Raw genomic sequence first — 67990 nt, 5'->3', positions numbered from 1 at the left:
GTGATCCTTTTATTTCTCCTATTAGTTTACTTTTTCCTCCTCGCTAAGGATTATATGCTATTTCTGAGACCCAGGTAGAAGAGTTACTCAAATCCTTTTCTGTTGTTCTCCTCTCTTCCCTTTTCACTGGCACATAGGGTTTTATAATGTGCCCCTATTAGAATTTCTTTCTGAATCCATTAGTAGAGAATGTTGTTCTGCTTGCTAGTTCTCTTTGCTCATTTCTCAGAGATTTTTTTCCCCTACATTTAAACAACATGTTTTCTTTAAACCAATTTTTCTTTCATAAATTCTTTATTTTATATTGGGGAAATTAAAATAGCTCTACATGCGGTCTCTTTCTTCACGCTAATTAGGACTCCTGGTGGTGTCTCCCGGTTTCTATTTCTAGATTGTGATCAGATAAGAATCTGTCTGTGTTATGCCCATTTCACTCTGGTGGGGTAATCTGATCATCCAAAGCTTCTGTGTTAAGATGAGAAAATGTATCTCACTGCAGGTTTTTTATTTTCCACTTTTTCCCCCCTATTTTTAATTTATGACAAATTAATTCTTCTAAAAGGAATTATTAAATATAGTGTTCTGGTGTTTATAAAGCTTTTACAAGTTTGTGGCAGTATGCTTCATGGAATAACCAAAGTTTTCATTTGCATTCAGCTCTGAAAGATACTGTATGAGGGCTCAAGTTGTGATTTAAGGAAGGGCCCAGACCAGTGTTAAGTCCCACTCGTTAGAGGAATAATATGCTACTTCTCTATGTTAAATATTCAGTCTATAAAATATGTGAAAAATCTATTTTCTGATACAATTATATCAAGGGTAAATAAGTCAGAATTTGAAGCAAAAGTGAAGGTGTAAATAGCAATGCCATCGTAAGGACTAAAGTCAAAATGTAATCCACCTTGTATAATTCAATTTAAGGAAGCAAAGACCTATATATGCAAGAAGGATCTAGTATGTATGGTGAGGGATATATGCCAATCAGAAAAAGAATGAAATTTCTGAAATGAGTTAAGTATGAGAGACGTGCTTCTAACATAGAAAGTATAAGAAAAAAAGATTAGTTTTAACTATCATCAAGGATAATTGTCCTATCTTCTTTACCTGTTGAAGATATGTTTACCAGCTTTGTGTTATGCAAAAATATGTATTAAAAATTGCATTTGAAAAAAAATCTCTTAATTTTTGTTATTTGTCCTTATTATGCAAAAGTTTTAAAGACTTTATTTGTTGCACTTATAATAGCAAAAAAAAAATTTACAGGAATGATTTTGAAAACAAAATAAGTTTCATTTTCCAGTTAGAATATTTTCTCAAAACCTTTGAAGAGGACATACATTCCAGTCATTTAAAACATTCATAAACAGCAACAGTATTTCCTTTTTACTTAAAGCTCAGCTATTTTATAGGCCTGAGAAGCAATTCTAAGTGAGTGGTAATCGTTGGTCTAATAAAGGTAGATTGCTGTAAGCCTCTTTCCTCCCATTTCCCTTCTTTGTGACCTTTATGCTTCCACATTTTGCACGCTCACCCTACCCCCCACCATAAAATTGTCCAGCCATTTCTCACACTCATTTGTATGATTTTCCTTAATAGCCAGATGTGTCATGCTATTTCACATGGTCCCTTCATTCAGCTGAATCTGCTGGAAATTTTGCTCTTCATTTCCTTCATTATTTTATGCATCCTTCCCTCTCTTTTGTTTCCTGAATAATGTTTTGATATCTAACAAATTAACCTAAATAAATATCTCACATTTTTTATGTTATGATAACATCCGTTCTTTTCTTTATCTGAATCAGAGTCAATCTTAATAGGATATTTCATGACAATGAAATAAAATTTCAAACTAAATCCAAGCCTTTGAAGAACATTAACACACACACACACACACACACACACACACACACACACAGAGTCTCATCCTACAAGAGCTTGGCATCACAGATTTTTTTTTTTTAACATGGTTTCAAGTGTGATCTAAAGATTTTGAATTTCCTGATCTTTGAATTCCTTATGGCAAGCCAAATGCCTTAGGCTAAAACCAGCAAATATAAAACAGTTTATTTGGTGGAAATACAGTCTTTTAAATGCACAGCATTTTTTAAAACATGGAGCCCTATTTAATTTGTAATTTGATAATTAGCCTATATGTGTGTCAGTTTACTTTACGATGTTTACTAAACATCATTTTGATTATTAGCAAGTGAAATATTCAATGTTATCCTACTGCTACTTCAAGCATTGATTAAACTCTCTACTGTTCATGAAGGCTGACAGGGATTCAAAGGAGGAAATGTAAAACTTGAAGGTACAGCAAAATAGTGACATTTCACTCTATAAAGCTGCCAATATTTTAATCCTGCATGTAAATCATTTTTATCAGTTCAATCCCATATCTTAATTTGTATACCAAAGAAAATGCCCCTCTGCATTAACTTTAACAAATAGCAATGTAATATTAATTGTACTCCATTTCAAGGTCCTTCTGAGCAATGAAGTTTTTTTTTTTAATATTTCTATATTGGTTGTCTTTTTTTTTTCTTTTTTTTTACTTTCCTGTGAATAGATTCTTAAGGTATATTTTTCATTTTCCTGCTGTGAACAACCTACCTTTCATTATTTTGTTATTTAGAATCTTTACTTTCTTGGCTTAAGTGATGTCTTTGTCAATGATAACATTGTATTCATTTAGAGTGATGATTGATATGGTAATAGATACAGTGTGATTGAAAGCAACCTTTGTCAATAAGAAGGCCAAATACTCAAACTGTGTATTGGTCTGAATTTGCTCATTATTGGAGACCTTTCATAGTCATATTGACTTGCTGTCCAAATGTTGTTACTTACCTGATGCTTCCATTGTTTAAATGGTATAGACATTAGTATTGAACATAACTTCCCCCAATATTTGTCCTAAAATATACATGGCTCAATTTTCAATGCTCAAGCACATTATAAATGTGTATACAATGAAGATTTTGAGCTAAAATGAAAGGAGATATTTAAGTTTATAAAATGAAAAAATCACATCAGCAAAAAGCTAAGAGTATTATGCTTTTATGCATTCAGTATACTATATTTTAAGGTTTGAAACATCACTTTGTCCACTTTTATTGGCAAAAAGGTATACAAACATTGAACAGAAAATATTTTATTACTCAAGTATTTCATTTTGTTATATTTATCTTTGGAAGATCCATAAAAAATAATTTGCTATAGAATCCATGACATTTTAATGTATTCAGATAATTAACTATGCATTCATGAATGGAAAAATTACCCATTTAAAGATTCAGTGCAAGAATCATGATTGTGAAGAAATCTTTGACTTCTTTTCACTTAAAAAGACTTATTTTCTCTTTTCCCTGGCTGTGCCAACCTGTTATTAGAATAAGTATTATCATCTGTTTTCCCTATGGCACTCTGAGTTACCTGAGGACATCTCTTGCCTGTATTTTCCCTCAGTGTTTTCCACTGTTTGTCGATTTGAAGAATATGGGGTTTCAGGGATTCAAAAAGAAAGACGATTATTATTGCTTTCCATATAGCACTAAATATGGAAAGAGATGTTACTTAATTCACTGAAAACACTTTCAACCCAGACAATATGAGGCATATACATGATCCTTGACTGTCTTGCTACAGAAACAGATAACAACATAAAAATATTTTGTTCTTTACTGTTAAGCCTACTCACAGAATCATCATGCTCTCAAATGGTATAATTATCCTCATTAACAATTATTATCCTTTAGTATATGACCAAATGATCCCTACTTATTGCCTCGTGCATTTCCTACTTCTAAATTTATTAACAGACTCATCTAGTTTTTCAGCTGATGATTTCTGAATTGTCCAAGAACCTTGCTTTTTCTTCTTTTCTGCTGAGTTGCTTGAGAGTTACGGTCATTTAAATAATCCTTCACCGCTTCTCCCGTATAGCAGTGCTTCACTTGCAATGCTTTTGATACTACCTATTCCTTGCTTTCCACATCCAAGGTGTCTCCCTAATCCAGGCCCTGGTAACTGGTATAACTGGCTTACAAATTAGACATTGGATGCTAGTATCTCTGCCCATCTTCTACTCACATTTCATCCTGCAGCCTGTTTGTGATCATGTTACTCAAAGGCTTCCATTTGCTTACAAGGTGAAATTCAAACTCACTATACTAGCATTCATGTAATTCCTTGTTTTGATCCCAACCTATAATTTTTTCACTCCTGTCGACTCTACGTGAACTTGACCTACACACTATATCCAGCACAGCCTGCTCTGGTCTTTCCCCAAGTTTCTGCTCAGTTACATGCCCTTGTCAAAAATAATTTCTTTTCCCCATTCTCACCAGGTTAAGCCCAACACACCTTTCAGGATCCTGTTTTGCTACTAATTCTTTTGCAAACCCTTCCTGAATCTTCAAGAAAAAAGCAATGGTTTGGGTTAGCTTCCAGGTGAGGGCTGACACAATAAACCCACCTATGCCCTTCTTTATTTCTTTTTGTTTGTTTTTGTTTTGTTTTTAAAGATTTTATTTATTTATTCATGAAAGACACACAGAGAGAGAGAGACAGAGACACAGGCAGAGGGAGGAGAAGCAGACTCCCTGTGGGGAGCCCATGCGGGACTCCATCCCAGGACCCTAGGGATCACATCCTGAGCCAAAGGCAGACACTCAACTACTGAACCATACTGGTGCCCCTTCCTCATTTCTATGCAAGGGAGAAATGTCATATTCATCTTTTGGAACTCCATGTTGTCCAGCAGCAGGGTCAGCTTCACATGTGACCTGTGTGGTTACACTGGACTGCACATTTAGTAGGGCCCTGTGCTTTGTTTAATGTTCTGCTGTTACAATTTGACATTATTAAATTTCGAGCAAGCGTCCTTAAATTTTCCTTTCACACTGAGCCCCACAAATTATATAGTCAGTCCTAACAATGTATTTTTCACTAAGTAATTGCTCAATAAATATCTGTTAAATGGATTGTTTGCCAATTTCCATTCTCCCTTCTCTCCTCTATTGAGAAAACAGCAGGTAAACACCTGCAACTAATTCAATCAATGCCTTTATTTTCGTAGGAAAAGTTTAAAAATAATATTTAGATAAATTTAATATTTACTCTTATCCCATTGTGTTGCCATAGATGAAAAAGTTGACAGCATTTTATACAGGTTGGAAAAGATTTTTTTAATGCTTAGAAAATGATTTGTTTAATAACCTAACATATAGAAAAATATGGTTTGGTAATTTCATAATTGACCTTGAGATTGATAGATATAGTTGATATTTTGCTTACAGTGACTGAAGTCCTTAGAAAAACAGCAAAAATATATTCAGCAGGAAGTAGTGATTCACTGTTTAATCAACTCTGTTACATTGGCTAATTTTTTAAGACTTTTCTTGAGGTTGGCGCAGTGTTTGGCAGCACATTTGTATAATTAATATTTTGAAAGCAGTGGTGAAACAAGACTGTGTAGGATTTTATAGTTGGAGAGAAGGCTGACAATCCTTAGATCCTGTCCTGAGTGGCTCATCATGTGCAGTATTTTAAATCTCTCTGACAAGAATTTTTCTCTCTGAGTTATTTCGAAGGATGTTGATCTAGATATATTTCCAGACTATTCAGTCTTTTTCATTCTCTATAGACTTTGTCTTGAGTACATACTCAAGGCTAAATTCTCCCTGCCCACGATTGACAATAGAAAAGATTCTTCAAGGACATTGCATGTTTTCTCTGTGTACTGAATGCCCCAACTACAATACTGTGCAGGGACCCATGCACAGAAGAGGAATTTAAACACCAATGCCCATGCAGCAACATCTTTGTCTTACTGTTTTAGGAGTTATATGTTTATATTTTATAATCCAATTTTCATTAACCTCTGTCTTACTATCTCCAAGTGGCTATGAGAATATAAGGAAAGGTGACTTTTACTTAGTTCCTATGATAGTTAATTTCCAAGGTTTAGAAAGCATGATTTAAAGAAATATTATATGTTTTAAGCCACGGATGGGTTTTGATTACCAAATATCAAATAGGTATGTACTGATCCCCAAATTATGGTAGGTGGGTGGTGATACAATAAATCCTTTAAAATTCATAACTTCTGTATATCTGAAAGCTTTTATTTGCACTACCTTCTCTGCATAACGTTTGGATTTCTAAATATGCAATAAAACAAAGAATTGGTGTAAGTGGTAATACTACCAATCAACAGCAATATAAAATACTTAATTTTGATAATTAAACATATTTGTACAAAAACAAGTCTGATATTTATAAGACTATGAACCGATTATCTTAGCTACTTCCCCACTAATGGAGCATGGGAACTTACTTGGGAAACAGCCCTGCTTTTTAAATGAATTATAACTAAGAATGTTTTCAAATTCTTGAGATGAATATCAATAGTAACTCTGATATAGGGCTTCAGCATTTCAGTGTTTCAGTAATATTTATCAAGTTTATTCTATTTGGCCTGAAAATGCATTGTGAACAGTTATGAGAAACCCACATAGAGGTAAGTGTCATATGGTGTGGCAAGCTCTAAACAAAATATGAACCCTATGGGAGCTAACCCAGAGGACAGACTCTCTGATCATTTTCAGTACTTTGAATAGATGAGACACTCATAAATATTTTCTGCAAGTCTGGTGAATGAGGCAGATGATGCTTTAATAATTTCACTGAAAAAGCTGATGAATCAAAACTTAATAGCTTTTTAAATAGAACATATATTTGAAAAGAGCCAAATTGAAAATAGATTATCTTTTAAGACAAATGAATATTCAACATCTTTGGGTAGAGAAAGAGAGAGAGAGAAATGGGGGTGGGGTGGGGGAGAGAAAGAATGTATTTAGAGGGAGATAACATGAAATAGCGTAAACTTGCTTTCATTTTGGCTATATACCCTAAGCCTAATATGTGATGGGACATGACTGGCTTTATTTTTAAGATCCCTTAATTGAGTTTCTCTTCATAAATGTAATATTTCCCCAATACAAGAAGGCTTAGAATTTTCAAGCTGAGAAGGCCGTATATTCAAGGAAGGGTAAGGGAGAGGAGATGACTTCTAACAAAACTGTCATGATCATGTTCACTAGCCAAAAATATTTACCGATCAATAAAGAAATAACTTCTCTAAGGGTTAATTAATCAGTTTTAAATGGTTGCATTCTCAGCAAGCATTTAAAAATAAATATCTCACTGGAAACTAAGCGATCCAACTCCACCTGTATGCTAATAATGTTTGCTAATATCTCTTTTCTTGATGGCACAAGACTTGAGTAATTCTCTGAACCTATCTCATCTATTTAGTGCTACCCAATGTATAATGGCATGTAGATATAAATACTAATGGAGAAAGTGTACTGCCTTAGGGAACGCCCAGCATGACAAGTAACTAATTGCTTTACGTACATTAGTACCAAGTGAAGCGTTTTACATCTTGTGAAAGGCACCAGCACCCTCTACTTTCTAATTTACCGAAATGTCAAGTCCCCTCCTGAAAGAAAGAATTAGAAGACTTTCTTGAGGTATCACACTGATTCCCTTCAATTCACTGTGCCCTGCAAACTGGATTGAAAACAATTCAAAGTCACAGAATATCTAATATTACACATGAAATCACTCATGATTGGGTGATTTTATTTCACTTAATGCATAACCATATATATATATAACCACATATCTATACCATATATATGCATACTATATTTATACTATTATATATGTATGTATACTAAACATATATACTAATGCGTACTAAACTTTGTATACTATATATTACTTGGATTCTGCTCATATAGAATCAGCAAAACTATTGAAATATTACTCTTACTCTACAAGAAATTGCTCTTTATGCAAAGGGAAAATGAAGGAAACACACACACATACACAACTTCTTTTGAAAACAAAACCAAAATATAAGGAATAAGTATCAATCTCAAGCATTAATAACATTTCCTATGTGGCATGGGTACTTTGATACCTGTGTCTTTAGGAGCATGGTTGGTGGATGATATACCGTTATTCAAGAGTTAACCTGCATAATGGGAAATGCAGAATTTCTTGGGTTTGATGAGTTAAAGTTTTCTGTCCTGAAGATGTCAATGAGACAAGTTACTACTGCTTGTATACCAAATAATAACTATTAAAGCAGCTACTGTGGCAATTATTGAAAATTAATAAAGGTGATTGCAAAGAGGAGGAAGCAAGTTAGACCAAATCTTTTCCAATTTTTCTTTCTCCTGTTATTGCCACATTCTCATCATATATTTTTACCTCTCCCAAATTTGAAAATAGTCCTTCCTGTAAAAACAAGCTGTATTTCAGTTACACGATAGGTTGTTTATTCAGACCTATCAACACAGTATATTTTGTGGCATTCCTTCCTTAGGAGGAAGAAAATCAGTGTCTTCCTCGCCCATAGCATCAATGCTATCTCCCCAGAGAAAGGAGGGTGCTAAGCTGTGCATTGGAGAAGAAAAAACAGGAGTGTGAGGATATGAAGAAGGTACTCCCCATATTGTTGTAGAAACTTTATTTTATATTGTAACATGATTATTTAGGCTAGATGGTATGTATTGCTAGTTCAGTTCAGGTGTCTAGAGAACAGTGGCAGGAGATTTATGAAATCTCACAGGCAAGATTTATGATGCAGAATTCAGACAGAAAGGTAGAATTGCAGAGTGAGCCAATGTGCAGAAGCTAGATGCACTGGCTATGGAATTAGGTACACTTAGGTTTGAGTCCTAAGGACCCCAAGTCCTTGGACAAGTTTCATCTTACCGCAACTCATTTCCATTATTTGCAGCATTGGCCGTTAACATGTATTTCTTATAAGGCTGTTGTGATAATTATATGAAAAAATGTACATAAAATGCTAGACACAGCTAAAATGAAGGCTTGAAATGAATAGCTAATTTCTTTTGTTGTTAATGATTAAAGTAAAAATAGGCTTTCTTTGCACATTTCCAGTTGTTTATCTAATTTTTTTTAACTGAGTATAAGCCTAATAAATACAAAAGCTACGTTTATCTATGTTAGGAAGGAGCCCGTTCTTGTACCCGAAGGGATTCTTTGATTTCCAGATATTATAAGAAAAACAATAGATTCTTTGAGGCAAATTAAGTCCTTAATATAAAAATAAATATCATTAACTAAGAGTAGCATAGATACTGATACATGATTACAAACTACTATTACAAATTATACTATTATTATAGTATAGCAAATTACAAGCTATTTACAAATACTATGCAATATGGGTTTGTTTATTCCTCTATATTAATCATCAATTACTATGTTGCATATTGTAAAAGTTGGACATTAGTGTTTTACTGTTTATCTTATGCAATCTGCATATGTATTATATTTATTCATATACATGTATTATCAAAATTTACTGGAAAATGTAAGTAAAAAAACCCACTTTTTTTATTGTACCTTGATAGTTTTGAAAGACAGATGCTGTATATGATAATCACTGATTTTTTGAATAGGAGAAAAAAGAAATATTATTAATATTATTTTACATGTCATATCTTTTTAAATCATTACTGTTAACTATCTAGCCACTGTCAGAGTTAAGACAACAACTATTTATTAGGTAACCCATAATATACAAAGTAACACTTAGACTCTGTAATTTATTACTGCTTTTCAGAGTAGAAATGTCTCCTGAAATTGTGAATTTATTGAATATTTTCACTCCCTTTTGGGCTCTGTGCTCTGTTCCCTCTCCCCTTACCCCTCCCCATCCCATGCTCTCTCTCTCAAATAAATAAATCTAAATAAATAAATAAATAAATAAATAAATAAATAAATAAATAAAATTACCCCTATGGTTTAAGTAAAAAATGTATCCTTGTTCAAGTTTGAGTTGCTTTAATTTTGAAAGTACAGATGTTTACATTTTAATTTTTCTTACATCTTTTGACAAGAAGGTGATTGCTGGGAATTTAGTACACTTTCTTTTTTTTCCATGTGATACAAATATCCACTTTCTTTTTTAGTTCTTTCACAAAATAGTGAGACCCTTACTCATAAAACATGTCTTTTTTTCTCTATAGGTTTATTTCCTCAAGAGGCAGCAAGTCCTCTGTCCCAGAGATTCCAATAAGGGGTTGCAGGTCACTTAACCAGCAGTGTTCTTTAATGTCTTCTAGCATGGAGGATGGATGAAGACAAGCTTGTGTGTCAACTATAGTTCAATAAAAAATAAAAATAAATAAAAATCAACACATATTAGTGTGATAATAATGGCCATAAATGTAATAACACAGCAGCTATAAAATAGTAGAAATAGCATTATTAAATAATTATTTTAGACATGATACCTTGAGTGAGAATTCTAAATATTTCTAAAGGAAGTTCTGATTCAGCTACACTATATTTTCTAAAAAGTCTCAGGGATCATTCATTCTATATTAAAATGGAAAGAATAAGCAAAGTCAGGATGCCTTTGCTTTTTTAAACCGTGGCACCAAAGAAGCCCAGATACAAATGTGTATAAAGAGCATCTCTCAGCCAAGATTCCTTGCCCAACTTGTCAAAGAGATAGAACCAGCTTTGTAGTCCAAATTGTGGGCTCTGGAAGATAAGCCTCAGTCACTTTGTATATTGTCCTTTGTTCCTGAAATTATAGTGTCCTGGTTATTACCCCAAAAGGGAACTTTTGGCAAATAACATATACACAAGTACGAGCAAAAATGTATAAGAGGGAGTGAAGAGAAAGGGCCACTTGTCTCAAAGTTGTCCTAACTTAGATTAACTCTGAAGGCTAGCCTGGTTCTTACAGTCAGGTTAAGACATTCACTTAGCTGACATAAAGAAGAGAAGCATTCTTCTCTCTTCCCTTGTGCTCTGTGTGCCTTTACCATCTAGGCTTTCTGTGCATAGCACAAATTATTGCTATATGGGCTTTCTCGATTATTCTGAGGATTAGCTTCATGTGTATGCAGACTGAGAAAAATTATCATAAATATCATATTCTAAGAAAATGTATGCAGCTAGTTCATGGGCCCCTGAATTTCCTGGGCATCATATAACCCTTTTGTAACCTCTATTAAATGTAAGAATAAAATGGTTGGACATAGAATAATGAAGGGTAAGCAAATTACTTGATGGGAAAAAAAAGCTCCCATAAAGGCACTTTGTCCATGAACGGATGCCAAATTGTTGCTGAGAGGGGATATGAGGAGGGATGTCTTCTTCACCAACATTGCTTTTTATTAAGGACATTGGGGAGCAAAGAGTTAAGAGCTCCATACAAGAGGAAGGAAATCATGGGCTTGATAACATAGTAATTGTCTCAGATAGCATGAACTTCTCTCAGGGCTTGATGGAAAAGAGTTCTAAATGAAAAAAAAAATACAAAGAAATTTATTTATGGGGTATGATTGTGTGGGGGGAAGGAGAGGCTTTAAGAAGCAAAGTGACAAAATGTAAGGAAGCCTATGAAATGGTTTCTTCTATTTCCTTAGGCTCACTGAGGCTGCAGAAAAACTGGTACAACTTTGACATTTGACCTGTGACTTTTGAAACACTGAAAGATTGCACCCTTGGCACTTAAATGGTACCCTTATCTGAATGGGTTTTGGAAGCAAGGAAAGAACACAGGGACTCTTAAATGGCTTCTTAGGCCACTAACATCAGTCTGGAAGGCCAGAACTAAGTGCATACAAGAGCATGGAAGTTCCCCTAAGGGTTCCTTGAAATAACTTTAAGATGTTGGGTATGAAGGTAAGGAATGAACAGACTATGTGGGCAAGCTGGGGTGAGAATCAGTGATAAGTGGATTGTATTAATAAACTACCAGTTAACACTTGTGCTTTTTTGTCAAAATGGTTTTTTTGTCAAAATGAATAATCCTTAAATAGACTGTAGCAAGAATTTAACATTCCAAACTAATCTTTCAAAACCACTTTAACGTTTTTCACTCATCAAATCATCCTTATCATCTCATATTTAACATCAGGTATATGTTATGAATTACGTCCAAACGTGGCGAAACTATTCCAGTTATAAACTATTCCAGTTATGCTTTTGTTATGATGAGAAATGAAATTTAGTATTGATTTAAATAATATACTTATTTTTCTACAAATATGAGATGTACTTATTGTCCCAAGAAATTTTATACTAAGAACTTAGTTTTCAAGGCTATAAAAGAAATGTACAATTATAACATTCTTAAAGAATATATGTGTATACACACACATACACACACACACACATATACACACAATTTGTAGGTAGGAAAGGCTTCTTCCTGTTAATATGCTAATTGCTTCTTTGAGATGACCCCAGTGTTGCATATACCTAAATGTACTAGTTCCTGTGACATGGCTTTGTTTTCTCTCTTGCTACAATTAAAAACTTTCTTAATTTTTGACATATCTTGCACAGAGAAGGAAAAAAATATATTGAACCTGTCCCCACACATCGTCTTTCGTTGCAAATCCTAACACCAAGAATTTAACCTAACAAATGGTAAGTTAATCATTTCATCTTCCCCTACCAAGAATCACCCTTTCTGAATTTTGCTGCCACCATTAAAAGCTTCATCTTCTTCCTGTCCCCCAGGCTAAACGTCTTATCATCATTTTCCCTTTCCTTTTTCCTCACTAGATCTAACCCATTATTAAACCTTGACATTTGGGGGAGGAGCCTATTATGTTTCTTGAGGCTCCCTTTCCAATTGAATAGCCAACACTTAATCCCAGGCATCGGGGTCTCCCCTCCACATGAAGAGGAGTGCTAGAAACCTACTCACTTCCTTGCATCCAGGTGCTCTCCACTGTACTTAATTCCCATGTACACTCTAAAATAACTCTCCTCCCCAATTTTCTTAATCAAGTAATCTGCTTACCTTTCATTATTTTAATTCTACCTTTTTACCTTTACTTTCATTTAAAAAAAAAAAGATTTTATTTATTTATTTATTTATTTATTTATTTATTTATTTATGAAAGTCACAGAGAGGCAGAGACACAGACAGAGGGAGAAGTAGGCTCCCATGGGGAGCCCAATGAGGGGCTCAATTCCAGGACCCAGGGATCCTGACCTGAGCCAAAGGCAGATGCCCAACCACTGTGCCACCCAGGCACCTCTATCTTTGCTTTCAGAGTTCCATTGTCAATTGCATTTCTTATTATTTTTGTTCTCGAGACTCTCTGCTCTTGTTAAGGTAAGTATACATTTCTTTCCTACACTTGCTCATGTTACCTCCCAGTTCCTTATGTCCAATGCTTCCTTTCTTGTAGCTCTCCTGTATCTCCTGAATTCCTTGTCTTAAATGTTTAATAATAGGGAATTGTTAAGTAAATGATGTTCATAGAATAAAAGGCCATGGAGTCCCTGAAAATATTTTACACGTAGGTTTCAATTGGTAATGCTGAATTGATAATGCATATTTTCAAGTGGGGATAAACGGATTCAAAAATCTTTTGCAGAGGATTTTGAGTGAGGTTTCCTGGGAAACAAACTCTAAGAGAGATATCTGCTTGCAGGAAGTTTTATAAGGACTGTCCTTGGGCTTGGGATCAACACTTTCAAGGAAATGAAGCAGGACTGAGTAGAAAGGAGTTGAACTACCAGGTAGTTGGGACAAGGGAGTTGGGCTCACAAGGATCTCTTCAGGTGACTCTCAAAGAGTCATCAGCTCAGGATCCACAATTTCAATATTCCTAGCGGTAGAGACATGAATGCCTCAGGGTTGGAGGGGCATCTGGGTGGCACACCACAGTACCCACTCAGAGATGAAGAGAAGTAAATTTGTAAAATAGATAATTATAGGGGCAAGAGCTGCAAAGAAACACAAGATATATGCTTATTATCTCTAGTTAGTAGGATTGTAAATGACTTTTGTTTATTTTTTTCTATTTTCTAATATTTTCTACATTGGCTGCAAAAAAAGAATGAAAAAGTTTTAAGCTGGTTAAAATATTGCATGGTACTCTAAAAAATATCAACTTTGACATTTTTTCTTAATTTTTAAATTTTTATTAATTAAATAGACTGATTACTCTGTCCTACCTAAGGACTTTGTGTATATGTTGGGGGGGAGAGGAGTCCAATTTGATCACTTTTTATTTATAACCACAACTTCTAAGCTATTCTATATTGGTTTTTTTACCCTCTCTTTACAACTAGATAATAAGTGTCTCAAGAATAGCTATCGTGTCTCTTTGTTCTACTTGGATTCTCTTTTTATTGTGATGTTAAGATGTATATATATATATATATATTTAATAAATATATAAATTATACATATACATTTTAATAAATATATAAATTTTATATATATACACACACACACACATATATTTAAAACTGTTAACATGGCATTCTTTGCAGAATAGATGATTATGCTGTTGAGCACCTGGAGGAAAGGAAATTCAGAGCTAGATTGGGACTAATTTTAACAAGTAGCCACAATTTATCAGCAGATCCTGGCTCAGAAGCAACATTGTGCCTGCAGTTGAGATTTTCAGGCATTGTCTATGTAACCCCCTCATTCCATGGTGCAAAATAATAGCGAACAGAAATTCAGGAGTGCCCACATCTAAGAGTAATTTTGGTGATTTTTGGAAGTGGCCTGTTAATGTTACCATAAAAGATTTATTTCTTATTTTTGGGACTTCAGCTTGTCCCATTGTATATTTTCCCCAAATAGAGAATGATAAATTTCATAAAGTTGTGTTAGAAAGCTTTTGAAAGGGTGAAATTGCCTTGATGTTTTGTAACTTCTGTGGGCCATGGACTTTCCAGTCATTTTTAGAATAGTAGATAATCATCAAGTAATAGTTTGTATAAAGAATTATTGTGAGAGCACTTTTTTAAAAAGCAAGATGCCTGTGATTCTAATAGCTTTTTTCCACCCTAACTTGACATTGGAGAGAAAAAAAAAGACAGAAATATCTATTTTTGCTATATGTCAATCTCAAGCAAACTTGAGTCAGAATGAACTAAACATAGCTGTTAGGGTCACTTAAGATATTACTTAGAAATAGCTTCAAGCCCCAAGGTTATTTTAAGCTTGAAGTTACTTAGTCCAAATAACTAAATTTTACCATCTTAACAGAAGGCAGTTACAAATTCATACTGATCAGTGAAGATTCACTAAAATTCAGTAGTTACTTGGTGTGCATATTCCAAGGACTTTGTGTGTATGGGGCGGGGGAGGGAAGGGAGTCCAAGAAGCATGAATTCAGAATGCAAGTAGGAGTCACAAGAATGAATTTACAGAATTCATTCAAACTAGTGATACAATTTTCAAAAAGTTTAGAACAATAATAAAGCTAAGTTGATTGAGAATTTTATTTAAACTTGGCTTAAACTTAATTTCATGTTTAGTACTGTCCTAATATTTTGTATATACTATTAATGGTTCTGATAATGTTTAAATATTATTTTTAATGAAAAATAGGTTTCCTGATGGTTTTTTAATCCTACCTATTAAAAAACATCTAATTTATCCCACGTTAATCTACAAATACTTGTCTAAAAATGTATCCTATTATCCATCTCCTTCCCGCAGTCTTCAAAGTAAATCATTTTCTTTCACTTCCTGTGTTCTTATTCTCTAAATTTCTTTTTTCTATCAACCCAAGGGCTTATCATCTATAAAACCTGTTTTGATCTTAGATTCTGCTTCCTCATTCAGTAGACAAAGTTGTAGATTCTACATCTTCTGTGGCCTGAAGAGTGACTCTTGAATTTTGTTTCTTTCAATCCTTCCTTTCCCATTGCCTTAGGCTAGAGCTTCACAATGCCATGAGCTTCAAAATCTCTCACTACATCTGTCTCTTAGTTAACCTCAGCTTTTTCACTAGTAAACCTCCTCATCCTTCATAAACGTGACCATTTAAAACCTTTGTTGCTTTCCTATTGCCTAAAGAATGAAACCTAAATTATCTCAGAAAAGGAAATATAAGCTAGCCTCCCTAATCTGTTTCTCCTTCTTTTCCAGACCTCCAATACTTCTCCTCAGGCATTCTTCAACCTCCTTTGACCAAGAAGCTAGATTTTGGATGGATGCACACGGAGCTATGTAGAAAGATGAAGGCACCAGTTTAGTCAGCCAGAAAATAAAGAACCTTCTGGCTATATATGCGATGTTAGATGTTGGAGCTGCATCACCTTCTATTCCCCAATTAACCTACATTCCCAATTTTCTAAACTTCTCACAATTTTTTAGACTGTTAGCAATTTTTTAAACTCTTTATCTTGAAACCCTTAGTTCCAGAGCAGCTTTCAAACATTTTATAATTCGATAAGTGTCTAGTGTCCAGTCGTTTTTTGGGATCCACCTAAAATGTCACCGTCTCAGTGAAATTTCTTCAATACCTTCGGGAAGAATTTGTTTTTATTCTGGCTCTTACAGTAATGAAGCCATATTTCTACGTGTTACATTTCTAACACTTATCGAGCTATATTAAGATCTGCCCCTTGGCTAGATACTAACTTGATCTCCACACAGGTAGTGCCTATTTCAGGGATAGGAGTTCAATAAAGATGTGCTAATTGATTGAACAAATTAATACACCAATTTTCCAGACCTCCAAGGAAGCTATGGTGGATGTACATGGCAAAGTCAATCTTAAGCACTGAAGAAACATCACCTTCTACAACTTTGTTAGTTTTAGGGCATTACAGGAAAACCTCAAGCAAAAGATAAGTAGGACTGTAACTATGTTAATAGAAATAAAAAGACAAAAATTAATGATACTTTCCAGGTAGAATTGAAATGTCCAGGTGACATTTGATAAGAGGAATAATAGGAGAAAAAAGGGAAACACAGCTTTAAACTTGACTGAGATAGTTTTTAAGTATATAAACACTTTTGCTTTGTTTTTATTATTTGCATCTATGTATTTTTTCATACCTAGTGAAGAAGGCTTTGAAGTTTATTTCAATAATTTGTAACTTAGCTGGAGACAATTGTATCATTTTTTAGAGTATTGATAGAGGATTCTTTCAGTGTAATTAAACAAATTGAAGACAAAAAAAAAACCAACAGTAGTTACTTTATGCAAAAATTTGAATCTTTAAAATCAAGGGTCAGGAAATAAATGAGTGATTAAGAACTAGGGGATCAGGGTCCTAGTTTCAGATCAACCTTCTGTCACTATAACTAGGGGAAATAGACTTATTATCTAGTTACAATGGCCAACTCATCAAAATATTGGCTTCTATGATTTTCTATAGCTCTTAAAAAGACTGTATCTAAACTTGACTTTTTACCTACCAAACTCTAAATTGAAAAACATTGATTTGCTGTTGGATTGGGGGAGGAGCAGGGAAAGGGTAAAGAAAAATCAAAGATAACTATGTTTTGGTCACGACCAATCTGATAGATTATAGTGACATGTAATGAGATATGAAAGACTGACAGAGAAATAGGTTTGTGGGCTTGGGAAATTAGAGTTCTATTTTGACCATAATAATTTCGAGACACCCATTGTACAGCCAAGGGGAAATATTCAGTAGGCAATTGAATATAAAGTGCAGCAGGATGCCCTGGGCTTTCCTTTCCTGGTGTCCAGATAGATGACTAAAGCTCCAAAGTTGAAATAATAGGAGCTAGGTGTATTCCATGTTTCCTGAGAGCCACCGAAGTGCCATTAGATATATCCTTCACCTTAGGAGTTTCAGGAGCAGGTATAAAACAATTATGGAATTGGATATGAGATTAAATTATAAACTTAATTTGGCTGAATACTATGATGGCTGAAAGTAACTGGAAAGATATGTTCACTGCCATAGATACTATTATGAGATCTTCAATGTTCATAGTTGAAGGCAATAATTGGAAAAAATATGTTTTATGATTACATCCTTATTGTCTCTTTCATACTTTTGTAGAGCACTTATGAAAATGTCTAGTATGGATTAGTCTTATTCAGGCAGACAGTTAATTTAGAGAAAAATAAAAGAGCTACATGAAATCCTGGAGCCAACAAGACCTACAGTGTGAGCAAAGGAGGACAGTCAGCAGAAGAGATTGAAAATAACAATATGAGTATGAAAGAACAGGGATAGCTGATTGCCATAAAATCCAAGAGAATGCTTCAAGAAAAAAAGATTGATCAATTATCTCGGAAATTATTAAAAACGGGAGGAAGCCGAGAATGAAAAAGTAACTATTAGGTTTTGCAGCACACAAGTTCATTGTACAACTCTGATGAGACCAATTTCACTGAAAGAGTGGGCACTGATGCTTTACTGCACGAGTCAAAGAAAGAAAATGGCATGGTGTTTGGAGAGAGTGAATATGGACGACTCTTTTGAAGTAATTTCTGTGAATGAATGAAAGTCAACAAATAAGATAGGAGATTAACAGTGGAATCTTCAGGGTGGAAGGTCCAAGAGTATGTCTATGTATTAAGGACACAAAGTAGTAAAAAAGAAAATTAATAATTCAAGAGATAAGTTATGATTATATGAGTAACATCCTTGAGAATGTGAGAAGGAACTGAAATCTAGACCTGTAGGAAAGGATTTGACTTTGGATCTGAGTGGGCACATTTTTCATTATAACTGAAGGGAAGGTGTTAGAAAGATTTTGTGGGAAGAAAATGAAGGTATTATTAAACCTAGAATATCAGTTTGTGTGCTCTCTCTGTCTCTGGGTTATACGTTTGGTGGTGGCAGTTATGGATTATAGGTGAGCCACTGGAAGGTGGGGGAGTATATTGAAAGTTTGAATAGGAAGGTTAGTAAAGGGGCACCTGGGTGGCACCTTTAAAATCTGTTAAGGGTTCAAATCCTGGTTTCGGTTCAGGTCACCATATCGAGCTTCTCATCGGGCTCTGTGCTCAGCATGGAGTCTGCTTGAGGATTCTTTCTCCCTCTTCCTCTGCCTACCCCCCACCAGCACTCTGTCTCTGCCTCTCTCTCTCTCTCCCTCTCTCTAAAATAAATAAATAAATCTTTGGGGAAAGAAAAGAAAAGTTGGTATAAAATAGTTATATTTATGTAGTAGAGGACAAATAGGTTAGGTAGGTGGTCAGTTTATTTATGGTCATAGAGTAGAGTTACACAGCATTTGAAGATTTTTCTCCCTACCTAGTCAGCAACCCTATGTGAGGTGCAAAGTAAGTGAATATTTGGGCTTAATTTTTATCTAGTGTCATGGCCTCATCAGAAAATCACTAGGAGGGAGAGAAATGTAGGAATATTAAGGCCAATTGCAAGGGAGTGATTATAAAAGTGGCAGAAAAAAAACGGTTTATTTAGAATCAATTATTTAGATTTTTTCTTAAATCCCCATTTCAAAATACTAGTATAAACTTATACAGAAATTGTTTTTATTTCAAGTTGTTATTTTAATATTGTTCAACCTAGGGACGCCTGGGTGGCTCAGTGGTTAAGCATCTGCCTTTAGCTCTGGTCATGATCCTGGAATTTTGGGATCGAGTCCCAAATCGGGCTCCTTGCAAGGAGACTGCTCCTCCATCTGTCTATGTCTCTGCCTCTCTTTCTGTGTCTCTCATGAATAAATAAAATCTTTAAAATAATATTGTTCAATCTAATGTTTTTAGTATCATTTAACATATGTTCTTCAGTAAGTATCCAAATTATTTTGAGAAACAATTTAAAAACAAGGAAATAAAAATAGATGACAATTAATATTCATATACTTGGACCTAGGAAAACTTAATAGCAAAGAGGAAAATGTAAGTGACTTATATCCTCAGGAATGATTAAAATAATTTCTCTTGTAAAATTCCTTTGGATAATTCGACAGTTCTGAGACATAGAAGTATGATGGGCAAAGAAAGTCCTTTTTAGTAGCTTGGCTGCTATTGTTCATGGCACTATAACATGGCCACTCAAGGTCTGCCACCATGAAATAGTCAATGAAAATTAGTTGGACATCAGGGATCATTTTTGAACTTGGATGTTTTTGTGATATTTGCTAACTAGTACATTTCTGTGTTTCTCCTGTTTTAGTTTTTTTAAATGTGTACCATTAATATAAACATATAAAAATAGCATGAGCAAGATTAGTGATTCCCATGTACCAGATACTATATAACTCGATTTAATCCCTGAAATAATTCTATGAGGCAAATATTATTACCCCATTTTAGACAACAAGAAACTGAAATTAAGAAACGTTCTATAATTTGCTCAAAGGCACAAATTTAGCAAGTGACTGAATCTGGATTTGAGCCCAGATCTGTCAGTCTACCAAATCTGTGTGCTTTTTAGGTCAGAAATTTGCCTCCAGGTTTCTAACTGAATGTCTGTATCAGTTTAATTTGTGCAACCATGTAATATTTAAACTAATGGATGTGATGAAAAAGGGCACATAAACAAATAAACTAGTTGTTTGACAACACTTAAAGCACACACAATGCAATTCAAATTTCTTCCTCCACATCACAAGGTTTCAAAATTAGTGGTATGTAGGCTTAGTATTTATTAGTATTTCAAATTAATTTTGATAATATAAATTGGTCTTGATTACTTATATTTGGTCCAATATTAAATGAAAAGTTATATGCTGCTGACTATGGTCAAGGCTATGCTATCTCTGTTTTCTCAGCTCACTCAAATGAAACCAGATAATTCCATCTGTTTAATTCCCTTTGACCCAATTCACAGTAACCCCTAAATGGATTCCAGAAATACCAGTTCTGCAGCTTGCACAGTTTTCTTAAAGCAAGCCTAATGGATCAAAGTGTGTCATTCTATCTGGCATCAATTTATTCATCATGCAATAAATTCACATTTTGTATAGGCTTAACACAGCACTTGAAAAAAGATAAAGCCAAATGAGTCTCGACCTCAAAGGTATAAATATATCCATATAGATGTGTGATAAATATAGTTATCTATATTATATATATATAAATATATATAATGCCTATATAGATATGGATACAGATATGTGAACATGCATATGCAAATATATTTCCATATCTGTATATGTAAAATGTATATATATTGTATGTATATATATATAGTTTCTTTAAATTCCTTTAAATTCATATACATATCTGTATATGTAAAATGCATATATATAGTGTGTATATATATATATATATATATATATATAGTTTCTTTAAATTCCTAAATTCCATGGCAAATTTTAGTGCAACCTAGAACTCAGTGCAAGTCCCCTGATGATGTACACTGGTGACTTCTGCAGAACCACCTGGTAGTCATGAAGGCCCCCCAAAGTCCCTCTCCACGAGAAACTACACTGTCAATTCCATAAGCTTCACCCCCTAGGAATTGGCCCGGGAAATTCTCAAGTACATACCAAAATCCAGATCATGCACGTGGATTCTGTTTGACAGGCCATAGCAGATAGTTGGCTGATGAAATTTGGTGACAGCAATGCTTGGAAGTATTAGGGATGGAAACACAATTTTGATATTCCAGAGTTGGTGTATATATATATTATAATAACACACACGGACACACACACACACACACACACATATCTATATATCTATATCTATCTATCTATATATATATATAATTTATTTAATAATCTAAGAGTCCAAAATTATAACGTAAGATTGCTATACATAGTAATGTATCGATCCCAAAAAATTCAGAAGAGAGAAATGTGAATGTGGCCCATAGTATTAGCAATACAATTAGTGGTTAATATATATATATATATTTTTTTTTGGCATTTAAGCTCTTTACATGAATTACCATTATCTTATTTAATTCTTCTTTTAGTCATCTATACTGGATATTAAAGTATGCTCCAAGTTAACAGCTTAAAACTACAAACATTTATTATCTCACAATTTCTGTGGGCAGGAATCCAGGTGCTGCTTAACTGGGGCCTCTGGGTCCAGATGTTTCCTCAGGTTGCAGTTAAGCTGTCATTCAGTCAATATAGCAGTAATTTTAAGGATCAATGGGGACTAAAGTACATACTTCCAAACTCACTTGGTTGTTAGCAGGCCTTAGCAGATCTTATAAGTTCACTCAAGTGGGCATCTCTATAGGGCTACCTCACAACATGACAGCTGTCTTTCTCCAAGGTGAACATTCTGAAGAACAAGAGAGAGCACCCAAGATGGAAGCCACATGTGACATCCACCACTTTAGCCACATTTTATACATTAGAATCAAGTCAAGAAGTTTGGTCCGAGGGTGGCCCCTGGGTGGCTCAGCTGGCTAAGCATCTGCCTTCAGCTCAGGTCATGATCTCAGGGTCCTGAGATTGAGTCCTGTGTCTACCTCCCTGCTCAACAGGAAATCTGCTTCTGCCTCCCCACCAGCCCTCCTCCCTGATCATGCTTGCTCTCTCTGTCTCTGTCTCTCTCAAATAAATAAATACATAAAATTTTTATTTTATTAAAAAAAATAAAAAGAAGTTTGTCCCATAATCAAAGGCATGGCATTACAAAGTGTGTGAAAACCAGAAAGCCAAGGATCTCTGCAGCCCATTAGAGGCTGTCTACCACAATCCTAAAAAAAATCAAGTGAAAAATTTTATGAGATAGTACTATTTTAAGTAGATAAAACAATCAGGGCGTAGGTTGGCTAAATGCCTCCCTTAATGTTACACAACAGAAAAAAGGAGAAGGCCAAGATTTAAACCCAGAAAGTATTATTGTAGAGTCTAAACATTTCCAGAAGTAAACGTTCAGAAAAGTACTTCACTCTAAAAAAGTAATAGAATATAAGCACAAGCAAGAGACGCAAGTATAAAATTATATATAGTATTAATAATGTAGAAAAATTGATTTAGAAGTTGGTAGAAAATCTAGCAGGAAAAATTGGTTGATGTTAGTGAGCTTTTAATATATGGCTAAAGGAGTTTGGATTTATGGCTAAGTAAAATGTCATCAATTTCTTTTAAACTTTACTATGGTAAGAACACTTAGTCATCAGTTTTTTAAAAACAGGGAAATAACACAGTCCAAGTTTGGTACTATGATTTGTCTGTAACTTTGTGGGACAGTCTGGAAAGGTGTGTGACGGAGGAGATAAGGAGGCCTGGGGAATCCCTGGGCGGCTCAGAGGTTTAGTGCCTGCCTTCAGCCCAGGGCGTGATCCTGGAGTCCCGGGATCAGATTCCACATCGGGCTCCCTGTGTGGAGCCTGCTTCTCTGTCTCTGTCTCTGTCTCTGTCTCTGTCTGTCTCTCTCTCTCTATGTCTCTCATAAATAAATAATTAAAATCTTAAAAAAAAAAAAAAAGGAGGCCTGGGCAGTAGGTGTATGCTCTCACCAGGCACTGGTCCAGGGCAGAGTCAGTGGAAAGAATAGGTAATACCTGTAAGTTAGAATTACCAAGATTCTTTGGTGAACTGGATAAGGAATTTAAAATAGTAAGTGATGCAAATTACTCCAAGGTTTTGCGAGAAGAAGACTTATAAAAGAGGGATCCCTGGGTGGCACAGCGGTTTGGTGCCTGCCTTTGGCCCAGGGTCCGATACTGGAGACCCGGGATCGAATCCCACGTCGGGCTCCCGGTGCATGGAGCCTGCTTCTCGCTCTGCTTCTCTCTCTCTCTCTCTCTCTGTGACTATCATGAATAAATAAATAAAATCTTAAATAAAAAAATAAAATAAATAAAAAGAGGAAATTCAAGTGAAGATTCAAAAGGCAGTGTTTTTATCTGGTTTCTTCACTATTGCTCTCTAAGCCTGGACTAGGGCATCATGAACTCCCCCTTCTCCAACTCGAACAAATAAATAGCAGCACTTGCAATATATCGAACATAGATTGACTAAGATTAGCTCAATAAAACAAACAACAACAACAACAAAAATGTAAGGAGAGTTAAGATTATAAAGTTTGATCCCCCTAAAACACAGGCAGATTTTATAGTAGTTGGAGAACATCAAGAACCAGGACAGGGCTTGTCTGGATGAGCTAGTGTGCTACATCAGTCTCTCTCTCTCTTTCTCTTCCCCACCCTGCTTTATCTTTGCCTTTTCATCACTTTGCACTCGTGGGTATCTTACCCTATTTTTGTAAACACATCTGCACCATTTTCTGCTGTGCACCTGCAGGCTGTGCAGATGGTTCCCTATAATTTCAACTTGCATTTAGTTTTGTCTTGCATTGATGAAGACTATGACTTTAATTTTATAGTATAGAATGTCACTCTTAACTGATGATAAACTTCTTGTGTTAGTTAAAATGGGAAAGATAGAGATTGAGAGAGTGAGAGAGAGAGTGAGAATGACTGAGAGACAGAAAGAGACAGAAGCAAAAAACAGAGAATTTCTCTTTGGCTCAGGCTGGGGTCACATGTCTTTCCCGATCTAATTAGCATGGACAATGGGTAGATGAGTAGTGGTTATGAAGCCTACTTCTCTTAAAGTTGGGCTAGTAGAGACGTATTCTCTGGGAAGATGGCATAAGGAAGGGAGGCAATTTATGATCATGTGCAGAGCAGGACATTATTATAATACATAATTTCTAATCCTTGACAATGGCTCTTGGTGAATTCTAAATATCAAATGAGGAAACTGAGGCTCAGAAGATTTGAGGTAATTTTTCTAATGTTACATAACTCATATGTGATTTTAAACAGGACTCCAAATTTGCTATTTTCTGACCTTAAAACTACTATCTTGCTCTTTCTACTTCTAATGGCAAGGTACCTAAGAAAAATAAAGTGAAATCAGAATGGCTGTTTGTTTAGCCAGGAGACATGCAGGCCAGCCTATAATGGGGCACGGGTTAGTAATTGTAGACAACTAATATCCCTGACTCTTATCACAGCTCTGACCTTGTATCAACCTCACCCCATGTCTGACATATAGTGAAGCTTCAGGATGGGAGAGGTCTATCTCAACATGTTTCTTGCTATTAAACACTCTGGAAGTTTAATGGTTTATTTTTAGCCTTTGCCAACAGAGCTGTTCTTCAAAATGCCATATGCCTTACAGTGGAGACCACAGTCATCAAACACTAGATGCAGAATTTTGAAAGAAAGGTGAAAGAAAATGTAGAGTTATGTAACATCAGCATCAAATATAAGTTGGGATAGTTTGTTAATTAGTTGTTTTCTCTAGGGAGGGGGAACCCATGTGTTTCAAAGAAAAAAGGAACAGTGGAAAGAGAATGAGTATAAACTAGAAACATAAAACTAATGGCAAATAAGAAGTAGAGAGGGAGTGAGAGTAAAATCATTGCTGAAGAAATAGCATATCTTCCTAAGTGACAAGAGGGAAAAGATGTGAAGAAGAAAAATCTCACCAGATACTACATTCTAAATAAAGAAGGAAATGATGTGTCTTGCTAGGAATGAGGAGTAAAAAATAATTTGTATCTAAGGGATGTAAAGGCTTAGAACAGAATGAATCCGTGAGATTTTCTCCAAAGTATTCAAATGCAATTACACTGATGTGGATACTTTTGTCATATTAATTTAAACATGTGTAATATTATATGAGAGCAGTCTAGAAGGAGGTCATGTTCAATTATCTTTGTATGATGCATAGATTCAACTGCAGTGCTCTTCACATAGTAGATGCTTAATAAATATGTTAAATAAATAAAGTAAAACAAATGATACTTATATTCTAAATTCCATTTAACAAGTTCTATTGTCATATTTGGAAAATATGAATTCCATGCAATTATTTGAGAAATTATTTGAATAATTATTTTTTATCTGCATATGCAGGTGTAAGTCAGCTATCCCATACAAGGTATTTATAACAGCAATTTTATATAATTAAAACCGTTTAAGCTTTGTTTGTGATACTTTATCAAAGAATATTACAGAAGAATATTCTGCTAGGAAATATTTTGAGAAAAATTCTCAAATTCATTTTCATAAATATGGAGAAATTATTGATAAACACATCTAAATTTGCAGATTGGTTCTTTTCAGAGGTTATTTGGGGTCATAATTGTAAATCTCATTACCGTGCTTGAAGGAGGTCTCTTTCATTATTATGGTGCTGAGGTCCATATCCCTGAAGCTAATTGCAAGGTAGAGCTGCAGAGTTCTAATTGTTTGCCATCAAAATAGCTGTGTAAGCTTGATTAACAGTGTTCAGCAACATTCATAATAGTCCAAGCCTGGCCCTGCATAAAATAGAAACTGGGAAAAAATCAATAAGATTTAATAAGATCAGGAACAATCACTTACAATAGTACATCAATCACACAAAGTAATAGGTGCAGGATTTGATAGGGTCCTGAACTGCCTGAGAGATTCATAACCAGTACTCGTTAATGATTTGTTCATTTGCATTTTATCAATCCAGCTACAGCTGACAAGCAGAAGGAGCAGGCAAGAAATATGTTGACTTAAACTCATCAGCTTTGCAATTAAAAAAATAACATATAATAGCAAATGTCTTGTCACATGGAAATCTGATGTTATTACAAAGATGTGTACAATCCTCCTTGGCTCTTCAGACTGGGCTGCAGTTACACTTGCAGAATAGCTAGGATGACAGTGTCCCTGTGGTCACTAGGAAGTCTCAAAGGTCAGAAAGAATGTACATGTGAATATAAATTTCCTCTCCACCTTTCATAGACCTTGATTGCATAATAATATTTAATGCCAAATGTGCATATTTCCTTGTTTTTATCTCTTTGAAATAAATGAAGCTCCCGGCTTTGCCTTAGGCAAAACCTCTATCAAATGCTAAAATAATCATAATGAGATGGCTTTATGGTGATTATTGCTTGTCATTATATCCTATTTCGGTTGATGTTATGACTATATAAAGTAATCATACTGTATTTACCATCTATATTAAAACACATTTTGGGGAGAAAGGTAAATGGATAAGATAAAATTGTGTAAACAATTTTCTGATTTTAAATAAATGATATTATTTAATGTGAACAAAATAATCCTCCTATAAACACCAGAGGCATAATGAAAAGTCTGAGTTATTTCCAAGAAATTCATGTAGATTCCTGCTTAGAAAATTTCATGCAGGCTTTCTATGGAGAGCATTATGTGAGTGGTGGGATGCAGAGCACATTGTCAGAAGCCAGCAGTGGTACCATCCAAAATGTGGATTAATTAGCCTCTGTCCAAAACTATGGTAAATAATGTGCTCCTTCAGAGAAAAACGTTGTGATTCAGGTCGTAGTGGATGATGTTTAAATAGCTGATTTCTATATAGGATTCTTTAATTCAATCAAAGTACAGGTAAAATCCCATTATAATGGACTCCATGGGGCCTCTAAATTGTTTTGTTGTGGTAGAATTTGGTTAAAATGAATAAATACATTTATCACATTCCCAGTATGTAGTACATACTAGAGAGACAGACTTGAAGCCCAGTCTCTTTTCTATTGAATTAACACATGAAAAGAAATGCTTTGAATAGAAGTGGGGGCAGGAGCAAAGTATAATGCTCACATACCTAGTAGGCTTTCTCAAAATCCTGGATGACTTTCAAAATGGTTTGGTATTAAGATAAAGTGGTTTTTTTTCCCCTTTCCTTTTTAAAGATAGGATTAATTAAGCTGACCAGGTTTTTTCAATCTAAAACACTGAAGAAAATAAAAAGTAATTATTATTTCCTGACAAAAATAACTATAAAGGAGTCAATTTTATGCAGATTAATTTGCTCTCCCTACAAAGCAAACCACCCCAAATCAACTGCTTCAATTATACAGGTTGACTCTTTTGAGGCCATTAAACACAGAAAGCATTAGGAAATTTACCAAGAATCAATTCATAGGATGCCAATTTGCCTAAAAGCAAATTGATAAATGTCCAATTTAGTGAAAGACCAATTCACACTAAATTTTGGCATTCAATGATTTGTTTCTGTTGAGTTGGTTGGCCTCAAATATACAGTTATCAGTTGCAAGGGAATTACCATTATCAGTTATACTGAATATGGAAATAGTTTTAATTACTCTGTATATTCTTAAACTCTGGTTTACTGTAGAAACACTTTTAGCCTTGACATTGTAAAAGGCCTCCAAAGACATAAATACTAATAAAGCAAGTATTCCAAATGTTCACATTGTAACAGAAAAAACATACATCTTATACATATTCTTTAAAATATATTAGTAGTGAAGTCTCTTGATTAATTGTAGAAAGGTATTAGCTCTAAAACAGGATACTTTCAATAGTGAAAAGTAAGCTATTAATACTTGCATTGAACCAATAGGAGTAGACAAGGATTGTTTCAAGCAAACCAGAATATATTGTAACCTTAGCTGTAAGAAGAGAGCGTAAGGTATGGGTTGTTGAAAAAAATAAGGAACTGATGATTAGTCGAGATTTTAGAAATTAGTAGAATTTCTTCATTCTGAGTGAAGAGAACCCATTGATAGACAAATGAGCATGTGTAATAGAGTTTAAAAAAGTGCCTCATGTGTCCAGTGATGGATGGTTGATGTAGGGAAATGGAGCTCTGTCCACTCTAAATTTGGAAGACCTTCAAAATTTTTTTTTTTCTGTAGAATACAGGGATCATTTGAAAATGAGAAACAGGAAGAAGAAGGAGAAGGAGATGAAAATATGGAGAGAGGTAGAGAGGGAGACTCAGCCTGGTTCTAGTTCTTCCAACTATCCCAGCTGATACCAGAGATGTGAAAAAAAAAGATGTTCTCATGGGCATCCAGCCCCCAGTAGATACTATGTGTGGGACACTGCCAAGCAATTCCAATCATACTCAGTCAATATTGAAGGATCATGAACAAATAAATACTTAATGTTTTAAACCATTAGATTTTAAGGTGGTTTCTTAGACAGTAATAGATAATTTGAAACCAAGATTTGTACCCAGAGTAAGGTTCTATTATAACAAAATAGTAAATTCTATGGCATATGCTTAGGGGCCAGCTAACAGGTGAAGTCCTAAAGAGCATAAGGGAAATTTCTATCAGACACTGGAATAAAGAGGACTGTAGTCTTGTACCACAGGATAATTAGTAAGATTGTCATCTGCAGCAACATCAAAAAAGTATTAGTGCCTCTGAGATTTCTAGAAATAATATTGAAGTGTCAAATAGACATATTTATTTTCCTATCATAAAATATGAAAGAAGTTAGATGAGCTAAAAAAAATAGCATTTCAGAATTTAAGCAAAATGTAGAGGAAACATAAGAGAGATATGATTTGCTGTGTTAAAAAACAAAATTTTTTCCTACCCCTGGGGTTTCCCAGCAGAAGATTTTCAAAATTAGAAATTAGCTCAGGTCACAATCAACGTCTGAGTGCTGCTAGTTAGTTACACATGACCTCGCAGTAAACATCAAGCTGACGCTGAGAGTGAAGGACACTTTCTGAGACATCAAAAAGAGTTAAAGTTTTGCCTCAGAAAGCTAGATGAAGGGGCTCCATCTATACCACATACAATCACATCGTTTAAAGACAGCTATATTGGAGGAACTACTACCAGCTTGCATTAAAAGTGTTGGAATAATTAAAAAAAAAAAGAGTCTATTCTATGAGAAGGAAGGAAGTTGAGAAGGATACTCAGTTGCAAATATGTGCCATTATTTATGAAAAGGAAGAAAAGTCAGAGGGTAGATTAAAGGGCCGAGGTGACAGAGACAAAGCTACGTAGAACCACTCTAAGGGAGGTCCTAAGCAAAGACCATAGAAAATAATAAATGGAGGTTGTTTTAAGCAACTAAATTTTGTGGATGACAGCAACAGAAAACACATTCGCAGCATTCTCCAGATTCTGTTATTTGCTACTGGCTTGTTTTAGACACCATTTGTGTTATCACTTCAGAACCTGTTGGTCTTATCTGTCTTTAATTTCATTCACTAATGTAGTGACCAGTTCTACCAAGGCTCTGAGAAGCAGTCTTGACATTGTGCAGATGCCATGCTGTCGTACTGGTTCACAGTACATTTTAATATCATTTCAGTTGGACCAGGTGAGCAAGGATTAGGAAGTATGCTTGAAGCCCTAGGAAACCACAAGGCATGCACGAGAGGGTGGAATGTTAAACTTTCAGAAAAAATGTGAAAATTTTGGGTGTTTAAAGACATGAGGCATCCATCCTGATACATCCCCTTCTTTTTTGTTTTTGTTTTTGTTTTTTTTTTTTTCTAATTTCTTTAGCAATTCATAACTACTAGAAAGAGGCACAGGACATTTTGAAGGCAACTACTGATCCAATCCATTTGTTAGGTGACTTAGAAAGCTGCAAGTTTCAAATATAGTCCAGTCGAAAGCACAATCTTCCCTGCTACATAAGCTTTATGATCAAATCAACCCAAAGTTGTTAGTAGTGTCTCTGTTGGATAAGGGTTGCTATGCGGCAAGCCTGGATAGTAGGAGTGGAGTATAGACTGGGTTCCTGAGTAAGGACATAACCTTCAGTAGTAAACAATAAATATCTCAAAATATCTTCAGTAGCTCTGGCCACTATAGCTTTTTCACTAACTCTTCTGCATTACCACTTTGCAGCTTGTGTCCAGCCAACATCTGAACTGACCCTGTGAAGAACTGACCTTGTACCTCCTCCCCCTTAGCCAAAAATTCAGGATCTCATATAATAGGATATCAGCCAAATATGGAAGGCATGAAGGATCTGAATGATGCCAGGAGTGTACCACATTGACCACTTCTTTCATATCACTTCTGATAGTTCACCTCACCTGTTTCTTGCCAGCCACCTCTGTGCAGACAGGGTCAGCACAACTTTGTGTAATCTCCTGGTGGATAACACATTATTTCAGGCCCATGATGTACTCATTTAATCTCCTCTCCTTGGCTGGTTTTATAGTGTCAAGAGAGAAAGAACCCATTCTGTTCACATAATGTGCAAGTTGGAAGTATAAGAGAGTTGATATTCATTAGGCAACCCAAACAATAAAGGATAGTAAGTTAGTAGAAAACTACTTTCCTTATCTACACCATTAAAAGACAATCCTGAAAACCATTTCATATGCTTTATCAGAATCCCATATTCATACAACCAATCAACAGAGGCTATCTTGAAAACTCATATTTTTTGAAAAATTAGTTAAAAAAATACACTTTTTAGGCACACATGGGTGGCTCAGTCAGTTAAGAGTTGGACTCTTGGTTTCCACTAGGTCATGATCTCAGCATCCCAAGATCCAGCCAGCAGGAAGTCTGCTTGAGATTCTCTCTCTCTCCCTCTGCCCCTTCACCCACTTGCATGCATAAAGGCTTTCTCTCTCTCTCTCATAAATAAATAAATAAATAAATAAATAAATAAATAAATAAATCTTTTTGAAAAGTACACTTTTTAATCAATTGAGAGTAATTTGCTGACATGACACTCTTTTATCCCCAAATGTTTAAATAAGTATTCTAGTGAACAAAGACATTCTCCTATATAACTATAGCATAATAATCAACATTGAGCAATAAATACCGGTATGTTACTATATCAATAGTAATATTGATACATCAATATATTACTATACTGATGCATTACTTTATCAATATGGGGACCCATTTTTTTTTGCCAGTTATCTCCATAATTTTTTTATAGCAAAAAGATCCAATCCAGGACCACATAGCGCCATGCTGTTTCAGTCTTCTTCAGTCTAGAATAGTCAGTCTTTCTCTGACTTATAACCTTGATATATTTAAATGTTATAAACTAGTTACTTTGGAGAATGTCCTACAATTTAGATTTGTCTGATTTTTTCTTAATATTAAATTCATGTTATATACTCTGGCAAGTTTCTTATAGAGGAGATCTCTTCCTTTTATTACATTTTATCAGGTAGTATATGATTTTGATTTGTCTCATTCATTGTTATGCTAACTTTAATCACCTGATTAATGTTGTGCCTGCTTAGTTTTTTCATTGTATAGTTTTTTTTTTTTTTTACCTGTTTGTAATTAATAAGTATTTTCCGGGTAGTTTTTTTTTTTAAATATCCCACTTATAAAGTCTTACCCCACTAGTCTTAGCATCTATTAATGTTTATCATGACAGTTGCCTAATAATTATTTTCTAATTTTAATTTCATAATGTCTACTAAATGTACTTGTTAGCATCGTGTTTGTTGTAAAGAAAAACCTTTTTCCTCCCTTCCTTCCTTCCTTCCTTCCTTCCTTCCTTCCTTCCTTCCATCCTTCCTCCCTGTCTTTCTGTCTCTCAGATTATTATTTTATTCAAAGGGTTCTAATCCATTAATATTGTTATGTATTTTAATGTTCAAATGATCTCAAATTTGTAAGTGGACAGTCCTTCAAAGTGACTTTGATGTCTTTTTGGTATGTCTCATCATTCTTTTAGCACAATTTATCTATCTATCTATCTATCTATCTATCTATCTATCTATCTATCTATCATCTATCTATCTATCAATCATCTATCATCTATCTTATTTATTTATTTACTTAAAGAATGTATTTATTTATTTGAGAAAGAGCAAGCTAAAGAGAGAGAGGGAAGGAACAAGGTGGAAATAGAGAGGGAGAGGAAAAAGGGGACTCCCTGACAAGCAGGGAGCCCATGGAGTTTGATCCGAAGGTCCTGGGATCATGACCTGAGCTGAAGGCGGATGCTTAACTGACTGAACCACCAGGCAAGATTCTTTTAGCACTTTTTAAATTTGTGTCAAAACAGGATGTTCCAGGCTTATGTTGTATTTTCCCTGACCAAGCCTTTATCCTCCAAGAATTGCTGCTTCCAAGAAATTTCATCAGTCATCATGTTCTGATACCTGCACCTAAATGCTCTACAGCTCTAAAGAAGAAAGCCATACTTTTTCCATCACCAAGCCCTCCTACTTGTTCAAAATTAAAATTTGCAAAGAATGTATTATTCAAATTTTATAACTTGCATGCATTAAAAATTCACACCATTAAGTGAACAGTTCTATGAATTTTGATGAACACATACACTCATAACCACCACTATAATCAAGCTATGATAAAATTTGATCCTCTCTCCCTGGTGATATTCCTTGTATTTAAACCTTTCCTTCATTCTCAACCCCTGGTAACTAATATTGTGCCCTCCATTTTTATAGTTTTGACATTTTTGGAATCTCATATAAAAGGAATAGTAGGATTTATAGCCTTCTACTGACTTCCTTCACTTAATGCATTTGATCACTCACATTGTTGCAAGATTCACTAAACAGTTCTTTTTCACTGTCAAGTAATATCCCTTTATATGAATGTACCACATTTTGTTTTTCCATTCCTCCTCTGAGAGACAGGTTGTTTCCAGTTTGTGCTATTACAAATAAAGCTGCTATTAATAAGTGCGGGCAGGTTTTGTATGAATATAAGACTACTAAATTTTTTCCAAAGTGATTATACCATTTTGCATTTTCCCCAACAACGTAGGGCAGTTCAAGTTGTTCTGCATCCTTGTCAGCACTTGGAATTGTTCCCTTTAATTTTTACTTTATAGTTACTCTATTAGTAACTCATTCTTTATTCAACCTGCATTTTTCTGATAAACAATGATATTGAACCTAAAGTAGCACAATTTCATACAGAGCAGAAGTTCTCCATGGTAATTATTCTCACCTGATAACTTGACTTGGACGTGACACCTCAGTTTCTCCACAATGATAATGTGGATTTCTGTTATAGTTCTGATTTTGATCCTACCTACCTTAAATCCTAAGAAGAGCACCCTCCCAATCCCCATGTTAAAAACCATTGGCCTCAAAATTAGAAAGAGGTAAAAGCTGAGAGAAGCTATAAATACACATGGAGATAGAATAAAGGGGGTTGCAAGCATTAAACTGCTATGACCTTCATGTATTCAATCAAGTAAAAAATGGAGTCATCTGTTCAAAATAAAATGTAAAGCTATTTTTTATAACAGAGAGATTTTATTTTATTATGGAAATCCTTATCTAACCTTTGCCTTTCCTTCTTTACTGGATGGAAGTGTGAAGTAACATCAGACATCGCTATTTTACAAGGATTTCATTGTTTTAGTGCAATTGAATAGACCAAGGTTGCCTGCAAACTAATCCATAATGGTAAAAACAAGCCAGTTTCAGTTCACAATTTTAAAGTGGAAATTTACCAGTTAAATGTCTTTGAATGGCTTTGGCATTGGCACTGAACCTGCCGGCTATCTTTTGTATAGGGAAACTTCATAGAGACTGCTCTTGGATAGTATGACATATACAACGTGACAAAGATTTTGATGTAAAGAGTAATCTCAGCAGCCTCATGACTTTCTGTTGAAGAAGTGAAGTTGCAGCAAAAAGCGTTTGTTTCTTCAGAAGCATCAAAGTATACAAGGACATTATTTTTTAATTAAATCTATGTATCTCAAAAATATGGTAAATAGAGCACATTTGACCCTAAAGAATTATCAGTAGTCTATATAGGCTTGTTGATAATGCAAATTTAAAGAATAGGAAGAGCTGACAATTTCCAAATAGAGAATAGTTCGTTTTGGGGACCAACTGGGTAAATAGTCTGTGTAGATGTTGACTTTTCAAGTTAATTTTAGTAATGGAAACTATCTTTGCATTGCAATGTCTGGTTTCTTTTTCAAACAGTTTAGCCATCTTCATCAGTGCTGACAGCCACAGTAGTTTAGTTTCTATGGCAAATACAATTTTTGAAGCCTTGTTCATTTCTTCTTCTTGACCCATCATCTTTTTTCCTTTTTTAAACTAATACCTAACACAACTGGTAATTAGAAATCATATACAGTTTTTGTTTTGTTAGAATTTACATATCACTAACATTTTATACTTCTTGTGTGAAATATCATACTTTATTTTAAAATGGCAGGCCAGTTTGGGAAAAATAAAGAAAACCAGATAAATATCTGGTAATTCTTTACCAGTAAAAATTTACCAGTAAGATTTTATATTAAACAACTGTAGGTCAGAAAAATAGAATCATACCAGAGGAATTTCAAATCCTGGAAAAATAGAAAAATAATCTAGCAACATGAATTTTTTTCCATAGCAAGAATCATATATCAATGGGCTCTGGCCAAGATGATTCCCTTCACCAAAGGTAATGCAAATAGTATCTATTTACTAATTGAGTAAAAGATCTCTTTAAATCCTTTCCAGTTTTTTTCCCCTTTACACTAAGGCTTATGGGCAAATTCACATAATATTGGTGGAACCATTCCTCAGGATGTGAACTTAAGGAGAAAGATGTCAGATAGGAATGTGGCATTTCCTAAATCATCTTAATTATGAAATATAAGCCCAATACATTGTTTATTTGCTTATATATTTCAAGCTCTTTTACTATCATGCTTCTGCTCCAGTTTAATTTCTATACACATATTTTTAAAGAAAATATTACTTATAAATAGTTGCCATTATTTTATCATGTGTAGTATTCTAGAAAGATTCAATGTCTAGAAAGTTGCATTAATCAGTTTAGCCATGGATTTTCTTAGAAGTTTGTATTGTGTTAACTTTATGCACAATTTGCACAATGTGTAAATGGCCTATCTTCTTATTACAATATTAATATGATTAGAATTGATTAAAGTCCTATACTTGTCTTGTAAGTTGTGCTTTTCACCTATACCAGCTTATTATAAGAGGAATCATTCCTAAACAGCAGTCCAAACTCAAGTTTGTCAAAAATTTCTTCCAAGGAACAAATAATATAAATACAATATCAAATACATTATTTTAAAAGATTTCACATGATATAGGCAAATAAACTACATCAAAGTGATGCTTTTTACTGTTAAATTTAATACAAATGCTGACCGTCAATGGTGGGAGACTACCTCTTCTGATGTATTATGCAATTACATTGATGGATGGTTAATTGAGTCACTGTGGCAGACCATATGTTTGCTCATGACCTGAATGTCATTGGTCAGGTTATGGCTTTACATTGCTGACCTATAAGCATATACTACTTTGGAAAATACTGTTTTAAATTTAAATTTCAGTTTTAAAATGTCCATAGTAAAATAAATTATTAACCTTATCATCAGAAATTCACATACAATTGTTTTCATCACTAGGATGACTTAGACTGTGTTTGTCACATGGTTTAAAGTCACCAGTAAATGTAATAGGACATTTGTGTAAACAACGAAATTAATTTTCTCAGTTTAGGTGTTCTCTGATATTTACAGAAATTTCATTTGAATTTTCATAAATATATATAGGTGTAGCTATTTAGATAATCTCTGATCAAATATCTGCTAGTAAAGAAAAAATGTTAGGAAAATGAACTAGGGTTAGAATTTTTGACCACTGAGCTTTTGTAAAATACTTAAGTTGCCTTTCGGTGAATTTGATTCTGGGTTATGATTATCATCTTCTATTATTGGAAATTTTGAAAAGGAAGAGAGAGCTCTAATTACCACCTACCCTTTACATAATGCTGTGTGAATACTAATAATGCCCCATATCAGTGTACTTATCTTTTATCTTGGAAAGAACTTACAAATGATTTTTAAAGTCAATTTCTTAGCACATATTATGTGTGTTTTATCTCGAGTCTATTAAGATGAAAATAGATGAAAAATCCCCTCTGTTTCATGGAATAACCAAATACATTTGTATCACATGATAGAAAAATTATAGGATGGCCCCATAAATATCCATCCTCTAGTATGTACACCCCAGGACTGTGAATACCATAATCTAATTATTCCCATAATTAGGTTAATTTATATGCCACAGTTGACTTTAAAAAAAAGGGAGATTATCTGAGGTGAGCCTGACCTAATCAGCTGAGCCCTTAAAAAGGACTGTGCTTTTTCAAAAGTCAGAGATTCAGAGTGTGAGAAGGATTTTATATGAGAGAGATTCTCCAATTCTGGTTCTGAAGTTATAGAGAGCCATAAGATAAGGAATGCAAACAGCCTCTATGGGCAGAGTGGACCCCCAAATAATAATAGTCCACAAGGAAACATGTTCTTTAGTACTACAAGGACAAGAAGTTGAATTCTTCCCCTACACTGATACTGAAAGAGATCCCCTGGAAGACTCCAGATGAAAAATCAGACTGGCTAACATTTTGATTTCACCCTTAGAATGGGTGAATTCTGACCAGGACCAATGGGTGATTTCTGAGCCCATCACTCTGCACCTAGATTCATTAACAAAAGGCTGTTATTCAGGTCACTAAATTTGAGATAAATTGTCACATTGTAGTAGAAAATGAAGAAAATGAATATAAACCATTTAGAATATGGTTTATTTGTAAGCAAGGGAACCATTCCTAAAGGTTAGTGAAAATATAAAAGAGAATGCATGCTTATGAATAAAATACCTACAGGTCCTAGTTAATGCACAAGAGTTATGCATCTTTTTAATGTTGCCATGATTAGGAAGTATGGTGAGTATTTTAATAAAATACTTCCTTGAACTGTGATTGCTATTTTTAACTATTTGGGTTTTGGGAGTCAGGATAAATATTTCTGCTTATTTATCAAAAAGACATAAAATACCTTCTATACTCATATGAGCTCTTTTGCATATTTTCTCTCTGAACCAATAATTTTTAAAGCTATTTACATTTCTCAAATGTTTTAAGGTAAATATTATTAGACTTTTACATCGATGCAGTAGGACATGTATCTAAGCCATGCTGCTTTATCCATGACACATCTTTGATGATTCATCCAGTCTGACAAGTAACTGTCTGCTTTTGAGCTCTTTGGTTTGCATCAACACTGAGATGAAATGAGACTTGAACAACGTATACTATTGAAGCAAAATATCATACAATCATTGTATTGTTAGAAAAATAAAGCTTTGTAATGGACAAAAATTGTTAATGGACCAGTATCTTTGATTCAATCATTAATTTTCATACAAAAATATCCAAAATTAACTTACATATCCTTTGTCCAATGACTTTGACCTATAATAATAAAAAAAAGGAGGACTCATCTCTGCTGTATAATTTTTTAGGGCTACGTTGAGAAAGATTATGATAATGTACATACAATAAAATTGTCGACAATGGTTGAGTCTTGTAATTGTGAATCATCTTTAAGAAGGCTGCCTTGAAGAGGAGAACTAACAGTGTCTTCATTTTGATTAGCTTACCTTTTCAAGTGTTCTGCTAGGAACCTCTGTCACACAAATAGAAGCAAGAACTTTATTATCATCACTATAGCAACTGCAGGGAAATTTATTTCAAAACAGTCGGCTACCTCAAAATTTTTTCAGGATGGAGAGGAGAGCAGATGATATGTAACATTTTAATTCATTTTAAAAATTGTTCAGTGATCTAAAGCAGTGCAGTGTCTCTTACAAAGGCAAGATAGTCTAGTTTCTTTATAATTTGTTTTTGTTTAAGCAATACAGGTGATACATGTATCTGTGTACATGCATAAGTTAATTTGAATTTTCTTCATGGATTAATTTTCAGGATCTTTTTTACAATTTTAAAAGCGGCTTATAAAACTTTCTTATAAAAGAGTTTTATATAGATCATTCAAAATTTGAGTATGTCACTAAAGAATACGTTCTCTGGGAATTCTTATATTTAAATTAAAAACATACACAATATTAATGTATGTGGGCAATAAAGTAATGTATTAATAATACTATCTTCTTTGTCTTGTATAAGAATCATCACAATCCCAAGGCTGGCTTATACAGTATGTTATGCTCTCAAATTTCTGTGCAAGAAAATGCTCTTGTTCTTACTACCATATCTTTTCATTTCTCTAAACTTTTTCATGAACATGCATAGTTCAAAGTTGCTGACAATCTGCATTTAAAATAAGATGATCATAGAGTAGGGGCTGCCTGGGCAATTTTTAACCTTTATGTCTTCGCTGGAGCCAGAGTTCTGAGAACTTCGTTTATAATGGCCTTTTAAAAATGCCTTTCTGGACTGATAGGACTTACTTTTTAAGTACTCCTCTCGTACTTTAAGTGAAAAAGACATGACAAGATTTCAAGATTTCCTGAAATGCATTGTTATGCATGAATTATGCACATTCCTAGGCTGGCTTGACTGCTGCCTTTGGGCTTTCCTTATCAAGCTTCCTACTCGTGACTGAGGAAACAAGTCCTCTGCAAAATATAGGGGGACTGGGTGCTTTATGAGACAGATTATGATATGCATCCATTCTCCAAGCTTTCATAATCTCTGTGTGAATTCTACTCATGGAATTAAATCTTGTAAGTGTGCAAAATTATACTTGAAAGAACAATAAAAAAGATAAGAATATGCTTGTAGTAAACCATTAAAATGATGCATGGATTATTTTTGAAAGAGCTTATTGGTACTTTAAAATCTAAAGTTGATTTTCCATGTTCATTACCTTCTTTTATTGTAGAATCAATTGAATGAAACATCTGGTATATATGCATGTATATATACACTATATATAGATATAGGTACAGACACATTTATGACATCACAGTATAAATTCAATATTAAGTTTATCTATTTAAAAATAATGATTATATATTTGGTAACAATATGTTTTTAAAGCCTTACCTCAAAAAATATGATTAAGTCAATTAATTCTATAACTAAGTATGGGAGAATTTCACTGTGGCTTCACTGGAGTCTTTTATCACAAAATCAGTTTTCAATAAAGTTCTCAATACTATGCTATATACAATTTCCATCAATATTCTTTGGAACTAAATATTAAGGTAAGAGGTAAATATGTGACTAATAATATCTAGAAATATCAAACAGTATTTTCCCACTCAGAGCATCTTTTTTCTTCTCCCAATTATTAAGAATGTTGGGATGGTATTAGGTGTTTGATAATTATGTTATTTACATGACTCAATGAAAGTGGTTTTCCTATGATGGAAATAAATGCAGTTTGTATGTAGAAAATATCTCAACTTTTAAACATACAAACATTTAACATAGGTGTTTATTTCAAACTGTAGGCATTTCTTCATTAAAATATATATTTTTTAAACTGATTAAGAATACTTTTTTTTTGTTGTTGTTTAAAAGTTAAAATTTTGGCGGCTGCCAGTAGATGGCATTCTGGTTTCTGTAAGAGATGTTTATTTAGGGATGGGCTCTTTTCTTTGGAAAGAGGAAAAAGAAACTGACAATAGGATTCTGATTGAAAAGGTTATTAGGCCTTCTTGAGAAAACTGTAGCTATTCTAAAAACAATTAAGTCTCAAACCATGTTTCTTTTATTAAGTTAGTGTAGCCAATCTCCATCAGTTTGTTAACTCTCTAAGTTGTGATTTAGATAAATTTAATGTAATTTTATTGAATGAAAATTTAATGTAAAATATAATGGTTATGCTGATTTTAAGTAAACTAGTGAAAATGGTGTTTTAGCTTCATTCAGAGCACTATAATCAATGATTTAACTTAAGCCAACTGTATTTTATTGCCTACTGACCCAATTCATACATATTAGCCTCAGTTAATCATAAATGACCAGATGATCCAATTTTCTTTTTGTAAAAAATTATCAATCTTGAATTAACTTCTTCTAAATAGTGAACATAACCTAATATAGTCTCCTGCATATAGTAGATGATTATTAGGTGTTTGTTCAATAGATAAATAAGAAAATACACTTAAAACTCACTAAGATATTATTGCTCAATTTATTTGTAAAATTACATAAATTGAAGGTCCTCAAAAACCTCTTTATAAGAAAATCAAATATCTAACATGGACTATGGGTCACTATTCTTTCCAAGGAAGATCTTCCATAATTCTTACATGACTTAGAAGATAATTGAACTTATGCTTATATAGGGAGCTTCTCTGTACAACATCATCCTCAGCAGTTATATGATTTATTTTAGTTCTTGGTAAGTAAGGAATAAGCCCCATGAGCACTAAAAATATAAGAAATTATGTATTTCTAATGTGTTTAGAAATACTTAAAAACCAACATATATAAAGCCATTAAGATAACCTTTTTGCACACTATGACAAAAGAATAAAAAATAATTTTTTAAACAAAGTAAGAAGTGCAAAAAAGATCAGGATAGATGATCATTCAAAATAGCAACCATTTTCCAAATACTGTTTTCTTCTTTAAATTTACAGATAAATAATATAATAATTGCAAAAGGCATCTTTTTATCCAAACAGTACTCCTTAGAAACATGTAATGAAGTATTTTGATATACTGAGCAATTGAAAGTGAATTAAAGGCTATTTTTTAAAATTTAGACTTTTTATTAATTCTGAATTTTTTTCTTGTATTGCTTTAATAAAGTAAGCTCTAGTTTGATAACACTGTAATAAAGCATAAATGATATTCCATGTTAGAAGGAAAAACTCATTCATCCCATTTAATACTTAGAATTTCTGATGCTGGCTATAGAGTTTCCAAAGCTATTGATTTTTCTAAATCACTATTAGATACTTCCACTACAGAAAGTTGAGAAGCATGGACATTTCCGGCTGTCTGTACAATTCAAAATGGCAGATACCTTGCTATTCTAAGTAAGGATCTATATAGAACATGATTATTTTAATCCATATAATGTCAGCAAGTTTATCTATTCTTGATGGCCTTGCTTAAAAGCCACTTCCTCCAAAAACTCCCTAATACCTTCAGTATTATATACCTCAATCTCAATTCTCATAGCATTTTATGCCAATTTGTGATATAGTTCTATTTTGTGAAAATGTTTGCACTCTTTTCATGTATGTGTTTTCTTTATCTATTCAATAAATTCTTGAGAGGAATTTTCATTACTGATTTTCTCACAATGCCTTTTATGTACTGGGCCCTCAAATATTATCAAATACGCAATAAAAACTCCTGCAATAAATATAATAATTATTTTTTGAATTAAGAATGTAAAATCAACAAATATGAATAAAATGAATAAAAAAGTGCCGAAATAAGGGATATGATGGCTTGCATGGGAATGAAGATTATACTTATTTCCTGGGGAATAGAATATTATAAATGGTGAATTCAGGCTAATGTTTTGTTTTAGGGGGCTCATCAGTGTTATTTTCCCAGTGGGTTAGTTTCATTCTAGATCAGAATCTCAACGATGAATGCTCATGTAGGTATTCTGGGGGCTTGAAAAATCAATACCAGTTCCTGTGTTCCAACCTTAGAATTTCTAATTTGATATGTTTCACTTTGGCCCTTCCCTCTAGATTATTTAAAACTGCTCCCTATATGATTAAAATATTTAGCTGAGGTAGAGAGCCACTGGTAGAAAAGTATACCAGACCAAAATAACGACTGGTTATGATCCCATGGATTCTTCCTCTAAATAGAGAGCTAGTTGAAGAAGATTTTTCAATATAATTATGCACCCAAGACAATCTTTACTATGAACAAGTATGTAATTTGCTATTTAAAAAATCATTCACACACTTCACAAGACATGTTTGAACTGTGAGATAGTCTCTGGAGGAAATATTGCTTGAAATAGATATTTCCTCATACAGAGGGATTCATATAGGGTTTAGCAAACTAAGGACTTGATTTAAAATTCCAATTCTATTATGGGGTCAAGCTTGTAATCTTAGGCAAGAACACATTTCCTCATTCATAAAGAAAGGGTTATCATCCTTTTTCATGGGATTGTTATGAGGTTTATGTTACAGGGAATTGTTTGTCAAGTGATTAGTGTGCAAGTAGGCCTTTTGTAAATTCTATTATAGTTAGCTCATCAGATTTTTAGCACTATAATCATTCCTGCCTTGGGTTCCTATGCCCGGGTCTTACTATCCTCTTAATTATTGTGGTTCTTATTTAAATTTTACATCTCATCTTCAAAAATTCTTCCTTGAAAATGTCTTGAATTATTTTCCAATGTAAATTATAATCATCCAATCTGTTACCTTCCCTCATCACCTCTCTTTTAAGATCGCTGGTGGTACATTGCAAAAGTGATTCAGTTCCCTGACCTTGATGTATCTGCTTGCTTTGCAACAGAAATTTGTTCCAGGGGTGGAACAAAGGATACTTCTCTATGACCAATACTTTGAGTTTTGTTGAATCTTTGACTTGCTTTGATGAATATCATCTGTGGCAGGTATCTGTGTCAGTGCCAGCCAAGGCCTTTAGAACTCTGGGAGCTTCTGATTGCTCTCTAGACATTCTTTCATTGCTGGGAGAGAGAGCCGGCACACATGGGCAGTGAAGAACCAACATGGACAGTAGAAAGTAAATACTGAGTGCACTTAGAAACTCCTTGAATTATGGATGCACTTCTCAAATTGTTAAAACATGAGAGAAAAAAGCCCAAAAAACTAATAGAAAAGAGGGCAAATATATGAACAGATAATTCATAGATTTTTAAGTCTGTATTATCATTTTAAGTCCATGAAAGGATGTTCACCCTCACTTATAAATTAGAGAAATGGGAATTGAAACTATACTTTCAAACCATTTCTCATTTATCACATTGATGAGAATTAAAAAGTACGACAACACATTCCCTTGGTGAGGCTGTATGGGAAGAGATACTCTCATTTACAGCTGTGAGGAAAGCAAATTGGTAAACCATTTTAAAAGAAAAATAAAAAAATATGTTTAACAAAACTATTTAAACACTCACATTTTAGCAAAGTAATTTTACTTCCAGTAGTTTATCCTGAAGATACATCTCTGAAAATATGGAATGGATATTCCATATGGTTATTCACTGTATGGCTTGGTTTGAAAATATTGGAAAGCAAACAAAATGCTCATATAAAACCAAGTAATTGATTGAATTATGCGAATACTATTACATTGAAAAAAATTACAAAGAACTTATAACCTATATGGAGTGATTTCTGGGATATACAGTTAAATGAGGAAGGAAAAAGCAAAATAGTATCTTCAATATGTTAGCTTTCCATAAAAGATTATGAAGAAGCTGATTCCTACCAAATAATAAGCATACTAGAAACCTCTGTAATTAAAACATAAGGTACTGGGACATAGTGAGACAAACCTATCAGTGGAATAGAATACAAAGTTCAAAACTCAAACAGATACACATGGAAATTAAGTAAACGATAAAATTGTCCTCTCATAGATATAATTTTTAATAAATTGCTCTGGGACATAGATTTTGCTCATTCATCCAAAAAGAAACACAAGCAAGATAAGCAACATGATTGAGATTGGTGCCCCACAGGAAGAAGTGGGAGTAGGGTAGAGAAGATGGAGGGAAGGGCATTGAGTGAAAGAGATGGGAAATGACACTTTTCTGAGTGTAAATTTGATAAAGTTCTGATTTTTAGAACCATATGTTTCACATAGTTAAGAAATAGATCTATAATATCAGCAAAAATTGGAGGACTTGAAAGAAAAAATATGGAATATCAACCGAAACAAGTAAGCCGAAGTGTATTTCAAGTAAATATTACTTACTCCATAAAGATGAGAAGATGGTACTCAGGAAAAATGGACTTAAATAATTTTGGAATAGCGTGTTGACTATATAACTGAAGACTGAAGACAAATCAAATTGTAAATGTACTCCAATCCGTAAGTATTTATCACCATAGTTTGTGTTAGCAATTCTGAAACCAGAATTGTTAGCAATTCTGAAATACCCTGTGTTACGTTCAGGACTGAGCAAATTAGTAAATAGATTTGGATAGTAAGAAACAGGCTGGTCTCTGTTGGGAAAGGAAGTTAGCACTAAGAAAAGGGGGAAGATGAGAATGAGCTCTTTGTTTTTGGAATATTAGTATGAACTGGTGACTTTTAAGAGATAGATACATATAAAAATAAGATTAAAATATATCTTAAAGCCCTAATTAAGTTTGGTGCTACAAGTAATGATTTTAGAATTCACATGCACATTTATAATATTTGTGAGAAAGCTCTCCTAGAATCTCATCAAGCAGGAAAATAAACTAGTATCACGGGGGTGGGTAATCACTTACTCTTGTTTGAAAAGACACCTACTGGGTTCAGAGTATCAGATGAAAGCTAGTTTTTTCAGGTGTGTTCACTAGCGCATTGCTGCCAACACTGTGATACATGGATTTGCAGCATCACAACTAAAGCAGAATCATGGGTCCCATCTCAGATCTTCTAAATCAGAACCTCTATTCTAACAAGGTCCCTAGGCAGTTCATGTGCACTTTAAAGATTATGAGGCATTGCTCCAGTAGCAATGAAGGTCAAGAATCCACAGAAATGGTTTTGTAGACTTAAACATCATTGATCATCTTTTACCTATTAGTCATAAACCTTATATGTTCAGTCATAGGTGGACAACCTGAAAACAACTGGATTAATCACATTTAGAAAGTCAACAGCATTTTATTAGCAGCCATAGCAATTTTCTAAAATCATAATATACTAATGAACAAAAACTGTCTTTGCTTCTTCAAAATCAGCAAATACACTACCCTCTGATCTCCTGTCTGCATGACATAGCTAGATTGTGAATCCAAATTTGAACTATGATAAAATGTTTTGAAAAATATAGTCTGATAAAAATAATGTGATGCATCTTCTTTGAAAAGATTCTTCATTTGATATTAATACCATCATCTTTGTTTTTGTTTTTGCTAAGAGGAAGTACATATATTTGGACAAATCATATAAACCAATTTAAGGATTTTGACAGGAAATAGAGAGCTCCTGAGATCTATTGACATTGGTGGTAAAGGTTAGGTTGGAGTGTAGCTGTTGATTCTAAACTAGAGCACCATTCCTCTCATTATCCATCTGAAGATGTGGTCTCATATTGACCAGCTGGTAATTGAGTCTGAGAAGGCTTAAATTAGTTATTTCATATAACAACCTATGTTGAAAGCCCCTGCTACCAACTGTTTTCCTTGTGACCAGCTCTTCAAAGCAATAAACCAATTAGTTGAGTCTAGAGGGAGGGCTACAGTTCAGTCTTTTAACCATGAATTGGTGACACGCTTATTCTCATATTTGAATTATACAGTTGGTTAATACAGAATCAAATTGCCGCTCATGAGAAGTGTTGTTTTTTAAGTGTTAGTATTTTTGAAATCATACATGTATTTCTGATTATTTGGTAAGGCTTATGTCCAGGAGTTAATTTCTAAAGGGAATTTGCCAAAGATATTTACTGCCTACTCTCCTCTTTTGCCAGTCTTATTGAAATCATTACTTTTCATTGTGTAATTTTGCAAATTCAAGATTAAATAACCTCTTTCAATACCTTAATTTCTACTTGAAAATTGGTGTCCTGGACTTTTATATCTAGAACTCAATTTTGCTTTTTTGAATCTCCAGACATCTACCCTCCAACCCTCTATGAGTAAAAAGAGAACACAAACATTCATTCTGTCATTTGATTTTCATAGATTTACATGAGCCTATCTGGTTGTGGAAGAGGTTATCAAAGGCCTTTTCTACCAAACGCTGCTTGCAGCTAACCTATGCAAAATTCCATTAGAGCCTTGGAAAGTAGAAAAAAGAAAAACCATAATAATTTCAAGTGAAATCTTTTCCAAGATATTTTAGTGCTTGAGGAAAAGGACATTTGTTATAGGTAGACTTAAAAAAATACTAAATTTTTCAAGTTAGTAGCAAATATGTTGTAGCTCAAATGGCTGAAGTTTTTTTTTAGGTCTTAATTATTCATCAAGTCTCAGTAGTGCTATCATTTTGCCTAGGTATTTGTTTCTTAGACCAAATTAATTAAGAAAAAGGACCATAAACCATGGTAGATGAAATGCAGGTTTTCTGGTATATGAAATACTTCAAGCTCTGTACTTTTTTGCTTTACATTTTAAGGTCTTACACTCCTCATCATGTATTAAGCCTGTAGACTGTTGACCTAACATTTAGGGCTTTCTTGTAATGAGAATTTTGAGTCATTTAATATGGACATATTTACAGATATGAATAAAGTAAAGCAAATAAGCATTTCTCACTTAAAAGACTGAAAAGAGAACATACCTGCTTAGAATAGCAGAGGCAAAGGACATGGAAGACAAGGTAAGGTCTTTTGATTCAATCAGTTCGCCACTTAAATCCTGGCATCAGAATATCTATGCTAAGCAACTTGGTACGTTACCAACCTTTCTGATCCTCAGATTTATTGTCAATACAATGTGGAAATTACCAGATGTAATATTAAACATTTAGTTATCACTTTTGAAGAATTTGAACTTATGGATGCAGGAGGCCAGTAACTCTTTAAGTCATTCTTGACCTTGGGCTGGAACCAATGTTAACCTTTTAGTTGCTACAACAGACTGTGGTGTGGGAATCTTGGGAAGGTACCTGGGGGTCAGAAGCAGTGGGAATAGTTGGGGAGAAAAGTTTTGGAACTATAGCTATTAACTAACCAGTAACAAATTAAAAATACATATATATTTAATTGGTGCATAAGACAGTAATGCCACTTTTGTTTAGTGTGATGATCACATGGGGGTAATGCATATATAAAATGGTTCATAAAAGTGAATTGATAAATTTGTGGTAAAAATAAAATGTCAAATAAAATGGAAAACAGAAGGGAAATGAAAGAAAGTTCATATTTAGTAGAAAATTGCAGCCAGAATAACATTAAGACAAAATTTCTACATGTTTTAGAGTTTAATTTGCTCATAAGTGAAAAAAATCAATGGTAATATTCAAATATAAAGACTCTTAAGAACTGTGAAAGGTTTGAGATTTTTGTCCCACTTGAAAGCTAACAAATTAAACTGCCATGGTTTTAGGGAGGCTGATGGTAGACATGTGATCACTGGGTCAAAGCACAAAGACATTATTACTCATGGTCCTGCAAGCAGCAGGAGCATCAGCACATTTGTTTCAGTATCCCTTGTCCTGAAGTCACACTAAGCAATGTCAATGGGCCCAGATTAAAGCCTGCATGCACAGTGGGCTGGATTACAAAAGAATTCTGAATTTCGACCAGAAAAATATTTTTTTTAAAGAATTTTATTTATTCATGAATGAGAGAGAGAGAGAGAGTAGAGAGAAAGAAAGCACAAGCAGGGGGAACAGCAGAGGGAGAAGGAGAAGCAGCCACCCCCCCCCCCACACACACTGAGTAGGAGCCTGAGGTAGGGCTCCATCCCAGGACCCCAGGACCCTGTGATCATGACCTGAGCCGGACGCAGATACTTAACTAACTGAGCCACCCAGGTGCCCCCAAACAAATCTTTAAAAATGAGTAGGAAACTTGTGGGCACTTCCCTGTGGAGGCAGACACTATCTCCACCTTCAAAAAATGTTCGTTATACAAAATCCTTGAAAAGATAGCCTGGAATAAAAGATAATCAGTTCCCCTGTTGACATGACGTGTAGAAACAGAGACTCAGGAAGAATTGATTCCCCCCAAAACTGGAAATTTTCTTTCATTTTTATTTGTCTGAAGTATTTTAGATATGTTACAAAGTGATTCAAGGAAAGTGTAAAATCAAGTACATTGTTAAAGTTTTCATTTTATAAACATTTTAGACTTGCAGAAAGAGTATGAGGGTAAAATAGAGATTTCTCATAGTCCCCATACTGGGTTTCCCCTATTATTACCATCATTCAACATGATGGTTCGTTTGTTACAATTAATGAGGCAATATGGATATGGTACTATTAACAAAAGCCTATACTTAATTCAGATTCCTTGATTTCTAACAAAGTCTCTTTTTGTTTTAAGATTCCGTTCAGGATACCACATTGCATTTAGTCCTCATGTCTCCTTAAGCAGCTCTTGCCTGTGATAGTTTTCCCTACTCTCCTTGTTTTTGATGACCTTGACAGTTTTGAGGAGTATTGGTAAGGTATTTTGCTGAATGTTCTTCCATTGAGATTTGTCTGATATTTTCCTCATAATTAGACGAAAGTTACATGTTCTTGGAAGGGAGACCACAGAAGTAAAGTGTCATTTTTATCACTTCAGTGTACCCACTATTATCATATCAAGGAACACATTGTCAATCTGACTTAGCACTGAGGATATTAATCTTGATCGCGAGCTGAGATATTGTTTGTCAGGTTTCTCCATTATAAGGTTACTATTTTTTTTTTCTTTTTCATATCATTCTTTGGAAGGAAATCACTATGCCCAGCCCACACTTATGGAGTGAGGAGTCATGCTCCATCTCCTTTACAGAAGAATGTGTACATAGGTAAATTATTTAGAATTCTGTGTATGAGATTTGCCTATTCTCCCTCATTTATTTGTTTAGTCACTTGTTTATATTATGTACTCAGAGATTTATTTTATATTTAGAGTTATAATCCAATACAGTTTTGTTTATTTTTTTGCTTCAGTTTTGGCCATTGATAACTCTTCCAGTTGGCTCCTGTGTCCCTTTGACACATTTCCACCATTATGTGTGTGTAAGTGTGTTTACACTTCCTTATTTTCTGACACTACCAGTGCTCTAGGCTCATCTTGTATATTTCCCATTCCATTCTAGAGTTTCTTCAAGGAGCTCTGTTTTGTTTTCCATTGGAGAATAGTAATAAAAATAGTATCTGAGTACTACGTGTGTTCATAATGAGATGTACTATTATGATTTAGAGTTAGTTGCTTCTAACTATTCTGATTTGACAGTTCAAGGAAACACATGTGTGTATACCAACCCCTGTATATTCACATACCAGTGCGTATGTTACACATAATTTCTGTATGTAACCATCTGCATGCATATTAAGCAAAATGAGTTCATACTGATGATTACAACTCTAATCCATGGATCATTCTAGCCTCCTATAGCATCTGCTTATATGTAACCTTCCAATCCAACAGTGAATAATTTGACTCCCATCATTAACCTTACGTTTACTTATTGTTCAGTTTGATATATATAACAGTGATAGTGAACACATATTGTTGTGGGAAATAACTTTATCAATTAAGAGTACCGTGTTTAGTACAGTTGCCTTTACCTTTAATCATACAGTCTCTAATGAATTCCAAATTTACTTTGGCCAACACTTTCCCCCTACCCCCACCTTATCCTTTTCCGTGAGCTTTTTTTCACATATTTGTGATACAGTTATTTTGTTTGTCACATTCTTATTCCATACTAGGAGCTCCAGATATCCAAAATGATATTTATTTAAACTTGCATACATTAAGATTCATTCTTTGTGCTGAAAAGTTCTATGGTTTTTGACAAATTCATAGTGTCATGTATTTGCCATTACAGTATTATAAAAAAAAAATAGTTTCACCATCATAAAAAACCATTTGCATTTTACCTATTTAACCTTTTCTCTCTCCCCTAAACTCCTAATAACCGCTGATCTTTTTACCATGTGCATAGTTTTGCTTTCTGCAGAATATCATATGTTACAGAGACTTCATACACTGGCTTCTTTTGCTTAGCAATGAGTACTTAAGATTCACTCGTGTCTTTTTGTGGTATGATAGGTCACTTCATTTTATCACTAAATGATAAATTGCCAAACTTTCAAAGTAAATATACCATTTTTAATTTCCGCTAGTAATGAACAAGATCCGGTTGTTCTACCATTCATTTTCACTATCATTTCTTTAAATTTTAGCAACCCTTATATGAGATTTTAAGAGAATTATTTGTTATTAATTATGTCATTTATTATTTCATGGAACCAGATTTTGGTTGTGTTGATTTTCTTTTTGTTGTTACTGTTTTGTTTTCAATATCACTGATTTATGCTCTAATTTTTATTATTTTCTTCTTCTTGTTTTAGGCTTAAATGGCTCTTTTTTTTTTCACTAGTTTCTTAATGATGAAGGTTAAGATATTGGTTTTTAGATCTTTCTTTTTTTCTTCTATATACACTTAATACCATAAAATTCTGTCAAAACCTCGTTTTTACTACACTGCACGTAATTTGACATGTTATAGTTTCATTTACATCGAAAAATTTGAATTTCTCTTGGAACTTGTTACTTGGCTCATGTGTTATTTAGAAGTATGTGGATTACTCTGCAAATATTTGGGGATTTCCAAGCTTTCATTCTATTATTAATATCTAGATTAATTTCATTATGATATGAGAACATATTTTGTATGATTTTTATTCTTATACTTTTCTTTTTTTAAAAGATTTTATTTATTTATACATGAGAGACACAGAGACAGAGAGAGCCAGAGACACAGTCAGAGAGAGAAGCAGGCTCCATGCAGGGAGCCGGATATGAAGGCGGTGCTAAACCGCTAAAGCCACCTGGGCTGAAGGCGGTGCTAAACCGCTGAGCCACCTGGGCTGCCCATTCTTATACATTTCTTTAGGTGAATTTTATTACCCCAAATGTAGTCTATCTTGGTGAAAATGCTTCATGTAAGCCTGAGAAGAATGTACATTTTTTGTTGTTGAATGGAGTATTATGTCAATGTCTCTTCCTTTATTTATGTAGATCTGAGATTTGGCCTATATCATTTTACTTCTGCTTGAAGAGTTCCTTTTAACGTTTTGCAAGGACAACTGGTGGTAATGAATTTTCTCAGTTTTTGGTTGTCAGAGAAAAGTTTTCTTCATTTTTTAGTATGATTTTTCTAGGTATATAATTGTAGGCTTTTTTTTCTTTGAATAGTTTAAATATTTCGGTCCATTGTTTTGTTGCCTGCATAGTTTCTGGCAACAAATGTACTGTAATTCTTATTTTTATTACTTTATGAAGTAGTTTTCTTTCCCTCTGGATTCTTTTTTTTTTTTTTTTAAGATTGTATTTATTTATTCATAGAGACAGAGAGAGAGAGGCAGAGACACAGGCAGAGGGAGAAGCAGGCTCCATGCAGAGAGCCTGACGTGGGACTCGATCCAGGGTCTCCAGGATCATGCCCTGGGCTGCAGGCGGCGCTAAACCGCTGCGCCACCGGGGCTGCCTCCTCTGGATTCTTTTAAGATTTTCTTTTGTCTTTGTTTTTCTGCAGTTTATTTTTTATTTATTTTTGTATTTTTATTTTATTTTTTGTTTTTCTGCAGTTTAAATACTTAATATCTTGTGCAGTATTCGTGATATTTATCCTACTAGATTATCTCTAAGCTTCCTGGATTTGTGCTTTTGTGTCTACCATTAATTTTGGAAAGTTCTCTGTCATTATTACTTCAAATATTTCTTTAGCTCCATTCTTATTTCTTCTGATAACATGTATGTTACATCATTTGAAATTGTTCTTCAGTTCTTGAATATTCTGTTCACTATTCTTATTTTTTCCCATTATATTTCAATTTATGAAGTTTTCATGACCTGCATTCACTTATTGATTTTTCATTTGTGTCTAATCTGTGGGCATATTTCATTCTTGCTGCAGCATTTTTTATTTTAAGCATTTCCTTTTCTTAGAATTTCCATCTTTTTGCTTTCATTGCCAATTTATTCTTATGTATTTTCTACTTTTTTTTTAGACACTTCAGCACATTAATCAGTTAATTTAAACTCTGACAATTTTGTCATCTGTGTCATGTCTGAGTCTGGTTATGATAGTGTTTTGTTTCCTTAGACTGTTTTTTTTTTTTCCCCTCTGTTTGTTTCCTTCTTTTTTCTTTTCTTTTCTTTTTTATTCTTTTCTTTTCTTTTCTTTTTTCTTTTTTCTTTTTTCTTTTCTTTTTTCTTTTCTTTCTTTTTTTTCTTTCCTTCCTTTTTTGTATTTGGCATGACTTGCAATTTTTTGTTGAAAGATGGATATTTTGTATCAGGTATTAGGAACTGATTTTAATAAACTGTTAGTGTGAGGATTTATTTCCATCTGCTTATGAGTTGAACTGTGTTTAATATTTACTGTAGCTATAAGTGCAAAAGTTCTAGTGTCCTTTCCATCTCCTCTCTTATCTTTTCTGAGTACTCTTCTTCAGAGAGTTTGCACTTGGATCTCTTTATACGTAATCCATTATTATCATACCTTGTTTATGTGGTGGTTATATGTGGAAGAGGAGAAGTTTTATATAAAATTCTGATTAAATCATAATCATTTGTGGTCTTTTGTCTTTGCACTGTGACCTATAGAAGCGTTTCTCTATTGTTGTAGCTTTGTAGCTCCCTCAGATCATGGAGGAAGCAAGAGGGGGATAGAGCTGAAAAAATGATATTTCTCCAGGTAGGATAAACTCTGGCAAAGGCTTTTATTCTAGGTGTAGGCATTTATTATGTGGAATGTACTGACCATATTTTGGAATGATTATTTTTCACCTTCCTCTGCCACAGCCACAAGAACACCTGTCTTCGATCTTCAGATGGAATCCCTTGTTCCTAAATGGTATGGTACCTGGGTGATGAAACCCCCCAAAGTGTGTGTTGGGGGGTTAGGAGTCCAAGACTACAGCCCCAAGTATCTCACTTTGATGCTACTCTATGTTCCAGCAATTTATCAAAATTTCCAGTTAAGTACTCCTAGTAACTTGTTTCTAGTGGGTACTTCCACTCTAGATAAGCATATCTAGATAAGCACTCAACTTGTCCATCTCTCTAGGTTGGGTGGTGGTTTGCCCTACAATGTTAGTTCTCTGGTGGGTGTCAGAAAAGTTGTTGATTTTCAGTTAGTTCAACTTTTTTCTTATTGTAAGGACAGAGTGACAACTCCTAAGCTTTTTTACATGTCAGAGTTAAAACCAGAAGTAAAGCATTTTATTTTTCAGGCATAAGTACAAGTGAAACATTAGGTCACCGTTAGCAAATTGCGATAGTATATGATATATTGATGGCTGGGGGAAGTGACAAAATGAGGATCATCATCATCGTCATCATCATCAAAACTCTGCAAAGGAAGGAACTATAATATGACTCTTTTCTAAATTATCATGAAATGATGAGTTGGGGAAAATAAGTTAGAATAGCTCTATTTGTGTCATCTCATCTTTTCTCAAATAAGAAGCCCTCACCTCCTGTAAAGGAAGACTTCTGAAAAGAAATGTCAATCAATACCTGCATAAAAGCAGTTCCTCCAGCCAAAGGAATTTTATAAAAGCATTTGTATATTTTCTATGAATGTAAAAATTATTCTCCTTCTTGAATGTACAGTTTTGTAAAGAATAAAAGTGAAAAGGTCTAAGTGAATCTTAAGAGAGAAATTGTGAGCTTGGCATACTGGTTTTAATAATTGAGTTGAGATATGCTTTTCCAATACAGTCAAATTTAAGTTTCTCAAAATTTGGCTCTCATTTTTGATCTTGCTGTGAATATTCTTTTTTATTTTTATCACCTGAATCCTTGTGTCTAACAATTTGCTATTGCTACCATCTTTAATCACTTTTTGTCAACGCTTATGTTTGTAATAATTTTTCCCCAACTAATCCTAATGTTCTTGTATTTTTTGAAGAATATCCAACTTTCTTCTTGAACTTTCAATTCAGTGTATTACCTGACATACTTCATAAACTAAAGGTGTAAGACATCATTATGTAAGAATTCTTTGGGGTCTCTGCCTATTATTGAATATTCAATTAAAAAGCTAAGCAACAACGTATAATAAGAATTATATACTGTGACTAAGGGGGATTTGTTCCAAATATACAAGGTTGGTTCAGCATTTGATAATCAATCAATATAATCCAACGTAACAAGGCTAAAAAAGAAAAATCATATAATCATATCAATTGATAAGACAAAGCATTACACAGTCCAACACACCTTCCTGATAAAAACTCTCAACAAATTTGGAATAATAAAACCTTTGTAACTTGATAAAGAACATCTACAAAAGGCCGATAGCTATCATTGTACATAATATCTATGGACTATTACCTTAATGTTAGTTGGAGGTCTTTCTCTAAATTGAGAACAGGACATATTCTTAATGTTCTCTCTTATCTTTCTTCACATTGCACTGGAAGTCCTTGTTAGTGAAATAAGATAAGAAAAAAAATAAAATATACTGACTGGAAAGGAAGAAAGAAAAATATCATTATTCACAGATGAGATAACTGTCTATGTATTGTAATCTTAGGAAATTGACAAAAATTGCTGAAACTAATAAACAAATATATCCAGTTTGCAGGATGCTAGGTTATTACACAATAATACATGGAAAAACAAAAGACACAGAAGAGTCAACATATTACTGATGTAGAAAAACCTCACATTACCTGACTTAAAGACTTAAAATAAGCTACAGTAATCAAGACAAAGTGGCATTGGTGAAAGAAGAAGCACATAGATCAACAGAACACAATAGAACAGAAACAGAATCATACAAATAGAGCCAACTGATCTTTGACAAAGGAGCAAAAGTAGTTCAATGGAGAAATGGTAGCCTTTTAAACAAATGGTGCAATTTCTCCATATCCTCACCAAAACCTGTCACTCCTCCCTTCACCCTTTTTATCTTAGTAGGTACAAAGCAGTATCTCATTGGGGCTTATTCCCATTTCCCTAATGACTAAGGATGTTGAGCATCTTCATATGTGCTTCCTTTTATGGAGTTGTGAGAATTAATTATATATTTGGGATACTAAACTCTTATCAAATATATGGTTTGTAAATATTTTCTGCCACTCTGTAGGTTGTATTGATAATGTCTTGATAATGTTCCCTCATGGGTGAAAGTTCTAAATTTTGATGAAGTCTCATTTATCTATTCTTTTTCTTCATGTTTTGAATTTATATCTAAGAATCCTTTGCCAAGTCCAAAGTCAGTAAGATTTGCCCCTATGTTTTCTTCTAACAGTTTATGGTTTTATTTAGTTTGTGATCTTTTTTGAGTTACTGATGACATATAAGAGTTAAGGGTCCAACTTTATATTTTTGCATATAAATATCTAGTTATCCCCAAATTATTTGTTGAAGAGACTATTCTTTTCCCCATTGAGTAATATTGAGTAATCTTGGCACCTCTGTTGAAAATCAGTTGCCCATGAACCCATGGGTTCATTTCTAGAGTCTCATATCTATTTCATTGGTCTATACATTCACCCACACTGTTTTGATTACTATAGTTTTACAGAAAGTTTTGAAAATGAAGAGTTTGAGTCCTCCAGTTTTTTTAATTTTTATTTTTATAGATTGTGTTGGCTGTCTAGGAACCCTTGAAATTCCATGTGAACTTAGAGGACAGCTTTTCCATTTTTACCAAAAAGACCTTTAGCATTTTGATAGAGATTTCATAGAGATTATAGATCACTTTGAGTATCTTAACAATATTGTTAATATGCTAGCTTAACAATATTGTTTTCTTATCTATGAACAGAGATGCCTTTTCATTTATTTAGGTTTGCTAAATAAATTTGTTTTTTGTCCTATATTTTCTTTATTCTTCTTCTCCTCTTATTATACTTCTTTTGAATTAATTGAATTTTTCTTAAAGCTTTTATTTAATGATTACTTTGGGGTTATTAGCTATATCCATCTTCTTTTTGTGGCTGTTCAAAGGATTAAAATATACATCTTTTATTGATCATAATTGAGGTTCAAATAATATTACATTCCTTCAATGTACACTTTGAGAATATTACAATAGTATCTTTCCCTCTTTCTTCCATTCTTTTTTCTTATCCCCTTCTATCACATTAACAATTTCTAACATTCATCAGTCTTTGGGTAGATTCTAGTTTCTTTCTAGAGTCATTTTTTCTCAACCTAAAGAACTTCCTTTAACATTTCTTATAATATACATCCAGCAGCAACTGACTTTATCATCCTTACTCATAGAACAACCCTTCAGTTTGTCATCTTTATTGGTATATATATTTTTACAAGCTATAGAAATTCTAATTTGTCAGATTTTTCTCTTAACTCTTTTCAAATGATATTTCATTGTGTTTTGTTTGCATAATTTCTGAAAAAAACTCTGAACTTCTGATCTCAGTTCTTGTGCATGTGCCTTCTTTTTATGGGTGTTTAAAAAAATTTAAATTTCTGGAATCCCTGGGTGGTTCAGCGGGTTTGGTGCCTGCCTTTGGTCCAGGGTGTGATCCTGGAGTCCCAGGATCGAATCCCATATCAGGCTCCCAGCATGGAGCCTGCTTCTCTCTCTGCCTGTGTCTCTGCCTCTCTCTCTCTATGTCTATCATGAATAAATAAATAAAATATTAAAAAAAATTAAACGTCTTTTCAACAAGTCGTTTTTTGTGTGTGTTTATTCTATTTGAAGTTACTTGATATCTTGGATATTTATAGTTACCAAATTTAGAAAATTTTCTATTGTTAATTTTTCAAATTTTTTATGTCTCTCCTTAATCTCTTTCTGAATTTCTAATTACATATACATTAGACTATTGTTAGTTTTGGGTCTCTTATCTCTATATGCTACACTTAAAAAAAAAAAGATTCTATTTATTCATTTGAGAGAAAGAAAGCACAAGAGCATGAGCACAAGCAAGGGGCAGAAGAGAAACACAAGCAGACTCCCTGCTGAGCAGGGAGCTGGACTCTGAGCTTGATCCCAACCCCAAGATCATGACCTGAGCCAAAGTCAGATGCTTACATGACTGAGCCAGCCAGTCACCCCTCTATGATATATTTTAAAAATCATTTCTGTTGTGATGTCTTCAAGTTTATTGACCTTTTATTTTGCAATGTTTTTCTGCTGTTGACAGCAAAATGTTACATTTTTATTTCCAAAACCTTTTAATTCCAGATCTTTTATCTCCAGAATTTAATTTGATTCTTTTTGATATCTTATATCTCTCTCCTTGTTATGTACATGTTTTTCTTTAAATTCTGAAGCACATTTATACTATTTATAACAGCTGTTTTAAAGTTCCTATCTTCTAATTCTATCATTTATTATGTTTGTTTCTAATGACTATTTATTCTTGATATGTTTTACTTTTTATTTATTTATTTTTTAAAAGATTTTATTTATTTATTCATGAGCATACACAGAGAAGAGAGAGAGAGAGAGGCAGAGACACAGGCAGAGGAAGAAGCAGGCTCCATGCAGGGAGCCTGATGTGGGACTCGATCCCAGGTTTCCAGGATCATGCCCTGGGCTGAAGGCGGCGCTAAACCACTGAGCCACCTGGGCTGCCCTGTTTTACTTTTTAAAAAATATTTTATTTATTTATTCATGAGAGACACAGAGAGAAGGAGAGACATAGGCAGAGGGGGAAAAAGACTCTCCATGTGGATCCTGATGTGGGACTTGATCCCAGGACCCTGGGATCATGACCTGAGCCAAAGGCAGATACTCAACCACTGAACCACCCAGGTGCCCCTTACTTTTTTTTAATTAATCAGATGTTCAATAAATTTTTGAATGCTTGCCAGATGTTGGGAATTCTATAAGGTTGAGTGCCGAATTATGTTATATTTCGTTAAAGAATGTGCTTTATTCTGGGAGGTAGTTTTTCTGAGAGTTGCTTCAGGCTCATTTTAAGCTTTTACAAAGTGAATCTAGATACCATTAGTGTATAGCTAGTTTCTCTCCACTCCACAAGCCATGCTTTTCTGAGTCACTACAAAAAGCCTCATATGTATATTATCTTCACTTTAGTTGGTGGGTTTTTAAATTATTCCCAGATCTCCCTGAGCTCTAGAATTATTATGCTTATAGATTTTTACTATTTTTTTCCTATAGTTATTCTATGCTAGCTTCATGGAATTTCACATGTGACAGATTGGTATTCAAGTGAAGCCACAATGAAGCTCTTTCTCTGTTCTGCTCCCTACTATCTGGTACTCTGGCCTATAAATTCTAGAAAACTGCCTCCCTAAATACTAAGCTTTGCTTTTTTCACTCAGTGAGACTTCAAACTCTGCTTTTCTATACTCTCTTGCCCCTATTGGCAAATTGCCTCCAGTCAGAAAATGAGCATTAGGGTAAGGTTCATCTCATTTCCCCCCCCTTCTAGTTAGCCAACGAAGAGCAAATTGTACCACAGTATTTCTTTATGAGTGGAAGCAAGATTTACAAATTATTTTTTAAATTGCTAAACAAAAGGATTTTAAAAAGAAAAGTTTCCTAAATATTTTTCAGAAATTTAAATGTTTAAAAATAACAAGGAATACATCAATTTTGAAATCAATTTTGACTCATTTTTTAATAGTCTGAAAAATCCCAGTTTTGTAACTTAAAATTATTGGAATTTCATTCTCAATACCATCAGTAATGTGTTTCTTTTAAAAAACCTTAAAAGCCTTTCATGGATTATATCATTTGCTACATTTTGTAGGTAAAAAAACTTGTAATACACAAAGCTCAAGCAAATTAGTGTTAAAAGTATAAGTTTTTTTTTTTTTAATTTATTTATGATAGTCACACACAGAGAGACAGAGAAAGGCAGAGACACAGGCAGAGAGAGAAGCAGGCTCCATGCACCGGGAGCCCAATATGGGATTTGATCCTGGGTCTCCAGGATCGTACCCTGGCCAAAGGCAGGTGCCAAACCACTGTGCCACCCAGGGATCCCTAAAAGTATAAATGCAATTAGCCAATGAATAGATTTCAAATCAGTCAAGCAAGCCTCATAATTCATTTACTTATCCATCCACAAAGTATGTATTATTCATACTCAAACTTTTTCATGAATAATCTTTACTTTTATTTCTTAGACCCAAGTTTGCTTCCTACACCCATTTTTGTCTTGTTTTCATCAGGTTCCTGCAATTGGCTGGATTTGTTGCATTTGCCTACTTTGCAAATGTCTGAGTACTCTGTGACTATTTCCAGCATGAAAAACTTTTAACTCCTTGTTTTTCTCCTCCATTATTTTTCTGAAGGCAAACACAAATGCTTTTTTACTTTGCTGTGAAGAAGCTACATAGGGAATTTGTTTTCAATGGAGTAGTTATAATACTTGCTAATTTTATAAGCAACTGAGGAAAACTTGAATTAGTTATCCAAAAGAGAGTCATATTCCTTTCTTTCTTTCTTAATTCCCTGTATTATGCAAACTGGAAAGTGAGAATATCACTTTCTCAGACTCCCTTACAGCTATACATTTTCTTACAGTTAGACATATACAATGAACTGCAAACACAAGCCATAAGGTGTTTTTTTTTTTTTTTTTTAAAGATTTTATTTATTTATTCATGATAGTCACAGAGAGAGAGAGAGGCAGAGACACAGGCAGAGGGAGAAGCAGGCTCCATGCGCCGGGAGCCCGATGTGGGATTCGATCCCGGGTCTCCAGGATCGCGCCCTGGGCCAAAGGCAGGCGCCAAACCGCTGCGCCACCCAGGGATCCCCATAAGGTGGTTTTTATGGGAAAATGTGTTAAAAGTAACGAGATACCATTGGGACTTTTAACCTTGGCTTATTTATTTTTTAAATAAAATTTTTTAAAAATTTGGATTTCATGCTTAGAGCATGGATACCACCCTACAACAAAGTCAGAAACATTAAGATAATGTCTAAATTCCAACAATGCAGAAATATGATACAGCCTGGATCACTGACCCTGGGTCCTTGAGCAGGTGCACCTTAGGGGCTGCCTACATTTGAGCTTCTTTTAAAATGAGATGGATAAATAATGATTTCAGCCATCTCTACTTATATTCTTTGGCTTTCAGTCAAATGAATCTGTATCTGATTCAAATATATTCTCTATTTCATAATTTCTGACTGCCTTATATAACAGAAGACCCTACTGGCACTTCTACTCTGGAAATAGAAATTTATTCAAAACCTCCACTCCTAGGAAAGGATATATTAATTCATTTCCTTAAGTAGAAGACACTCAGGACAGAATAGATGAGTAAACTCCAGTTTTCATTTTTCACTGAACTTCTAACAAGTTCAATGAATAATACTTTTTAGTGTGTTTCTAATAGAGTGCATTTTTCTTTTTTTTAAGATTTATTTATTTATGAGAGAGAGAGGGAGAGAGACAGAGAGAGAGAAGAGTTGGGGAAACAGAGAGAGAGGGAGAGAGAAACTAGCAGACTTCAATGCTGAGTGCAGAGCCCGATGTGAGGCTAGATGGGGGTTTCCTGCAGGGCTTGATCCCACCACCCTTAGATCACAACTGGAGTTGAAACCAAGAATCAACAGACTGTGCCACCCAGGTGCCCCTAAGAGTGCATCTTTCTAAACCACTAGTCAATATAATCTACAGTAAATGTTTTTCTTATCTTCTGGTGGATTAATTGCTGCCTGTCTCCTCAAGTTTTAACTATCTGAAGTAGATTTGGTACTATATTGTTCCCATGGTTACCTAAGTTTTTAACTTCCTTTATTTAATTTAACAAATTTAAGGGAGGAGGATTTTCCCTAAATTTGTTTAACATGAAGAACTATAAAGGGAATTAATGAACTATAATTTTCATTTCTTCACTAATGGATTCTGTTTAGAAGCTTGACTCTCCAATCATACCATCTCAGATTTGATTCTAAACTCTGATATTTACTAGTTATGTGATTTTTAGACAAGCTATTACATTTCACAAAGTCTCAACTTATTTTTCTTTACAATGTGGATAACATATATCTGGGTCATACAGTTGCAAGAATTAAATGGAGTAATGTGTTTATGCTCAGTTCAGTGTCTAATACAAATTATTTTTCTTTGATAAATTCAATCTTTTATTTTAAGATTTTACTTATTTATTCATGAGAGACACAGAGAAAGAGAAGCAGAGATATAGGCAGAGGGAGACACAGGCTCCATGTTGGGAGCCTGATGTGGGACTTCATCCCAGGACCCTGGGATCACAACCTGAGCCAAAGGCAGATGCTCAAACACTGAGCCACCCAGGTGTCCCTATAAATTCTATCTTAATTCATGATAGCTATTGTTACTTTTAGTGTTAATTATTATTCAGCAGTTGAGATTGTGGCATGCTGTTAATTCAAATTACTTTCTTAATTTGTATTAACCACCAAAATCAAGTTGGTGAAAATTAGATTAACCCACAAAAAACCCGTCTTTACATATATGTAGACAAAGTTGCTTTTGTTTAGCACAATATGAAGTGAATATTTATTAATATCCAATTAATCATATTATAGATGACATGGTCAAAATAATATGTAAATCAGTGGGTACCAATATACTTATAGGATTTAGATCATGCATATAATTTCCACTAATTTGGCTCAGTTTGTGAATACACGATTCCATAAACTTGATAAGAATTTAGTTTTCATGAACTGAACAATAGACCATTTGAATAGCTTGATATGGAGTCCAATTATTAACGTATTACTAAAACATTTAGAGGTAGATGCATTAACATAAAAAAAGAGGTTTGAACCTTCCACATTTCACAGTTTCATGTTGTTATGTTGTATATTAGTTGCATAACAAAGTACTGCAGATGAGTGGCTCCAACATTGGAAATTTCTTTTTTTTCTTTTTTAATATTTTATTTATTTATTCATGAGGGACACAGGGAGAGAGAGAGAGGCAGAGACACAGGCAGAGGGCGAAGCAGGTTCCATGCAGGGAGCCTGATGTGGAACTCGATCCCGGGACTCCAGGATCATGCCCAGGACGAAGGCAGGTGCTAACTACTGAGCCACCCAGGTGTCCCTGGAAATTTATTTTCATAGTCTTTGAAATTAGGTGATCTTAGAAACCTGAGATCAAAGTGTTGGCTGGGTCGATTTCTTATAAGGCCTTTCTCCTTGGCTTAGAGATGGCTATGCCTCACAGGTCTTCACATGGGCTTCTTTCTGTACATTTCTGCATTCTAATCTCTTCTGATAATCGTATCAGTCATATTGGATTAGGGCTCACCTTTATGATGTCATTTTGTTATCTCTTTAAAGATCCTATCTCTAAATACAATAACTTTCTGAAATCTAAATGTTAGGATTTCAACATGAATTTTGGGAGGATGCAGTTCAGCCTGTAACATGGGGGTATTAGATTGTGAAATAGTGGATCCAGAATGGAACATTTCCTAACTTGATATGTTCAGAACTTCATTAAGTGAACTAAATCATATATTAATTCTAATGGTTTTCTTATTATAAAAAAAAGATGGTGTCATAATAATTGATAGATTTCCTTTTAACGTATCTAATAGTTTTTTTTTAAGATTTTATTTATGAATAAACATTCATGAGAGACACACAGAGAGAGGAAGAGACCTAGGCAGAGAGAGAAGCAGGCTCCCTGCAGGGAGCCTGATGTGGGACTCGATCCCAGGACCCCTGGCATCACAACCTGAACCAAAGGCAGATGCTCAGCCCCTGAGCCACCCAGGTGCCCCACTAATAGTTTATTTTGAAAATCATCTGCCAAACTTAGTTTTTAAATGAATGCTTTGGGAATTTCTTATTCTCTTTGCTTGGTCACAAAATGGATAACAAATTCAAAAGTATGGCTTAGGTAGTTAGAGAAACCTAATTTGAAATTTATGCAAGGCTGAGAACATTTGAATGCCTTGTCTATGTATTTGTAGAACCTTATGGAATCTATCATTTATTCTCTTTAAGATTAAAGGTTAATTTTTTTAACTAAATTTCTAATCATAAGCTTGCTGCTATTGTATATTTTTTGCTTAACTTTTTCTTCTCTTTTTATTGCATCTCTGAAAATGTGATTTAGGTAAATTCCTATTTATCATAATTATTATCATCTGAGTACCAGTAGAATTATTTTTTAGCAGATGATAATATTTATAATAATTGATTATGTGCCAGCTATGTATACATAACATATGAGGAAGTCATTGAAAGCACAATATTTATTTTCCTTGTCTAATGTGCCATAGTGTTTCAACAATTCAACAATTGCAATGCTAAAAAAGAAAAAAAAAAAAAAAAAAAAAGGAGAGAGAGAGTAATGTTTGATGGGGCACAGGGAACTAACTGTTCCCCAGAGACTCACATAGAATAGCGTGTGATAAGTTCCAAGGAAGCATTTGAATAGTAGCGACATTTTCTTTAATGTCTGCACAGCTGTAATACAAATTAGCTAAAAATAACAAAATGTATAAATGCAATCTAGACTCATTGCATCTATTTTCCCCACTATGTATTCTTTTGAAAGTTACTTTCCTCTAGTAGATACATACTATGCATAATTATGTCTTTATATATTTGCTGCATAAGTATGTTTGGCTTTACAAGTTTTCATATTAGCTGGTTATGTAACACAGTGTGCCATGTTGTCCTTTGTTAAAAATTTCCAGTGGTTTACGTTATTTTCCATAAATGAATTAGGAAACCCCAGAAAATTGGTTACAGAAATTTAAATGGGATTGGTAGGATCCATTCTGAAACCTGCCTTTTGGTGTTTACCTCAAAGTGTGCTTGTGTGTGTTTGCTTGATTTACATTTAGCAATATCTAAGTGCAAATAGTAATCATACACCAAAGTAAACGGGACTATACGCAATTGCTCCCTTCGTTTCTTCAATTGCAGTTGCAATCCCATAGATTCCAATCTTGACAGGTAGCATAATTAGAAAATTCTCTTTGTCTTATTAAATGTGACTCTTTTCAATAGAATTCCCTTCATTGCCAGCAAAGAACAGAAAATATACTTCAAATCTAAAATGGCAAATCAAGGGGGACTGTTTTATTTTTATCTGTCTTTGTGCAAGCGACATTATTATCAAAGGATATTGTAATGCTGCAAATGTACTTTGGGGATTTAAATCACGCATTAGCCTGGAAAGCAAAAAGTGCTGTAGGGCCCATGCAATATATTTTCTCATTAATCTGATTGAAAGATTATCCTTCCTATAGCTATGAAAAGTCTAATACTCATATATCCATCTTCTCTGCTAGTAAAATTCAGCTTTGTGCAAAGTCATTGTCTCTTGTGTCGGGGGTCCAACACTTTTCTTCTCGCGGCATAAGCCCATCTGTATTAAAATAAATTCAGAGCAGGCCGCCATTTCATGCACACATTTTGATTATTTCATAAGCTGCTGTGGAAAATGGAAGTATCAGCAAGTCATGCAGTTTCCTGGTAATGTAATGCTGTCATTACCTCAGTGGTCATGTGAAAAAGTTTAGCTGTACTGTCTTTGACAAATGTTCAGTGAGTCAAAACAGTGCATTTAAATGAAATGCAGATATGAATGAGCCATTATTGCAATCACAACTCTAGCTTCAAAATTATCTTATATGAATATATACACTTCCTCTGTAACCTGACATTTGCAATACATAACTAGCTGTGCATTTGCTCTCTTGCCACTCACCCTGTCTCCTTTCTCCACAAAATCCTCCAGATTCAGAATGGAGGAAGGGGTTGTGATCAGAGGCTGCATGCAATGGTAATTGAAGACACTCCTGATGATTTCATGCAATCAGAGAGGCACATTATTTGTTATGAAAATTAAGTAAAGAAACAAAGCAGATTTATAGATTGCTTTGCTATGGTCAATACCTCTACAAAAGATTAGCAAATCTACATGAACAAGCCCATCAAGACCAAATCAAAATAAAACATTAAAAAGAAAAAAAGAAAGAAATCCAACCACTTATATGCTTTCCACATAAGAGACTCCCTGAAAATTTTGTATAACCTTCGTCATAACTTGCAGCACTTTGTGATTTTAAGTTTTAATGAAACTACAGAAAATGTCTTAAACTGAATGATTTCTATTCAGAGCACTTTGAGTGCTGATACCATGAACAGTATAGATGGCTCCAGCCATAACTGTCACACAGATAATATTCTTTTATGCCCCAAGACACTAAGATGGTGCTGTAGATAACCAAAAGAAATAAGCTGCCACCATCACTAATCTGCAGCTTTGAAACACTATAGCTTTTGCATGGTTAAGAGAAGGTAAAATCACCTATCAGTGTAATAGAGAAGACATTTTAAAAATGAACAGGACCTGGAAAAATTAAAGCTTTCATATTTATTTGTAATCCATATGCACCATGGATCAAATCGTCCATATCCTATTTTATGTGTTTATGTATGACAATTGGAAATGCAAAATGAGCTGGGGCCTTTACATTCCCCCAGGACACTTTTGCTAATGTAGTGAAATGAAAATCTAAGCAGTATTTGGCCTTGTGTTCCTTTCAGAGGTTAACTTTGGAGATCTTAAGTGTGTTCTTATGGCTGGATTTGTAATGTATGTAGCAGATTACAGTGTATTATGATATTCAGATGCACCACCCGAGCAGTATAAAAAAAATGCTGTCTGTATTTTTCTCACCCAGCAAATATTTCTTGAGGGCTTTTTACATGGATAAAATTGAATTTTACATTCCCATTGCATAATGTGACTTATCAACTACTTTCTGTATGTGTGAGCCCGGGGTTTGGTGAACACAAATCATAACCAAAGTTTGATGAACACCTTCTATAAAGCTAAAATACTGGATCCATAAAAAGAGCATAATTAGTTTTATGTCTCAAAGTACATTTTGGGGTGAAATACATCATTTCATATCACAATGGAATGCATGTTTACTGCTAAGAAAAATAGTATTCCTTGGTACTTGTTCATGAGGAAAAAAATACATGTAAAATCAAAATAAATTTTGAAATACCCAGAGTATTTATTCTTACTTAATTTAAGTGGTTGTTTTTCATATTCAGTTTGGAAATCTCAAATCAGAAATTCTTTCATTTGAGAAAACAGGCTGACAGTCAAGACTCACGGAAACAGAGACAAAAATAATGATAAGTCAAATATCTTGAGAATTGAACCACCGTACAATAAAACCATTTTCTCATTATTTGTTCTAAGAATGTGATGGCTTTCCAGGGAAAAGAAAAATTCTCATTGAAAATGTAGAGCAAGATACACAATTTTTTTAATCGAATACAAGAACTATCAATACTAATCTGTTAATTTGTGCCCCAAAATGCAATCATATTGTTGGGACAAAAACACAATGCATTCAGGAAGCTATTAAATGCACAGCAGTATTTGAAATCGAACCGCAGTGACTTGTTGTTATGGCATGCTGACATTATTGGTTCTTGTATATAGTTACATAATGATTCCGAAGCCAGCTTTAAAAACTGTTCTATAAAACCAGTTAACAGATGTCAAAATCTGACTACAGAGTCAACTTTCTAAGATACTTACCTTAAAGCTACATTTAAGAACCTTTTTCCAAGTGAAAAAATAAAAATCCCCAAACAAAATCTTGCAGTATTTTCTCTCTCTAAAGGTATTCTATGCCATGGTAGACCTTTTTGCCTTTTATTTCCAGTTTATTATGGATGTCATCATCCTATGGTCATTGACCTAAAAAACATGCACCGCTGAAATTATGTCGATGTCAGAAACACACACACACAGACACACACACACACTCTCTTTGTTGTGATTTTTCTCTATCAGCATCACAGACACAGCACACACTGTTTATTTGGTGTGAAAAATCATATCTTGTTGTGGAAAGTCTGTATCATTTCAAATATGCAAAAGACTATAATCAGAAATCACTTTAGTCATAAAATAATCATTATTTTATGGTCATATCTTGCAATACACTCTCATCTGCTGTGGACACCATCTCATAGTATAAAAGAATACAGCACTTGTGGCATTAGGGCATACGGGAGTATTGTGGACAAATATTTTGGACCATTATTTTCTAAGTCAAAGGAAGCAGTGCGGCTTCAGATTACACAACTAGGAAGTGAGAATGAAATTATGCTGAAAGTAATTAAATGTTCTCCGCTCCTCTCCAGTTTCTATATCAAAGAACTCAAACATTAGTATACACTCAAAAAAATAATCATTTTCAATGCTTTTGCATATTTCTCAAATAAAGAAGATGGCATCTAGCAAATGGAATTGCTACAGTAAAACCGCTTTTTGTTCTGTGAAAGCCCTTGCTTTTGTAATTGTAAATGAAGCTGTTTCATCTGGTTTATATGCTGCTGTTCCTACTATTGCAGCTCAGGGCAATACAAATGATTAGTTGCCTGATTCCGGATTCATATAGGCTCAACTATGAGAACTAGACTCCGGCATTTAAATGACTGAACTGATGTGAGCACATAAACCTTTCCAGACCATTTATACAAATGGAACCGGCCAGGCATTTTATCAAATCTCCTATTACAGGGAATAGCCCTGTATCAACTCTGTGCACTTTTGTTTTTTGCTCTCACAAAATATCGGGGTGTGCTTTCTGGCCATTTTTTATTTTTAAAAAGTTCTGGTATACATATCACCCCAAAACGGTATTTTCAGACCAGGGTCTCAAGTGGTCAAAGCTCTGTGTTTCAGTCAGTTGCACTTCGGTGAAGAGGTCTCTCTAAGAAATGTTGCCCTCAAAGGAAACCATCCTTTCCTGTAAATGAAGCTTCCGAGGAGTTTCTCTGGAATACAAAAAGTGTGGACTTCAAATGAGCTCAAAAGATAGAATTTGCATATACAAATCAATCATTCTATTTTGGGTTGAACATCCAAATTACCTGCTTAAGCTTTCATATTTGTAATTTCATATTCCTAAAGAGTTTGAAATGTCAGTGAATACCCTCCAAATCCTCATTTCTACCTTTTGC

The 67990-nt window shown here is 34.1% G+C and overlaps 2 long non-coding RNA genes across 5 annotated transcripts; one reads left to right on the top strand and one right to left on the bottom strand.

Moving 5' to 3' along the window:
- Positions 1 to 9890: 9890 nt before the first annotated feature.
- LOC144300196 (uncharacterized) lies at positions 9891 to 37907 on the bottom strand. 4 transcript variants are annotated; one of them, XR_013366784.1, is made up of 7 exons: positions 37807 to 37901; positions 37697 to 37721; positions 27341 to 27470; positions 25878 to 26055; positions 21931 to 22034; positions 21284 to 21363; positions 9891 to 10207 (listed from the first exon to the last, which is right to left on the bottom strand). It is a non-coding gene; the product is annotated as an uncharacterized LOC144300196 (long non-coding RNA). The 4 variants fall into 4 exon arrangements; XR_013366785.1 differs by lacking the exon at positions 37697 to 37721 and having other exon boundaries at positions 37807 to 37907; XR_013366786.1 differs by lacking the exon at positions 21284 to 21363.
- Positions 37908 to 48372: 10465 nt separating this feature from the next.
- Positions 48373 to 53704, top strand: LOC144300195 (uncharacterized). Its single transcript, XR_013366783.1, has 3 exons — positions 48373 to 48503; positions 48780 to 48856; positions 52870 to 53704. It is a non-coding gene; the product is annotated as an uncharacterized LOC144300195 (long non-coding RNA).
- The last annotated feature ends 14286 nt before the right edge of the window (positions 53705 to 67990 follow it).

The sequence above is a fragment of the Canis aureus genome, chromosome 28 (assembly GCF_053574225.1).
Source record: "Canis aureus isolate CA01 chromosome 28, VMU_Caureus_v.1.0, whole genome shotgun sequence".
In the NCBI taxonomy this organism is placed as follows: Eukaryota; Metazoa; Chordata; class Mammalia; order Carnivora; family Canidae; genus Canis; species Canis aureus.
Note: the sequence above shows the minus strand (reverse complement) of the source record. Positions and strands in the feature narration are given on the sequence as shown.